Source organism: Rosa rugosa, chromosome 3 (genome assembly GCF_958449725.1).
Source record: "Rosa rugosa chromosome 3, drRosRugo1.1, whole genome shotgun sequence".
NCBI classification, from domain to species: domain Eukaryota; kingdom Viridiplantae; phylum Streptophyta; class Magnoliopsida; order Rosales; family Rosaceae; genus Rosa; species Rosa rugosa.
Genome location: NC_084822.1, coordinates 20001694 through 20073782, shown reverse-complemented (window position 1 = coordinate 20073782; position 72089 = coordinate 20001694). Strand labels below are relative to the sequence as shown.

General features: G+C 41.4%; 1 protein-coding gene, 1 long non-coding RNA gene, 1 other non-coding gene and 3 pseudogenes across 3 annotated transcripts; all 6 read right to left on the bottom strand.

Annotated features, from left to right (window-relative positions):
* Positions 1–1637: 1637 nt before the first annotated feature.
* Positions 1638–2546, bottom strand: LOC133735406 (uncharacterized). Its single transcript, XR_009858986.1, has 3 exons — positions 2465–2546; positions 1927–2366; positions 1638–1837 (listed from the first exon to the last, which is right to left on the bottom strand). It is a non-coding gene; the product is annotated as an uncharacterized LOC133735406 (long non-coding RNA).
* Positions 2547–27388: 24842 nt separating this feature from the next.
* Positions 27389–29616, bottom strand: LOC133740602 (prunin 1 Pru du 6-like; annotated as a pseudogene).
* A 1455-nt stretch (positions 29617–31071) lies between these two features.
* LOC133737399 (prunin 1 Pru du 6-like) lies at positions 31072–33092 on the bottom strand (annotated as a pseudogene).
* Positions 33093–57861: 24769 nt separating this feature from the next.
* On the bottom strand, positions 57862–57968 carry LOC133741636 (small nucleolar RNA R71). Its single transcript, XR_009862069.1, has one exon. It is a non-coding gene; the product is annotated as a small nucleolar RNA R71 (small nucleolar RNA).
* A 6560-nt stretch (positions 57969–64528) lies between these two features.
* Positions 64529–66842, bottom strand: LOC133740028 (TMV resistance protein N-like; annotated as a pseudogene).
* On the bottom strand, positions 66769–67526 carry LOC133737397 (disease resistance protein RPV1-like). The gene is made up of 3 exons (XM_062164959.1): positions 67409–67526; positions 67014–67356; positions 66769–66874 (listed from the first exon to the last, which is right to left on the bottom strand). The coding sequence occupies exons 1-3, from the start codon at positions 67524–67526 to the stop codon at positions 66769–66771; spliced, it is 567 nt and encodes a 188-aa protein (XP_062020943.1).
* Between the last annotated feature and the right edge of the window lie 4563 nt (positions 67527–72089).

The window sequence follows — 72089 nt, the reverse complement described above, 5'->3', positions numbered from 1 at the left end:
TCAACTGAGACCACCACGTGTATTATGATCTAAGACCGTATAATAATTTTCCTGCTGCAATAATACAAGTACCTAAACATTAGAAAATTAACCAAACAATACATTGTTTTTACAAAAAGAAAGAAAAAGAAATGGTGGGGGTGGGGTTTAAAAAAAAAGGAAATGTCCCTTTACATTAATTCTAGAAAAGTTTTTCCCCATTCTCAAAAATAGAATTAAATTAAGAGGCCGTGACCACTTACCCAATTTTAGCCTAAAAATTGCCCACTTACTCCACTAAGAGTTTTTTACTCCCATTTACCCAATCTAACATCTATTGACAGTATTGCCCTCATTTTAATTAACAACTACTCTCCTCATACTCTCTCTCTCTCTCTCTCTCTCTCCCCACCATCGCTGGAATTACACCGGAAATCCGACTCCAGACTAGAACTCGACGCCGCCAGCTCACCTGACTACAACCCAGACCGCCAGAAAACTTGTTTCTGCTCCACTCCAGCACGATCCGACAAATGCTCGACGCCGACGTAGACCTCGATCAGCCCAGCTATCAATCTCCACCTCCAGCCCCTGCTCGACGTCGTTCTCGAGTCCGAAACGACGAGGAATCGGAATTCTCTCTCCGATCTATACTCTCTCTCTCTCTCTCTCTCTCTCTCTCTCTCTCTCTCTCTCTCTCTCTCTCTCTCTCTCTCTCTCTCTCTCTCTCTCTCTCTCTCTCTCTCTCTCTCGCCGGACGGACGACCAAATGCCAAGCGACAAGACCATTTGAATAGTCGGATTTCTAGCGCACTCCTTTGTCTCCACCGACCACCGGTCCCGGTGACGACGATCACCGATCTGGTGCCCAGAGCAAATTCTGGGTGGCCAATTTTTTTTTTTTTTTTTTTGGTATACTGTGAGCTCCGAGAATGGGGAAGGAAAAAAAAAAAGTGAACATGTAGACACAGTAGGGCTTTATAAAGGCACTTTGGAATTAGTTTTAATTTATATCAGTGGCTTTATTTTCTGTTACAAGCAGGTAATGAACATGTAGAATTGGGGAAGGAAAAAAAAATGAACATGTAGAATTGAACATATACATTGATCAATTGTGCCTGTAGTGTATTCATTTTGGTTTTGGGAGTTTATGCAATTCACTAGAAGGCAATAATATGATTACAGAGTATTATTAGGGGGCAATAAAATCAGACATCGGAATCCGGTCACCACTCCGGTAGCCGGATTCGGGATTCCGGTGACCGGTTGCCGGATTCCGGTGGTCGGTAGCCGAATTCCAGTCACCGGTCTCCTGATTCCGGTCACCGGTGGCCGGAGTCCGCGGTCGGCCATTGGTCACGGGAGTCTGGCAAGGTCTCCGATGACTTCTCTATCTAAGTGACAAAGAAGGAGAGGGCAAAATTGTACCAAAAATAAATAAAAAGGAATAAAAAAAATACTTAATTAGGTATTAGGAAAAAATATATATTAAGAGTTAAATACTATTTACTCTCTATACTTATAGGGTTTCATCGTTTCAGTCTCTGACCTTCGAATTTCACCTAAAAAGTCCCTAATTGGTCCCTACCGTCAAAAACTCCGTTATCCTGCTGACGTGACGGTCGTTTCCCCCCTAAAAAGTCTATTATACCCTCATTCACTCTTTTTTTTTTAAATTAATTTTATTCTTTTTGCGTTTTACCTCTTCTCCTTCCACATCTCTCCTCTCCTCTGTTTATCTGCGTCTGGTTAAAGACCCTCTATTATCCGGAAGCTCTCATCCTCCAGCATCTTCTCACTAGATCGAGAATATGCATACCCATGACCAGAATCATCACTAGATCCCGGATTTCGTTAACTGCTGCAAAACCATGTTCGATGATTAAGAACTATAATTACTTGCATGCAACTTTCATTACATCAACAAATACCAAATACCAACCTCACCTAATTCAATTCAATTTTTTCGATTCATTCACAACTTAGTGAGCTCAATCGAGTACAGTCCCATCACTTTCTTCATTCCAAACCACACTGGACCCAATTCCAATCAAAATGTGTGCCCCAAAACTAACATAAACCCAAAAATTCGATCTTGATAGAAAACCTCACAAAAACTCAAATACCCAAATGAGATTTTGAATCAAAACACTTCACCCAGCAAAACCTTACCAAAAACTCAAATACCCAGAACAGATAGGCGGGTTTCGGAGGGCGCTGGGCAGCTTGGGCGGCGTTGGTGTTGGGCTGGGCGAGGTACCCAGATTGCATATGTTCTCCTTTTGCCTCTCTCTCCTTGATGGCTTCAACTTGCTCAAGATTGAAATGAGTACTTCATGAATTGAATTCAATCTCAAGAGAAGAACTGGACCCATTTCGAAGAGGGACTGGATTTGAAAGGAAATAGGACATGTAAATACGAATTGGAGTCAATTCATCATTTCATCTCAAAACAGAATTTTGTATGAACAGTCATTGGTTTTACCTTGATTTTGGAAGATTCAACCGTTGGATTTTCATGAAATTTGAATACAGTTTAGAAGACTCGATTTTGAACAACTTTTATGGAAGGCCTCCCCAAGCTAATGCTACAGGCCTCCCATTACCCAAGGTTTGGAATGCTGTTCTTTCTGGAAATATATCCTTACATTTGTGTACCAGTATATGTGTGACAGCTGATATTTTAAACCTTGTGGTTCCCTACAGCCCCTCCCATTATAAAGCCTCTATTGTTACGGCTTCTGCTAAGGACGCAGCTCTGGCTCCCCAAGCTAATGCTACTTCTAGAATGCAATTGTTTTCCACGCAATGATTAGCCAGAGGAAAACTCAAGGAACTCCCATGACTCTGATAATATTATTGGTCTCAAGTCTCAACCCTCTTCTTTAAAAGTCAGTGAAGAGGTTACTTCCCCTTAAACTGGTGATGATGTTCAACCAATGCTAAGCCAATTGGCGAACATTTTCACGAAAGTGGTGGGCTCAAATGAAGGTCAAAAAGACAAATATCCTTCCAAATGACTACTACTAAAAAGGTTGATTCCAACAAAATTGGCTTTTAACCTTTTTTGAGACATGAAATTGGCCAATTATATGATTGGTCCACGTGGAAAACAATTGGCTCGATTCTTTTCTTGTTTCATTAACCGGTGTAAGGTATTTTGAGACTACAAAATAATTACTCAACACCAATAAACTCGTCAAATTGTTTTTAAGTTTTTTTTTTTTTTTTTTTTTGGAAATAGAAGTTGATTTCATTAGATCAACAACCAATAGGCTAGAGTCTACCATAACTTACAAAAGTAAAACTCGGCAAAAAAATCCGAACTAAACTATCTAAGCTAGAGCATATTATTATAATCTCTCGGACGCTCGCATTTAAGCAAGCCTATCTAAGAATGCATAAAACTCGCCCTCTACGAAAAGGAAATCATTCAACTAGCCATTCCTTGCCAATCACGCAATTGTGGTACAAGTAAGAAACTAGAAACGTCATAGAAGACTCATAGAGGTCCATTCACTCTCACATAAGCTTTACCCCAAGTAATAGAAACTAAAAAAGAGCCAACTCCTTCCCTTTCGGGTTGGAGTGTTTCCCCACAAACTGCTTCTTCTTTAGAGACTTGTTCTTCTCTTTATCCTCACCATGCTTTGAGATCTTCTGCTTGTCCCTAGAAGACGACTTATTCCTACTACCAAAAGGTCATCCTCACTTCCGCTTCATACTCCCAGAGTGAGTCTCCTCATGTACCGGATCCAGGCCAAGATTTTCAGAATCAAGGATGAGGTTTCTCTTACCCACAGCCAAGGTCAATTTTAGCTTCTTAGGGGAGATAGTCAGGCTGTCTTCTGGCCCTCGACGCTTGCCAGTTATGCACTTTGGAGTTTCTGCTGTCCCCTGAAGTTCACGCACCACAACCTGTCACTTTTGCTTCGGAAACAAAGCATTCAAGCATGGCTCCCCACTCGGACCAGGATCTAGAGTCCGAAATACCAAGGGTGGACACAGGGTAGGAACCCTAACTCTCACACCAGTATTGAGCCCACTACTACACCAGTATTGCCAGATGCTGACCCCGCCTAAACTCCTTGCGCTGGCGAGCCCCCAACAGTCGTCTCCGGCACCGTGTTCTGGGACCCCAAAACAGTTCGCTCGGCTTCATCATCATCTTCATCTAGCATCGGCTCTGAGCACGGCAATCCCACATGCGTGACGAGTCCACAAACTGAGCATCTCCCGTAAAGCCTTGTCATATCAGAATTGGCATCGAAACTCGACTTCATCTTCCACCAAGTACCACCGTTTGAAAGGCAATGGTTTGTTCAGCGGGATCTCAACCCTAATCCGGAGTTTCCCAGTCTTCTTAGCATTCTTATCAATTTCCTGGAAATCCCCAGCGTATACTGGATCATGGTCATGACACGTTCAGACCAGACTGCTGGTGGTATTCCCTGAAGAGTTGTCCAATACGATGCCATGGTTATGGGCACTTTCTCCACCGGCATGATGTCATCATACCATGCTAGAGCCATCGGCGCGTGATTATACCCCCATGAAGCACCACGCCAGATCTGAACTCGATCAGACGGATTCGACAGCGTGAAGAGCACCCTCTTCCCTTTTGCTTCCTCCACCTGCAATGACCCATTAACCCTCCAGGCGTTGCGAAACATCCCCATAAAAACTTGACTTTGAAATCCCGAGCGGTGAGAAGCTTGCCCACCAAGAATAGGTTCGCCTATCGCAAACCTTTGCCCTGCATTGGGCGCAAAACAATCTGCCTCTTGCCTTTAGTGATAGCAAGAGAGGAGGCTAGTTTAGTAGCCATTGCATTAACAGAAGACATCTTGTTGACAAGAAGAAGCACAGAACCGAAACCCTAACCCTACGTTTTAAGAGAGAGAGTTGACGGTTCAAACTAGATTTTTTGTTTGTGATAGGAATTTAACTTTAAGTTTAAAACATGAAACTTTTTATTTTTGTTTAAGAATTTATCTTTTCGAGTACAAATTGTTAAACAAAAAACTATTACGGTTTTTGTTGTTTTTACATTAGACTATTATTCTAAGCTGAGCCAATTGCAAGGTTGAACTCATTCAAGTTGATTTCAGCTCAATTTTGAAAAATAAATTATTGGAGTCGAACTTAGTTTGAGTTGACAAAAATAAGATAATAATTGAAATCATTCAAGCTGGATTTTTTGATCACCTTTTTTTTTTTTTTTGGAGAAATGCATCATTTCATAAAAGGGGCGAAGCCCATAACAAACAAGGACCAAAGAAAAGACTGTGGCCCAAGTATAAGTACAAACATAAAGTTATACACCCCAGCTAAATCAAACGCGATCTAGCAGAAGGAGAGAACAACTAGCAACTGGAAAAAAAAAACAGCCGAGAAAAGGAAACTAAACTACAAAAGCCATTCCAGCTTAAGTAACAGCAGGTGGAGGGCATGGAAGACCATCATTTCGTAGCACAAGGGTGAGGGACGGTGGTGGCCTACTGGCCCATCTGTTAAGACCCACCGACCGATATCCAAGCAAGGCTGCCGCATGGGCTGCTTGATTTGCTTCACGGGGAATCCAATCCCAAGAGACATGATCAAAGAACTTGCATCTCCACTTGATTTCTTCGATGATCTGGGCAACTTTCCAATTTTTGCATTTGTGATTAGACTTTAACTCAGTGATAATCTCTAGTGAGTCAGATTGAATTTGAATCTTTCTCAGGTTGTGATCGGTGGCTAAATTGATTCCCAGAAGGATTGCATTGGCTTCTGCAGCTTCTACAGTACAGTTCTGGGCATATGCAGCCGCTCCCCCAATAACACAACCGCAATGGTCGCGCAATAGAACACCAATCCCACCAGAGATTGGGCTAGCCCACGCTGCATCACAATTGATGGCGATGGTATCAGGAGGAGGGGGTTCCAGCTGTGTGTGGAATCAATCGACTGGTACACCGGACTTGGCTCAACTGCTTTCAGAAACTCAAGAGCTGATTTCATCCCAATCTTTAGAACAAAAGAATGAGAGATCTGGTTATGTTGGTAGATAAAGCTGCACTGACAGGACCCGCCCCGGATTTCACCCCGAAATCCGAAGTGGCCCTGCGGGGCCCACTTTAGAAGAAATTCTACCAAAAATTTGGCGGAACTTCCCCTAAAAGTAGGCTACCCAAAACCTGTAGGAAAACATTTACACTTCTAAATCATCCATCCTTATTCTCCTGGAGCCATCTGCTCCCCAACTCACAACTCCAATTTCACAAATATCAGTCTCAACCCAAAAACAATATTAATCTCATAGATTATCAGAGCAATACTAATCCCCTAAGTAACAAAGAAAACAGAAATAGAATGAGTACGCGGAAGCAATGCTGTTGGCTATGCCTTGACTCCATGTACGCCCGACCTCAACTAATTTCGCCTGCAAACTGGGCATTTGAAACCGAAGGGCCCAGGGGAAAAGTATATAAAAACGTTAGCGTGAGTGGACAAAAATAAACAATTTTTAAACCAAAAGGGATTTTATACTTTCCCACATTTATTTCATTAAAAACTTTTGATGCATGCAATAATTATGAAAACAAGCCACGAGAAACTCCTCTCAAGAAATGGGGCTAGTCACAAATAACCACAAAGAAGAATATAAATTCCGATGCTCGAGAAATAGGACCAGCCCCGCTGGTTAAACAGAAATCGGACTAGCCCCGCTAGTCAAGAACAATAATAAAAGGATACGGGGAAGAGAGTTCACCATACGGGAATGGAGCCTCTCAGGCTCTACCTACCCTCGACTGCCACTCACACATAGATTGTGCGAGGAGGAGAACTAATAACCTCGACTTCCAATCACACATAGATTGTGTGAGGAGGAGAACATTACCTCGACTGCCACCCACGTGAGGAGGAGAATAAGCTACCTCAACTGCCACTCACAAACACAAAGTAAGTGAGGAGGAGACCTAATCACATGACCCGAGTATGGTGAGGAAAAACAATCGAAAACCAGTAAATCCATAAAGCTTCCCCATATATCTCACGAGATAAAATCAATGTATTCAACGACGTGACCCCGCACGCCAAGATTTCTCTCAAACTCAAAATAAATAAGTGAGAAATAATAATAAATCGACGGCGTGTCCCACACGCCAAAATATTCTCAAATCCGTAACCAAAACCGGAAATTAGTAAAAGCAAATCCCATTTCCAACAAAAATCTCTCAATATCTCCAAGAAACAAACCAAATCCAAAATCATTAATTAGGCATTCCCAATGCCAAAACCGAAAGTCGAAAAATAAATGAGAAAAATCCAACTCCATCGAAACTCATCTTGAAAATCTTCCAGGAGCTTAAATCGGCGATTAGAAATATACTTAATTCCGGAAATTACCTCAGAAATAAGTAATTCGTCAAATAACATTATAAATCATAACCAACCTTTGAACTCATTATTGAAAGCAAAACCACGATATAAATCGAAATCAAATTCCGAAAATTAATTCATTTGCTCAAAATGTAATATGAATAATCACTAGAGCATTATTTTAAGAAATAAATGCCTGCATCATTATTTAAAAACAAAAGTCCACTCACAGTACTATTCCGACGATCACGTATACGAGTTCCTTCATCGAGCCAGAGCTCGGTACGTTGCCCTTTAACTGCACAAAATTGGCCGGTGAAGCAAAACCCAGAAAATTCAAGAACCCTAGGATCGGGTTTTGCTCGATTCTCCCTCCACGCTGCAAATCGTGGCTCAAGGCTAGGGGGAAAATGATCCTTGGCGAAAACCGCTCCTTCGACGTCGGTCTTGTGGCCGGATACGGCCGGAATCGGAAGAAATCGCCGGAATTCGTCAAATGGGACCGTCGGGCTTTTAGGCTTCGATCTCACTTTTCCGACCAAAACATCACCACCCACGGCCACAGCCGTGTAGAGGGGGAGAAGCCGCGTCGACCACTTACCGGGGCTCGCCTTCTGGTGGCCGGACGGCGCCGATCTCGACGGAGACAGAGGGAGACCGAAAGAAGAGGGAGAGAGGTCGGGGAAAGAGGAAAGAGAGAGTTACCGTGGGTTTCCGAAAATGGAAACCTACAGTGGTAACTTTCCATATATATATATTTACTACCATGAACAGTAAATTTCACATTTTAAGCTATAATTTTCACAAATGAACTCCGATTTAAGTGTACCACATGTCCACGGACTCGGTTTAACGTCCCCTACAACTTTCATGAAGAACATTTCCTCAAATTTTGGCCCGAACAAAAAGTCAACTTTAGGGCCACTAAAAGTACCAAAACGACAATAAAAGTAAGAGTAAAAGTCGTTTACAATCCAAATGACTAGTAAAACAGTAATTTCAAGTTCGGGACGTTATAATCTCCCCTCCTTATAAAAATTTCGTCCTCGAAATTTCATACTGCGGAAGAGTACACACCAACTGATTCAAGATACCACAATCTCAAAACTCTTCAACCATTCCCTAGATTAAACTTTCCTTTTTACCAACTCTAATCAAAAACCAACCGAAACTCTTATGATCCCCACTACAAAAGCAATGAAAACATGCTTACAATCCAATATTACCAACGTCCAAAGTCAAAACACTTGCCTTGTTGAACCGTATAACACCATAAACTTGCAAGTACCTAAATTCCGGTGTAAAAGAAAATTCATTGCAATGGTTAGCTTAGATAAACGCACACAACCCACACTGTTAAAATTATAGCATTCATAACTTTCTCATAAAAGTTGCTTAGTGAAGATTCAACCCATTCACCATCAATATTGTAACAACCACAAGATGGTCATTGCTAATCGACAAATCCAAAACAATTAACTTCCTTAGCTACCACAAGATAGCACTTCCTTCCTTGTTTGTTTGTGCTTAAATTCCTAATCGAAGGTCGCTCCCATAAAGGTCCCATAGTTGTCAAACATACCAAGGTCAACCTCGAAACGGACCCATAAGTTCTTAACCAAGTAGGTTATGGGGCCACTACACTTCTGCTGCGCTACTCTGATACCTGACTGGAACATTGATCACGCCTTGAGATGACATTCCAAGTCAACGTGGAAAACTCATTTAATAGCTGCCTTGTTAGCCACACATATAACACCTCATGACAATTTCATTACAGATACAACATTGTGGAAATTTTTCCTAACCCTGTATGTACCAACTCCATTACTGGACTACAATGTATCCAACAACACTTATAAATGCTCCAAATCCGATCCAAGAGTTGACCAACTATAAAAGAAATTCAATTCTTGAAATGAACAATCCTCAAGCTATAATATTGCCAATGACAACAATCCCATTAAAATTCACAGCATCCCCCATTGACTCAACAATCCTTATATTATAGATATGCCCTCAAGCATTGCCGAACAGTCCTAGCCACTGCTAAGCAAAAATTTGCAAAAACTCTTTTGCTCAAAACAACCTAAAGAGAAAGTCGAATAAGAGCCCAAATAGAAAAACTCAAAGTCACTTAATTAAATAATTAACACTTTGTGTACCACAGAAACGGAGTCTACTTCCCAAGATAGGAAAATATGATATCGAAGTAGTTCATTGTCTGATGTTACAAGAATCACCAGAAATCAGTTATGTCAATCAACGTTGAACTTGTAAGTACTAGAATATAGCCAACTCTTCTTAATTACTTAAGGCCAAAACTGATAACAACGATTGTCCTTACCACAAATCCGCTCCTCGATCGACACTTGACTTATAAGATTTTAGTTACAACAAGGATCTCTATGACTTTCCTGTGCTAACCGAATTTGTACCAACAACTTTTCCAAATCTTCTCACTAAGAAATAATTCCAATAATCTAACTCAACCATAGTGGTTCAACATTTAGTACTTAAATATCTGTTGAACCCTTGATAGAACAGAAGTTCAATCAATTTATTTCAACTCAACTCCTACTTATTGTTCAAGGCTTCTTACCGTTAGACAAGTGGTGACCAGATTTCACTCGTATCAATAACTTTCTATACATTTTTAATTAAGGGTCACCACGGTGGCAAAACTTGTTTAATTCCTCCAAAGGAATCCATTACATATATTTAATTCAAGTAATAACTAATTCCCCAAGGTAGCTAACACAATTCACAAGCTCTTTCCCGAACAATCCTTAATATAACTCAAAGGACATCCGTCCAACATCTTGTGTCACATCAATTGATATCCGGATCTGAACGTGGTCCCACCACAATAATGACCCAATTTCCCCAAATAATCATCGCTGAAGTACGTCACTTAAAACAGGCTACCTTACCTTCCACCCAAGCTAACAAGAGTCCTAGTCAAGCCTTAACTTAAAATATTTCCAGAGCCGACTGAAAACTTATTTCCTTAAAGTTATTCTACCATCCATAATATGATAGTACAACCCATCCGCCAAGCAAAACTTCCACCAAGAGCCTATCACAATTCAATCTCCAAGGCTCCGTGATTCAAAACTCGAATCACATTCCATATCACATAGTAATTCCGTTTGAACTTCCATGAACACCCAACAAGGTCATTACCGCTATTCCCCAATCTTATGTGTGACTGTTTCACCCAAAAGCGGATAACCAAGGACACCCATTTGCCTAATATCACAATGAAGAGTTGATTCCAACTCTTCCAATTATTTACCGACCAAAGTCATAACTCCATTATAAAACCTTAAGCATTCTTCCCATTTCTCGAACTTCAGATACATATCAACTTCAATTGCCCACTCTTGTTCATCTCCCTACTCGTTACCATCCAAGATTCAGGAAGACAATCTATAAGTTGTGGTATCTAAAATCAATTTCTTTCATTCAGAGCAAAACTATGCTCATACACCCTGGTTAGGTCAACGACCCAAACCGACAATTTTTAAAATCTCATTCTACTTACAATTCTCATTTACTGTTATCATTTCCCACTTATCAACATCAGTGACCATAGCCACTTGAAAACGCAGCCTCTAGCCATAACAGCCCAAAATATTTCCTCAATTTCCCTATTGTCCACCGGAGGGTGATGCGTACATGACGCCAACATAAGGTGTCCAGTTATGATATCTTTCAATCTGGATTCTCTATAATTGATTTCCAACAATGAGATTCACAAAAATCTTATTAATATTACACATGCCGCTTACAGGGCCGATTGTACCAAGTAACACATTTTCCAAAATTCGGTTCAAGGTCAGAACCATCATTATTACCAATTCCCATTCTAACCACAATCCTGATTCTGAAGGAATTATAACACTCAGCGACAGCCCAAAACAATGGTCGCTTATCTCTAACCATCGAGTACAAAATCAAACTCCGATCTCGCACAATAACCCTTGCCCCAACAAACTTGTTGGCATCGAGGAAGATATACCCACAACATTTCCTCGAATCAGATTTCATAGTACAACTCGAATCTGTAGAGTAGCCTTACTCTACCATTACCGGGGAAAGGTGCATGACATGTAATCAATCCGATACGTAGTGAAATCCCTATGAGGTCGGCGTACAGGAGGCATAGAACCTAAGGAAAACCAACAAGACATGTACCGTACACACTTGATGAGTACAACAGCACCGAAGAGTATATGATGGGGAACCGCTGCAGTCGGGCCATCACTCGGGAGGTACTGAGTAACATCAAGCATATACGGTAACAAGATATGAACAAGTCTACAGAATCTGACAACCTAATGCTCTGATACCAACTGACAGGACCCGCCCCGGATTTCACCCCGAAATCCGAAGTGGCCCTGCGGGGCCCACTTTAGAAGAAATTCTACCAAAAATTTGGCGGAACTTCCCCTAAAAGTAGGCTACCCAAAACCTGTAGGAAAACATTTACACTTCTAAATCATCCATCCTTATTCTCCTGGAGCCATCTGCTCCCCAACTCACAACTCCAATTTCACAAATATCAGTCTCAACCCAAAAACAATATTAATCTCATAGATTATCAGAGCAATACTAATCCCCTAAGTAACAAAGAAAACAGAAATAGAATGAGTACGCGGAAGCAATGCTGTTGGCTATGCCTTGACTCCATGTACGCCCGACCTCAACTAATTTCGCCTGCAAACTGGGCATTTGAAACCGAAGGGCCCAGGGGAAAAGTATATAAAAACGTTAGCGTGAGTGGACAAAAATAAACAATTTTTAAACCAAAAGGGATTTTATACTTTCCCACATTTATTTCATTAAAAACTTTTGATGCATGCAATAATTATGAAAACAAGCCACGAGAAACTCCTCTCAAGAAATGGGGCTAGTCACAAATAACCACAAAGAAGAATATAAATTCCGATGCTCGAGAAATAGGACCAGCCCCGCTGGTTAAACAGAAATCGGACTAGCCCCGCTAGTCAAGAACAATAATAAAAGGATACGGGGAAGAGAGTTCACCATACGGGAATGGAGCCTCTCAGGCTCTACCTACCCTCGACTGCCACTCACACATAGATTGTGCGAGGAGGAGAACTAATAACCTCGACTTCCAATCACACATAGATTGTGTGAGGAGGAGAACATTACCTCGACTGCCACCCACGTGAGGAGGAGAATAAGCTACCTCAACTGCCACTCACAAACACAAAGTAAGTGAGGAGGAGACCTAATCACATGACCCGAGTATGGTGAGGAAAAACAATCGAAAACCAGTAAATCCATAAAGCTTCCCCATATATCTCACGAGATAAAATCAATGTATTCAACGACGTGACCCCGCACGCCAAGATTTCTCTCAAACTCAAAATAAATAAGTGAGAAATAATAATAAATCGACGGCGTGTCCCACACGCCAAAATATTCTCAAATCCGTAACCAAAACCGGAAATTAGTAAAAGCAAATCCCATTTCCAACAAAAATCTCTCAATATCTCCAAGAAACAAACCAAATCCAAAATCATTAATTAGGCATTCCCAATGCCAAAACCGAAAGTCGAAAAATAAATGAGAAAAATCCAACTCCATCGAAACTCATCTTGAAAATCTTCCAGGAGCTTAAATCGGCGATTAGAAATATACTTAATTCCGGAAATTACCTCAGAAATAAGTAATTCGTCAAATAACATTATAAATCATAACCAACCTTTGAACTCATTATTGAAAGCAAAACCACGATATAAATCGAAATCAAATTCCGAAAATTAATTCATTTGCTCAAAATGTAATATGAATAATCACTAGAGCATTATTTTAAGAAATAAATGCCTGCATCATTATTTAAAAACAAAAGTCCACTCACAGTACTATTCCGACGATCACGTATACGAGTTCCTTCATCGAGCCAGAGCTCGGTACGTTGCCCTTTAACTGCACAAAATTGGCCGGTGAAGCAAAACCCAGAAAATTCAAGAACCCTAGGATCGGGTTTTGCTCGATTCTCCCTCCACGCTGCAAATCGTGGCTCAAGGCTAGGGGGAAAATGATCCTTGGCGAAAACCGCTCCTTCGACGTCGGTCTTGTGGCCGGATACGGCCGGAATCGGAAGAAATCGCCGGAATTCGTCAAATGGGACCGTCGGGCTTTTAGGCTTCGATCTCACTTTTCCGACCAAAACATCACCACCCACGGCCACAGCCGTGTAGAGGGGGAGAAGCCGCGTCGACCACTTACCGGGGCTCGCCTTCTGGTGGCCGGACGGCGCCGATCTCGACGGAGACAGAGGGAGACCGAAAGAAGAGGGAGAGAGGTCGGGGAAAGAGGAAAGAGAGAGTTACCGTGGGTTTCCGAAAATGGAAACCTACAGTGGTAACTTTCCATATATATATATTTACTACCATGAACAGTAAATTTCACATTTTAAGCTATAATTTTCACAAATGAACTCCGATTTAAGTGTACCACATGTCCACGGACTCGGTTTAACGTCCCCTACAACTTTCATGAAGAACATTTCCTCAAATTTTGGCCCGAACAAAAAGTCAACTTTAGGGCCACTAAAAGTACCAAAACGACAATAAAAGTAAGAGTAAAAGTCGTTTACAATCCAAATGACTAGTAAAACAGTAATTTCAAGTTCGGGACGTTATATGCACCTAGCCTTCCAGATTACCCAAGCTATAAAACTGATCCAGGTGAACACCCATTTCCTCTCCTTGCTGTTATGATGAGACTTAGAAATGTATAATAACCACTTGTCAAATGAAGTAACCTGTTGTTTATCAATTCTTAGTCCCAAAGGGGAACCAAACCAAACCATTTCAACCCAATGGCACAGAAGAAGAATGTGCTCTATAGATTCATCATAATTGCCACAAATTGGACAAATAGGGGAACCTGCTAGTTTTCACTTGTAGAGATTAAGAGCATCTTTAGCAGACTCTCTATTGTGGCTCCTTAGCTATTTTGGAGAGCATGTTTAGCTTTTCATCTATTTTAGCAGCTGCACCAGACTCCTGAGTGGCTCTCTATTATAATTTTTAGGGGTCGTGACCACTTACCCAATTTTAGCCCAAAAATTGCCCACTTACTCCATCAAGAGTTTTTTTTAACCCCATTTACCCAATCTAACAGTGTTTGACAGTATTTCCCTCATTTTAATTAACAAATTACACTCATATCTCTCTCTCCTCCCCCTCATCGATTTCTCTCTCTCTCTTTCTCTAACCTCGTCTCAAGCTCTCTCTCTCTCTCTCTAAGCCACCATGCCCACCACTCCACCATCGATGTCGGCCTCTACCGCCGCCGCTCTGTCCCACCGTCGGACCACCAGAGGATGCCGCCATCCAACTACCCGATCCAAACCCCTCTGGGCTTCGCCGGTTTTGTTCGTCAGATGTCCGGGAAACTCTCCACGCCGGAATCGGGTCTGGGCTTCGCCGGTTTTGTTCGTCAGATGTCCGGGAAGCTCCGAAGCTCCACGCCTGAATCGGGTCTGGGCTTCACCGGTTTTGTTTGTCAGATGTCCGGGAAGCTCCGAAGCTCCACGCCGGAATCGGGTTTGGGCTTCGCTTGCAGGTCTTAGACGACGTCAAAACTGTGGTCTATTGGGGGGCAATAGACAGATTATTGCCCCCTAATAATTTCTTAACTGTGGTTAATTAATCACTAAAATTAGAGTTTTGATAAGTCTTATGTTGTTTTGAGTTTATTAAAGTACAATAATCTGTCAATGATAGAAACTGGTGATTTTTGGGGTGGTCTATTGGGAGGCAATAGACAGATTATTGCCCCGCAATAATGTCTTAGCTGTGGTTCATTTATTACAGGTCATTTCAACAAAATGCTTCTAGATTCATTAACCAAAATAATTAAGTTTATTGGGGGGTCATAAAAAGTTTATTGCCCCCCAATAATTTTTTTTATAGATGGTCAGAAGTAACTCAGTTTTGTTTTAAATTAGTTTACAAAAGTATAGGTATTCAAATTCAATACTTGGTGAATTTAAGTCCCCAAACAATCAGGTTATGAGCGCCCATTTTGCCACAACGACCACAACGAATTGGCTTTTTTTTCACACTCTCCACTTGACTTGAACCGCTTCACCCTAGGCCTCCCGGGTGGCCTCTTAACAAGAATAAATGCACCTAACAACAAAAGGATCACCCATATTCCTGCAAAAAATAACAAAACAAATGTATTATTGCCCCGCAATAAACAGATTATAGCCCCCTAATAATATATCGGAAATACCAAAACACATTAGAAGCAGTATTTAAACACAAAGGAAAATATCACTGAACACAATTATAGAGACTTTATAACAATTAAGACACATTATTGCCTCCCAATAGGAAGATTATTGCCCGCCAATAATATTGCCCCCCAATAATCTCGACTCCGGTTGATGATTTTGCCCACAATTCCAGTCATTTTGCAACAATTCCGGTTGACCATTTGCCTTCACACTGATTTGACTCTGATTGCAGCCCGGGACCGGAGATACAATCAAGTTGCGATATCCGTGATGATCAGTCACCGGCGAGATAGACATAAGCAAATCGAAGACGTACCCGATTCTACTGGCGGTCGTCGATTCCTTCAGAAGGTCCAACCCTGCCTCGCCGAGCTTCTCAGCGACGAGGACAGTCGGCTTGGCGTCGAGCCTGGCCGCGGAGAGCATGACGACGAGTTTCGGAGCGGCGATGGCGAGAGCCGGCGTCGTGGGCGACCTGCTGGAGCGATAGAGGGAGGGAGAGAGAGATCCGACGTCATCTGGAGAGAGAGAGATAGAGAAATCGGTGGGGGGGGGGAGGAGAGAGAAATCGGTGAGGGGGAGAGAGAGAGAGACTGAGAGGAGAGAGATTGATCAGGGCAAAACAGTCCAAAAATATGAAGAAAACAGGTCCAACTCTTAGAGTTTTGGGTAAGTGGGGTTTAAAAATAAAAATTGTTGTGTAAGTGGGCAATCTCTTAGAGTGTTTGGGTAAATGGGGTTAATTAACCCCAAAATTGGGTAAATGATCATTTCCCCTAATTTTTAACTATCTCGCTCCTAAATATAGAGAGCGGGATGAGGCTCTCTATAATTTAAAACATTCCTTTTAAGTTATTTTATGTAATTTATAAATACATTTAAACTATTTAATATTCATTTAAAAAATAATATAAATTCAAAACTAGCTAAAATAGAGAGCATTGATGCAGACGTAATTCTAAAGTGGCTAGCTAAAATGACTTTTTAGCTACTTTAGCTAAAATTTGACTCAAATGCTCTAAGAAAGCAGGGGATAGCTCCATTTAGGACTTTCCATAGAAAGATCTTGATTGTAGAGAAGTAATGTTCCATAATAATTAACTTCCAGCATCAACTGTCCACAGAGTGGGAGGTTCCACTTTTGTGGGTGATAGGGGAAGTGATCTGCTGGCAATGGATTAAGTGATATCCTGACTTGACAGTATAATCACCACTCTTTTTCCAAGGCCATATCCGCTTGTCAACTCCACCCCCTGCCAATAGGAACAGACATTATCTTTTCTACCTCAGAGGGTAGTAAGATGTGGAGGATATGGTCGAGAGCCCAAGTTCGAGTGTCCAGATCAATAATTTCAGCAACTCTATTTGGAGCATCACTAGGGATAGTATCAATAGTGTGAACCAGACCAAAATTAGGAGGAATCCAGTAATTAGTCCATATATTAATGGATGAGCCATTGATGACTTGCCAACAAAAGCCCTTAAGAGCTATATCCCTTGCTTCCAAAAGACTTGACCAACCCCATGAAGCCCGGTATCCTTTTTCAGCCTTGGTGAAGTCACAATTCGGGAAGTATCAGACTTTTGTCACCCGAGCCCATAGGGAATCAGGGTGCTATATAAGATGCCAAGCCTACTTGGTTAGGAGGGCTAGATTGAAATGGTGGAGGTCCCTGAAACGTACCTAAATCTCCCTTGTCCTTAGACTTGCCCAAGTATTCCCAACTATTCCAGTGGATCTTGTTGCCAATTTCATTAAAACCCCACCAAAAGTTACCGAGGACAGAGTTAATATCATCGCAGATACCTTTAGGAAATCTGAAGCAAGCCATAGGATAAGCGAGGACCGCCATAGCCACAGATTTGATCAAAACTCCTCTACCTGTTTGAGACAAAGTTTGCTGTTTCCAGCCATCAATCTTGTGTCTGATCTTCTCTTTGATAAAAGAAAGGGCTTCACTTTTAGACCTACCCCATATGGTTGGTAGTCCAAGATAGGAACCGAGGTTGTCCACCACGACAATCTTAATTAGGGAGCACATGAGGTGCTTCATTTGATCCGGAGTGTTAGGGGAAAAATAAATGCTGGACTTCTCATGATTAATGAGTTGCCCAGATGCAGTACAATGCTCCGAGAACACCCTAGTCAACTGTCAACAATTAAGAAGGGTTGCCTTCATGAAAAAGAGGGCATCATCAGCAAAGAAAAGGTGTGAAATAGTCGGGCAAGATCGGGTAAGCTTGACCCCAGTGAGAATCTTTTCTTGTATTGCCTTCGTCAATCTCAAAGATAGAAACCTCACTGACAATGAGAAATAAGTAAGGGGAGAGGGGATCGCCTTGCCTAAGGCCCCTGCTTGGAAGGAAAAAACCTGCCCGGATTCCCATTTAGCACTATAGAGAAAGAGACCGTGGTCACACAGGCCATGATTAAATTGACCCAACCTCTAGAGAAACCAAATCTGATTAGAGCCGCTTCAAGAAAGTCCCACTCAACTCGGTCATAAGCCTTGTTCATATTGAGTTTCAGCCCAAATTCATGATTATCACCCTCCCTTTTGATCACCTTGGTATTGTCTAAATACGGCTCATTTACGCTCTTCTTATGCTTGAAGCGTGTTCCTCTTTCCTAGGTCATCTGTAAAGGAAAAGAAAGACATTATATGGGAGAAATATGCAACTCAATTTGGAAGAAAGGCAATACGTTGTGACCTCAACGATGTAATGGTATGTTATTTATCTTCAGAAATGGGTAAAGGGCATATAATTGCTCATTCTGGTTATGTCCTGTAGTATCAGTATATTGGTCACAAGTATTACCTATCAAGAATGCATATCATGAGTAACTTCCGGCTCACTGTATATTTTAATATACATTCTATCCGCAATCACAGCCAAAGTCAATTACAGTAAGGGGCAAAGATTTGCAATTTAGATCAACTCCAAGTTTACTCGAGGCAAAGAGAGCATTCATTAAAGAGAATATGAATACAAGTACGCACGTAGTAGCCATATAAGGCAATTTTTATTCACTCTACCCTTTAGCTAGCTTTTACCATATTCAGTTATTCACCGTCCAAAAAACACTTTTCTAGACCCAAATTGGATTTTCTCTAAATTTCTTAATCCTTTTTAATGGCCTCAAAGCCTTAACCTAAGCGCGAATACTTGTGTACCATACGAATACGTAGTTTCAAACATTATACGACAAATTAAAATAAACAAGAAAAAGTACGGGGGTCTACACTCTACCCCCCTTAAAGAAATTTCGTCCTCGAAATTTGTACCTGATTAGCTGAAAAGGTGGGGGTGCTTCTCACGCATTTCTGTCTCAAGTTCCCATGTAACCTCCTCTTTTCCTTGGTGTGTCCATTGAACCTTCACCAATGGAACCTCGCGGTTCCGTAGCTGCCTGGTACTTCGTGCTAAAATCCGTATAGGCTCCGTCCTGTAGGTGGCATCACTTTTCAGTGGCAAGTTTCTCCAAGTAATGACTTGCTGGGTCTCCGGCGGGCTTTTCTTAAGTTGAGACACGTGAAACACATTGTGGATATGCTCTAGTTCTTGTGGCAAATCTACCCGATAAGCCATGTTGCCAATTCTTTGGACTATAGGAAAAGGTCCAATGTATCGGGGTGCTAACTTTCCTTTGACCCCGAACCGACTGATTCCTTTTCGAGGTCTCACCTTGATATAAACAAAGTCTCCTACCCCAAACTCTAGGGGTCTTCTACGCATGTCTGCATATGATTTCTGCCTGCTCTGGGCTACTCTCAGTTTCTCTTTAACCACTTGAATCTTTTCAGTGGTTTCCTGAACTAAGTCAGGTCCTAGTAATGCCCGTTCTTGAGCATCAGCCCAACATGTAGGCGATCTGCATGGCCGTCCGTAAAGTGCTTCGAACGGTGCCATGCCTATGCTACGGTGATAACTGTTGTTGTACGTAAACTCCGCGAGTGGCAAACAGTCATACCACTTCTCTCCGAAGTCCAATACGCAAGCTCGTAGCATGTCCTCCAAAGTCTTGATGGTGCGTTCAGATTGTCCGTCGGTCTGAGGGTGGTATGCCGAACTCAGAATTATCTGTGTTCCAAGCTCTTCTTGAAGCTTCTTCCACAACCTCGATGTGAACCTAGGATCTCTGTCAGAGACGATAGTCTTCGGCACTCCGTGTAACTTGATGATGGTGTCGACGTACAGTCCCGCAAAATACTCTACAGGTGAGTCCATCTTCACTGGTATGAAGTGGGCGGACTTGGTTAGTCGGTCGACTACTACCCACACTCCATCGTGTCCTCGTGAAGAGCGTGGTAATCCGGTGACGAAGTCCATGGTGATGTCTTCCCATTTCCACACTGGTATAGGTAGCGGCTGAAGTAGTCCTGCTGGTACTTGGTGTTCTGCTTTTACTTGTTGACATATTGCACATCGGGCGACGTAGTCGGCCACATCCTTCTTCATCCCTCGCCACCAAAACTGGCGCTTCATGTCTTGGTACATCTTTCCTGCTCCTGGGTGCATAGTGAAGCAAGTACGATGTGCTTCCTCGAGCACCCTCTTCCTAACATGGTCGTTTTTAGGGACAACCATTCGGCCCTTAAATCTAACACAACTATCTTGGCCCACCGTCCACTCGTTAGTGACTTCTCCGGCGTAAATCTGTGCTCGGAGCATATGCGTATCCGGGTCGTTCCACTGGCTTTCTTCCACGAGCTGTAGCAATTGGTACCCCTGAGGGTTAAACTCGCAAGGTACCCCTGAGGGTTTCCCTCTTGGGGATACAAGCCAAACTCCTCCAGAGTTTTCAACGTCTCGTTTCGTGACAAGAAGATGCAGGATAACGAACTTCTCGTCTTTCTGCTCAAGGCATCAGCAACGACATTCGCCTTTCCCGGGTGGTAGAGCAAATTAAACTCGTAGTCTTTCAAATACTCCATCCATCTTCTCTGGCGTAGATTCAGGTCACGCTGAGTGTAGATGTACTTTAGACTCTTGTGATCAGAGTAGACTTCAAATTGCGTGCCATAGAGATAACACCTCCAGATCTTCAATGCAAAGACGATAGCAGCCAATTCTAAGTCGTGAGTCGGGTAGTTCCTCTCGTGCGGCTTTAACTGTCTCGAGCCATAGGCCACGACTTGGCCATTTTGCATAAGCACACAACCTAGTCCGTTCCCCGAGGCGTCGGTGTACACTTGATACGGGTCGACATTGTTCGGAAGAACTAGTACAGGTGCGGTCGTCAGCCTCGTCTTAAGCTCTACAAAAGCGTTCTCACACTTGTCGTCCCACTCGAACTTTGCGCCTTTCCTTGTCAGCTTGGTCAATGGTAGAGCGATCTTGGAGAAATCTTGGATAAAACGGCGGTAGTAACCAGCCAGTCCAAGAAAACTGCGGATTTCGTTCACGTTCTGCGGTTGTTCCCAATTAAGTACAGCTTCGACTTTTGAAGGGTCCACTGAAAGTCCAGCTGCAGAGATGACATGTCCAAGGAACTTTACTTCTGTGAGCCAAAAGTCACACTTGGATTTCTTAGCGTAGAGTTGGTGATCCAATAATGTCTGCAGAACTATGCGAAGATGATACGCGTGCTCTTCTTGCGTCTTGGAGTAGATGAGGATGTCGTCGATAAAGACAATCACGAACTTATCCAAGTAGGGTCGAAACACTCTGTTCATTAGATCCATGAATGCGGCTGGGGCGTTGGTCAGCCCAAAAGGCATGACAACAAACTCGAAGTGCCCATAGCGCGTTCGGAAAGCCGTCTTCGGTATGTCCTCTTCACGCACTCGCAACTGGTGATACCCTGATCGAAGGTCGATCTTAGAGAAGAACATTGCTCCCGCAAGTTGGTCAAACAACTCGTCTATCCTTGGTAGTGGATACTTGTTCTTGATCGTTACTTGGTTCAATCGTCGATAGTCTACGCACAAACGTAGCGTTCCGTCAGGCTTCTTAGCAAACAAGACAGAAGCTCCCCAAGGTGATGAACTCTTTCGGATGAATCCCTTGCTTTCCATATCTTCTAGTTGTACCCTTAATTCGCTCATCTCGGCTGGTGCCATCCGATATGGCGATATGGAGATCGGTTCGGTACCGGGAACTAGGTCAATGCGGAATTCCACTTCACGATGCGGGGGTAATCCTGGTAGCTCCTCCGGAAATACGTCGGGGTACTCGTCTACAATCGGCACGTAGCTGTTGGACTCCATGTTTGCTTTTTCTCCTGCAGCGATGATGCTGTAACAAGCAAGCGTTCTCCTCCCTCGAAAACAAGCCTTCAATAATGAACTTGGAGGTAATAGGGGTTCTGCCATTTTTATTTCGAAGGTCTCCCTGCTTGGTGGTGTGATTCGTACGGCGCGTCGATCGCAATCGATGAGTGCTTTGTACTTGCTCAGCCAGTCCATCCCGAGAATTAGATCAAAATCATACAACTCGATTGGATAGAGATCGGCTTGGAGCTTCCTACTGCCAATAACAACTTGGCACTTCCTGTAGACTTTGTCTACTCCAGTCCCCACACCAAGCGGTGTGTTGAAGTCGAAAACTCCGTCTAGCGGGGTTGGTTCTAGTTCTAGTGACTCAGCTAACCATGTAGTGATGAATGAATGAGATGCACCAGTGTCAAGCAAAACTCTAGCCTCAGAGTTAGAGATGAGTATCGTACCAGCTAGTGCGGTGCCAGAGCCAGAAGCCTCAGTAGTCTCCCCACCGGTAATTGCATACAGTTGTCCACGTCCTCCTTGATTGCGTCCTCCACGGTTTCTTCCTCGATTTGCCTGGTTGGCAGGTCGTGGTGCAATGTTCTGCTGGTCATACCTCACTGTCAGTGGTTGAGGTGGTTGGTACTGCTGCTGAGTAGGGTTTGGTGGTCGGTAAGGTGCTGGCGATATCTGAGTCGATAGTGACTGAGCTGGCCTCGGATTCTGGAATCCCGAGCTAGAAGATGCTCCTTGTGAGTTGTTAACCAACGGGCAGCGAGCCTTGGTGTGTCCTGGTTGGCCACAAGCAAAACAAGTGTAGGGTGCAGTGCCCCGTCTTCCTGAAGATCCACTGCTACTACTGGAACTGGTATATCCTTGGGGGTTTCCTCCTCGGAGCTTCCTCCGGTGCACCCAGCGATTCTTCCGTGGGTGAGAACTTCCCTGACCATCCCCACGTCTTGGGTATGCAGCTTCATCAGCCTCGATGGCATAGGCGGCGGCTACGGACTTACTGTAGCTCAAGGTAGTGTCCGAGCGTAATTCGCGTCGAATCGAGTCGCGGAGTCCCGCCATGAACCTCTGTTTCTTCATCTGATCGATATTGGCGATTGCTGGCACGTACTTAAGTAGTCGTGTGAAGGCCACAACATACTCGTGAGTGGTCTTGTTTCCTTGGGTCAAAGCAAAGAACTCACTGATCTTCTGTGCCTTCAGAACAGGTGGAAAGAATCTCTCCAGAAAGAGTTGCTCGAACTCTGCCCAAGTTAGATCAGCGACAGTCCGTAGGCTACGGACGGTATCCCACCAGTTGTCAGCCTCCCCGACAAGCTGGTGTACAGCTAGGGACACACGGTACTGCTCCGGTGTCCGTGAGATATCCAAGATCTTCAAGATTTGCCTCAACCAGTTTTCAGCCTCGCAGGCTTCACCGATTCCATTGAACTGGGGTGGTTTAAGCTTGGTGAACTGCTCCAAGCATTGCGTCACCCTATATCTTTCAAGTTCCTCTGGGGTCTGTTCCGGGGCATTGCCTAGGGCTTCGAATGCCCTTAGCACGGCTGCCATTCTAGGATCGGGTCGTGGCGGCATCGTAACAGGAATCAAACTGAGACAGAACAAAAGACAATATGATTCACAAAGCTCACAACATGAGAAATCATAAACTCTTCAACGTCCGGTTGAAGTCTACAAATCAAAGACTTTTCCATTATCATGTGCCAAATGCACGATGTGGAATCTCCCTAATGAAGATCTCACGATATCATTTTGCAACAACACATAACTACGATGATCGGATTATGCAACGAATGAATGACTCTCGAAAAGAAGCAAAGTAGATAGGGGAGCCACGCGAATGGATTATGGTAGCGCAAAGGAATCTAAATGAGAAGCGATGGTTTGGGATTAGGCGTCACAGGTGATTTGAAACTTCTTTCTTAAATCCTTTTCTTTTGAAATCGAGACAACTCGCAAGACAACGAAAACTCAAAAGATTTTTCCGCAAAGCTTTTTTTTTTTTTTTTTTTTTTTTTTTTTTTGAAATCGAGAACACTTTTACAAAACCAACAAAAACTTTCTCGAAAACGTTTTTGGGTTGTTGGGTTTTTAGAAGTAACGCTTTTACGAAAACAAATTTTTTTTTTTTTTTTTTTTTTTTTTTTTTTTTTTTTCGGAACCGGCTCTGATACCACTCTACTGTGGCGACCCGAATGGGTATACCACAGCGCCGTAATATTAAGCCAATAGGAGCTCGATACGTCGTAGACGTACCGTAGACCTACCAACTTAATACTACAAGGCTTGTTGAAAATGCAATTTTTGGGAAAATGGGAGACCAATAAAAACTTTTAAGAAAGGACTTTAAATCAACAACCCAACATTTAAAATAACAAGTCTGGACAAGCAACAAAATAAAGTGGCAAGTGCACTGTGATGCCTTAGGGCTTACATCATAACCGAAATGAAAGGGAGTTCAACAATAACAATACAACAAGGGGTGAGGCGCGCTCCGGCGACCCGAATGGGTATACCACAGCGCCGTAATATTAAGCCAATAGGAGCTCGATACGTCGTAGACGTACCGTAGACCTACCAACTTAATACTACAAGGCTTGTTGAAAATGCAATTTTTGGGAAAATGGGAGACCAATAAAAACTTTTAAGAAAGGACTTTAAATCAACAACCCAACATTTAAAATAACAAGTCTGGACAAGCAACAAAATAAAGTGGCAAGTGCACTGTGATGCCTTAGGGCTTACATCATAACCGAAATGAAAGGGAGTTCAACAATAACAATACAACAAGGGGTGAGGCGCGCTCCCAGGTAGGCGGACCTCACAGAGTTCAACATAAAAAGAGAAGCTAGTAAATCGATAGAGTACCAAATGGGAAGAACTTCAAGCAACAGGAACAGCAACACACGGACTCGGCCAACGACCCACCTCTAATCCAAATCGTCCGGAATGACCTCGTGGTAACCTGAAATGTAGGGGTGAGCATTTCGTCCTCGCTAGCCCAATAGGGGCCGACCCAACCTTAGTTAGGTTTGAAATCTAATAGGTAAAACATAGCTACTAGAATATAGGTTGCGCGCATTTGTAAAATCAAGTAAAACAAATGCAAACAAAAACAATCACAGTTGTTTCGTTTCAGGAAATCATATGCAGCATGCTTCACACAATTTGGAGCTCCGAGATACTTACCTGCCGGCTAAAGTAAAATAAATCAGTGACCGATCTGGTTCGTCCTGAGTAAGAGAACCAGCCAACTACTCTGTAGTCCTTGTGACTACAAGTAGCGAAAGTGTCCATTTCCTGGCTCTGAGTCTCCTATGACTGGTTCACTGTCTATACTCACTTTTTTTTCAACAAACATAGGAGCACGGCCCCCTCCGGAGGTTCACGGTTATCGACACCGTGGGATCCCTAGGAATCTACGCGTCTAGGTCCCATTCACTTTCAGGTCACAAGTACAAACATACAATGGGTACAGTATCTCAACATACAAGTCTAGCCTCGGTTTTCGCAATAAGCAATTATCAATTATGGAAACACGGATAACACGAGGCATCGACTAATGAACAACCAAAAACATACTTGCAGGCAACATATTATGATACTAGAGCATTCCACATATAGAAAAGCCTCTAACAAGGAAGGGACAGCTCACCCTACCTGGAATATGTTGGCGTACTCCACACTCTGATGCTTTCCGCTTAAGCTTCCTTAACGATCGTGTTTCCTAAACCATTACTTAGTTTGTAAGTAATTATCCAGGTAAACATCATGATCAACTTTAAGTAATCGCGCACACTAATTCCTTTTTATTTCAATGAGGCCATTAATTATTTATTCCGACTTTTACCAATTTGGAAAACCAACTTCTTTCTTAAAAAGGAAGGCGTCCTTATCGCTCCGCTAAACTATCGTCAATCCGAGCGACCAAAGTCGAGTCGATCCTCACGTTTTACGAGGTCGGTCAACCCTGGTCAACTCTCGGAGTTGACTTTTGACCTTTGACTTTGACTTCTGACTTTTGACCAAGTAATCCTTTATTTACCATTATTTATTATTTATTAAAAATAAATAAATAAATAATTATAAATAAAGTTTTACTTTTACCTTTATCCAATTACTTCTCATTTTTCACCTTTTCACTTTGACCATGACTTTTACCTCCACACTTTCACTTTTACCTTTTACCTCCTTTTTGCCGAATTTACCTTTACTTTCACCTTCTTCACCTTTTTACCACTTTACCAAGGTAAAAACTCATTTAATCCAATTTTTACCATTTTCTTTATTTTCCCTTTTCTTCCAAGAACAAATCCATTTCTTTTCTTCTTCCTTTTCTTTTTCCTTTGGCCAAAACTACACAACTATAATTACCAAATCTTCAACAACAAAATTCCAACACTAAGAAAATTATGCTAATAAAATCCTACTAATTTATCCATCCTCAAATCTCTAATTTCACAATTTTTCCAACAACAACAATAGCTCAACATAAACCAAATCAATCAAATAAATTCCAAAAATTCTAGGGTTTGTCCAAAACCCATTCCTTACCCTTTCTCCTTCAAAAACCACGTCATATACCTTCTCCTTGGCCTTCTTCACCTACAAATCCGTCCATAATCAACATCTCAACCAAAAACTCGAAAACAAGGTTGCATGGATAGATCCTTACCAAAAATCCTTGCCAAACCCATAGCCTAGCTTGATGGTTCAAGGAGAAATCGGGTTCATGCAAACAAAATCACAAACCCAAATTAAAATCTCGGATTTAGGAAGAAATAGGTATAGATCGAAGGATTAGAGGCTAGATTAGGATGGAAAATACCTTGATTTGAGCTTGGAAAGAAGAAATCACAAAAGCCCCAATTTTAGCTTCGGGTTCTAGGGTTTTTGGGGGATTAAATGGCTAAATTTCTTGATTTTGGTTGGAGAAAAGGAAAGAGGGAAGGAAGAGAAGAAAATCTGGAAATTTTGGTTGAAATCCGGATTCCGGCGACGGCGGCGGTGCGGCGGCGACGGCGGCGGCGGCGATTTCCGGTGAGATTGTAGAGAGAGAGGCTCTCGGTTAGAGAGAGAAAGAGCTGAAAAGAAATGAGGGAGAGGCTAGGGTTTGAGAGGAAAGTTTTGCTTTTATACCTCTCCCAAATTTAATTGTGAAAAGTCAAATCTGCCCCTCCTTTTGGGCCAATGGGCTTGGGCTGCTACTATTTCATTTTCCTTTTAATTTTCTCAAGCCCACTCCGAAAATTATCTCTTCAAACATCCTTATTTCTCCTATACTTCATCAAATCCTTTCGGGAAAAATTTTCCGAGCTTATCCTAAGCCTTGATACTTTAAAAATACTTTTCTAGACCCAAATTGGATTTTCTCTAAATTTCTTAATCCTTTTTAATGGCCTCAAAGCCTTAACCTAAGCGCGAATACTTGTGTACCATACGAATACGTAGTTTCAAACATTATACGACAAATTAAAATAAACAAGAAAAAGTACGGGGGTCTACATGCCACATCACATATTTTTATTCATACTTATACAAACATTTCAGCAATATCCCACCAGTTCCTCTGGGATCGAGAAGACCTTGATGAGCTCAAAGCAACAGTCTCCTGCCTGTTGTACTTGAGAGTCCTTGCCTGTTGTCGATCAATCTGGTATGCGTTAGCGAGGACCACGTCGGGGAGTACCCGCAAGACTGAGGTCCGGCCGGCAAGAGTGTTAATCTTAGCATTGTCTTGGGTCTTGAAAGCAATGTACTCGTATCCATTGTTGCTAGCCTTCTGCAACACTGCATGGTTCTGTGGCACTATGAAAAGCTGTCCCTGGCGGACCTCATTGTCCAAGATGGCCTGGCCATTGTCATTCACAACCTGAACCCTAGCACTACCTCTAATGACGTAGTAGACTTCATGGGCGTTCAAGTTCCAGTGAAGACTGTAGATAGCATTCTGCAAGTACCACAAACAAAATTAATAATCATAATGAATCAAACAATTAATTCAAAATGACAAATATGCATGCCTATATTGATTGATTTGAGTATACTTACATTGTAGAAGAAGCCTCTCTCAGCGCTGAGGTCAAGGTACCTGAGAATAGGCAACTTAAAGCTGTTGAGGGTGCTGATGCGACCAGCTTGGGGACTGAAGACGTCGGCGCGTGAAGGCCTGCCAATATTCTCTCTGATCCTGAAGTTACAGAATGTCTCCTCAAAACCATTCTGTCCTTGTTGTCCCTGTTGTCTCTGTATTCCCTGTTGTTGTCTTTCCTCCTGTTGTGATCGTGGTGGTTCGATGAAATCAAGACGTCCTCTAACTCTCACAATTTGGGGTCTGTTGTCGTTTTGTCCCTGAAGCTGCTGGGCAGTCTGTTGGTCGATGTTCAGAGCGTCAGCGAGAAGTTGTGTGTTGAAGCATGCGAAGATGTTGTTGTTGTTGTTTCCTTGTTGTTGTTGCTGGTGCCTGCTCCTTCCACCATGCTGTTGCTGTTGCTGGTCCTGGTCCCATTGACTTTGGCCTTGCCCTTGTTGTCCACATCCTTGCTGGCCCCGTCGACTCTGGCTTTGCCCTTGTTGGTTAAACTCAACTTGTGGGTTACCAGCAAGATAGAATCTCTACATACATAACATCATGCATGTGATCAGAAAAAACTAGCAAGCCAACAGTAAGAGTGCTAATGTACCTTCACAAAAGAAAATGTATATGTATTATATATGTTAATTAGTTTACCCTGGGGTTACGGTCAAGCTGGTTTTGTTGGTTGCTGATATCAAGAAGATTGACAGCAACAAGAGGTTGGTCACCGTCGTTGTAGGACCAGTAAGTGACTCCAGCAGGAATAGCAATCACATCACCTTCTCTGATGCGTCGAACCTTCTGGTGTCTGTCTAGCTGTTCGAAGCTCTCTTGTCCCTGTTGGCCTTGCTGCCCTTGTTGTCTATGACGACCTTGTTGTCCACGGCCTTGTTGTTGTTGTTGTTGCTCATACTCTTCTTGTTCTTGCTGCTCTTGTTGTCCACGACCTTGCTGTCCACGGCGCCCTTGCTGGCCTTGTTGTTCTTCATCAGATTGCTCAGATTCTTCGAAAGTTTCAGGACAGCCAGGGAAAACAGTTGAGAGAAAACCATTGCCTACAGGGTGTAAATGAACAAATTAACCACATATGTACTTACATTCAACAAATTGATACTAAATTTAACAGTTGCATTTGCACAATACCTTGGACGACATAAGTGAGTTGTGGAGCGTGGGTGTAAGAAGGCAAGTGAAGGCCATTTCTTTCAATGGTAATTCGTTGAACGGCAACACCAGCACACTGGAAGTCGTCCTGGTTGTAGTCCCAGGACTCAATCCTACCCGCTTCAGTCTCAATGCGGTTATCAGGTTCGCGGGCTTGGAGCTAATCTAGTTGGCACTCATTCTGCTGGCTCGACTGAGATTGTTGGCGAGCTGCTAAGCAGTTGTGGAAGAGGACAAGCAAGCAGAGAGAAAAGGTGAGAGCTATAGGCTTAGCCATAGTGAGGATCAGAGAGATAGCTAGCTAGTTGTGGTGAAGCAGCGAGTAGAAGGTATTGGTATTTATAGGAGAGAGGAGGTGATGAGGTTAGATAAGTACATAACGATGTGTAAGGAACCTCAAGCCATTTTTCTCTATGCATGCTATCAATATTCCACATTCTTACACCTCATTTCTTTCAGGGCAGGTGGCTCATGGCTTCAGAGAAGATACAAAGTGCCTTGAACAAGGTGTCAACCAGGTGGGGATGACATGATTGTCTGTAAGTGCGGCAAAGTTTTACTGCCCTGAACCTGGTCCAATATAAGGCAAAATTAATGATAGGAATAAGATCTATAGTTGTTACCATGCATAGTATGGTAAAGTAAAATCATACCAACACCAACCTAACCTGATAAACTCATCTATGATCTATGCATGGTGAAAAATGATAACATTCTCATCTTTCCTATAGCAATCATGCATCTTCTTGAAAACAAAGTCTGAAGTATCCATCACTATTCTTGAAACTTCTGTGATCCATCCACATAATCACCTCAGTTATCTACCTTTCCCATCTCATAAAGATTCAGAATATGCGCCATTACTCCTACAATTTTCATAATAATCTGCTAATAGGTGAAATCTATTCATCTACAGAAAGGCTCTTCCTGAGAATCCAACCTTAACACTGTGTTTGGATGGAGTAAATTCAAAACAAGACTTTATTTTTACAACTTTGTTATAGAAGATTATAAGGCATAAATAGACGATATGGTTGAAAGAATTGGATGCAATCCCCTCAACTGCATTTCAAAAAAACTATATTCAAGGAGTCATTTTGCGTTCTTTTCTTTCCCAACTCAAAAACTTGAACAAACCTTGATTCTGATACTCTAAACACGGAAGATAAATACATAAAAACATAATGCGGTACGTGAACATGTGTTCTCTTTAGCAACATCCTGAAAAAGAAAATACAGTGCAATCATTCACAAAACACATGGCATACAAACCTATTTGCACAAATGGGTTACAAATTCCTAACAAAAGCTTAGACTTTAGATATCAAGAACATTCCAATTTGGCCCTTCTTACCAAAAATTAGACTCGCAAACTCGAATTTCAAGTCGGCTGTTGTTGAATCACGTATTAGCTCGTGAAGCGAGTCTCGTAGCTGACGACGTTGCATTGCCTTCTCGTCGGAGTATGAGGCCGCGTAAATCGATTCGGCGACCACGTCTTCCATCTTTCCCTTCGTTTCCGATTTCCTGGTTTGCTCTCTGGTTTTCTTTTTCTCAGCTCAGAGTACTGTGTTCTTGGTTTGGGCTTTATTATAGTTTTTTTGTTTGTTTGAAAGAAGGGCGGTGTGGCTGCCCTTAAGCCTTGATTAATGAAACAGAAGGATACATAGGGACGTGGTGCCTTATTATAGTTTTTGGGTCTTAAAAGAAAATGCGATTTTTTTTCTTTCTTTTTGGAAATAAATACTAAATTCTAAATACAACATCTAGCTATGATATTAGTTATTTGAATTAGCCAACATACCAGAACTGAATAAATTACAATAAAATTTTGTGATAACTAATAGCAATAGAGAGTTCATTCTCCTAATTACTGGAGAATGAATTACCAAAACAAGCAAGAGCATCTAAAATGAATTTGCAAATAATTTCTTCAAACGAGCCAACGAAATCAATCGGTCTTCAAACGAGCAAAATTAATGATAGGTCCTGCCAGCCAGAGTGTTGATCATGGCATTGTCATCGGTCTTGAAGGCAATGTACTCGTATCCGTTGCTCATGGCCTTCTGCAACACGGCGTGGTTCTGTGGCACGACGAAGAGCTGTCCCTGGCGGACCTGGTCGTCCAAGATGGTCTCGCCGTTGTCGTTCACCACCTGAACCCTGGCGCTACCTCTGATGACATAGACGATCTCATGGGCATTCAAGTTCCAATGTGGGCTGTGGATAGCATTCTGCATGTGCCATACCAGATAAAAATCATGATTAATTAATCAACGGGTAACTAAAATTAACTAGCAAACTGCATGCATAGAATACTGACGTTGTACAAGAAGCCTCTCTCAGCACTGAGGCGGAGGTACCTGAGAATAGGCATGCTAAAGCTGTTGAGGGTGCTGATGCGACCGGCTTGCGGGCTGAAGACGTCAGCCATTGAAGGCTTGCCGATGTTCTGCTTGATCTTCATGTGGCAGAATAGCTCCTCAAGGCCATTCTGTCCCTGTTGTCCTTGTTGTCCTTGCAGTTGTCTTTCCTCCCTCTGTGACCGTGGTGGCTCGACAAAGTCGAGACGTCCCTGAACCCTAACAATCTGTGGCCTGTTGTCGTTCTGTCCCTGGAGCTGCTGGGCAGTCTGTTGGTCGATGTTGAGAGCATCGGCGAGGAGCTCTGTCTCGAAGCCGGCAAAGATGTTGTTGTTGTTGTTTCCCTGCTGTTGCTGCCTGCTCCTTCCTTGTTGTCCTTGTTGTCCTTGTTACCTCCGTTGGCTTTGGCCTTGTTGGTTGAACTCATCTTGTGGGTTACCAGCAAGATAGAATCGCTATAAATTGAGATTAAGCAGCAAACATTGAGTGAGTTAAGCATTTAATTGAAATTGTTAACATTATGTATATAGGTGTTAAAATGTTGGTAAAGAAGTGTACCCTTGGGTTTTGGTCAAGCTGGTTGTGGTTATTGCCGATGTCTAAAAGAGTAACAAAAACAAGAGATCTGTCACCGTCGTTGTGAGACCAGGTCGTGACTCCGGCGGGGATTGCGATAACATCACCTTCTTTGACGCGTCGCACCCTCTGGTGTCGGTCTAGCTGTTCAAAGTCTTGTTGTCCTTGTTGGCCTTACTGTCTGAATTGTCCTTGTCGGCGTCCCTGTTGCTGGCGGCCCCGTTGTTGGCCTTGCTGTTGTTGTTGCTGACCCTGTTGTTCTTCATCAGATTGCTCAGACTCCTCAAATGTCTCAGGACAGCCAGGGAATACCATCCCTAGATGACCCCTACCTACAGTAAAGTATCCAAAAATAGCAAGTTAAACACATATACTTAATCACCACAACGTGCAATTTACTGAATAACAAATAAACAACTGTTTTGCACATTACCTTGTACAACGTACGCAAGCCTTGGAGTGTTAGTGTAAGAAGGCAAGTGAAGGCCATTACGCTCAATGGTGATTCTTTCAACAGCGACACCAGCGCACTGCAAGTCATCCTGGTTGTAGTCCCATGACTCAATCCGACCTGCTTCAGTCTCAATACGGTTGTCAGGCTCGCGGGCTTGGATCTGGTTCAGCTGGCACTCATTTTGCTGGCTGGACTGAGATTGTTGGCGTCTGGCTAAGCAGCCGTGGAAGAGAACAAGCAAGCAAAGAGAAAAGGCGAGAGCTAAATGCTTTTCCATAGTGATGGTCAGTGGTAGATAGCTAGCTTTGGGTTGTGGAGAAGTGGCGAGTAGGGGGCGTTGGTATTTATAGGAGAGAGGAGGAGGAGAGGTTAGATAAGTACAGAACGATGTGTAAGGAACCTCAAGCCATTTTTCTCTATGCATGCTATCAATATTCCACATTCTTACACCTCATTTCTTTCAGGGCAGGTGGCTCATGGCTTCAGAGAAGATACAAAGTGCCGTGAACAAGTTGTCAACCAGGTGTGGATGCCATGATTGTCTGCAAGTGCAGCAAAGTTTTATTGCCCTGAACCTGGTCCAATATAAGGCAAAATTAATGATAGGAATAAGATCTATAGCTGTTCCATGCATAGTATGGTAAAGTAAAATCATACCAACACCAACCTCACCTGATAAACACATCTATGATCTATGCATGGTGAAAAATGATAACGTTCTCATCTTTCCTATAGCAATCATGCATCTTCTATCCTTTTATGAGTTAAAATTCAATATTTCAGATTTATGCAAATAAATTCTTACTAAAAATAGTGCATTACGTCCATCACTATCCTTTCATGATCGAGCGTTTATATAAGTTTCTTTGCAAACAAAATCTGAAGGCCATCACTATTCTTGAAACTACTGTGACCCATCCACGTAATCACCTTAGCTATCTACCTTTCCCATCTCATTGAGAATCAGAACTTGCATCTTTACTCCTACAATTTTCGTAATAATCTGCTAATAGGTGAAATCTATTCATCTACAGAAAGGCTCTTCCTGAGAATCCAACCTTAACACTCTGTTTGGATGGAGTAAATTCAAAACAAGACTTTTATAAGGGACTTTTCCCGTATACCAAAAAAGTTTCTGTATTTTGCCCAACTGCCCAACACTCTTGTATTACACTATTACTTTTGGAAAAGACTAATAGGCCGGGATAGGTCTCTTCAAAATAATGCCTTCTGTATCCTATGTTGACCCGTGGTTTTAGCGATATTATTCGACCAAAAAAAACTTTTCTCTAAACGACAAAAACAAAAACAAGACTAGCCTTCAACATGCCTAAGTTTTTCACCTAACGGCTACTTTAACAGGCGGAATCACTGCTGCTTGTCCTAATTTTTGGTTTTAAAACTGATTTTTTCAGGTGAATAGTATAATTAGAACCTTGGATTTCTACAGGATGCATGCATCTAGATAGTGAAACATAATGAAACATAGTGACAAATATAATTAAGGAAACGTAATGACAACTATATTTGTTGAAGAAGTGGGTGAGCAACCACCTGAATTCATTTATTCAAATATATATACATGTTAAACATTCAGAGCCTCATTCTCAGGTAAACAGCACAAAAGGCTGTTTAGCTATCCATAAGAATGAGAACAGATACTTACTTGTCATGAAAGCACACTACTTCACACTTAGACAGGAAGGAAGGCACACTGCTAAACTATTTGAGAGAAGACTCTTCTGCTCAATTTTTCTGATTTTGTTTCCCTCTATTTTCGAATCTAGAACTGATATGGAAATTTTCGAATGCTTTACAACTGAAACTAAGGCTCCATATATAGGGAGCGGAACTCAAACTAGAATTCAAAACATAAAAATGTACAGAACAACTCCGTGACTTTTCAGCTTTTCTGAGTGCTCCTGATGATGGAGGTCGGATGGGGAAAGCAGAAAAGGATTTGGTGAAGTGTCTTTTTCTTGACTTTTGAAAAAGCAAAAGTAGCTTTAGAAAAGTCTAAAGGTCTACGGTTGCAAGTTTGGTACTTATTCTTCACCTGTAGCTTCACATGTTCTCGTCTGTTTCAGAATTGTGGCCAATGACAAAGGAGTTGTTGTCTGCCTGGGCCATACGAGTGGTTGTGGCATTATCTTCGACATCTATATCAACATACATCTTGTAGTGGTTGTCGTTTTCAAGTCTTTCAACCCACTGTAAGCATGCCAGTGTCGAGTCTATCTCCTTTCGTGTGAGAGATAGGAATAGGTCACTGCTGACTACGTCAGGATGGTCGTAGGCAGTGATTATTGTTTTTTCTCCTGCTGCCAGGAAGGTATTGTTGATATCCTCAGAGATGATCTTCTTGATATATTCCAGAGCCATGGCTTTCATCCATGGGATGCTTGAGTTTGGCTGGCCATTGTACCCAACACAGGCAGGCTGAAGATATTTCCTTTGAATAATTATCACATAATGGTATGGAGAAATATACTCAACCTCACCGTTTGCCTTCTGGATCCATTCTGGAGGAGTGGATCTGAACTTCAGACGAAGCATGCAGTCATTTTTTCTAATATTTTTGACTGTGTTGACAATGATAGGGGGCAAGCCTTTGAGATCATCATTTGTTTTGGTCCATAGATTATGGACAAAACCATTTTCAACAAGCCAAAGCTTGTGTTCTTGAGGATGTTCACTCTGAACATTAACTAAGTATCTTCCAACATATGGTCCTGCAATAATGAAGAGAGTTGGAGGAATACGGTCCTCAGAATTATGACTTCCTATCAGACTATGGAATTCATGCCAGTCTGATTCTTTGAGTGCTATGATAGGGACCCTAGCACTTTCTGGATCTTCTAGGAAGTGAAGTTTTTCTTTTCTAACAGCACTCTGCTGTGTATGAAGTTCTTCAAACTGTGGTCTGGCATTCTCATAGAGTTCTTCAGCAAGTGCAAAGAGAGCTGGGAACATTAGACCACTGCTTCTTTCCTGAAAAGCAAATAGGAGATTATCCAGAATTGCTTTCTGGTGGTAAGCTAGTCTCCTGCCAGTTCTGAACACAGGAGCATCAAAAGTTTGAAGTTCATAATTGAACACATTTATTACTCCAGTTGGAGTAGGTTTGCTTTTTGGCAAAGCAACAGCCGTCAACGGTCTTGATGAGCCTTTACCGTCTGCCGTTTGAGACGGGCTAGCCAATCCTTTACCCTGGGATTGATCAGTTATGGCTAGTCCTTTTGGGCCTAGCAGGAATCTTTTGAGGATTTTTTTCTTTTGGATCCTCAGCAGTTTCATGTTCTTTCCCATTTCTTCTGCTTCTGGGATTGTGACCTTCGTCGTCGTCTTTTCGGCTGAACATTGCCAGTTCTTTGGTCAAGGTGTCTGGAAGATAATTCTTGTTTCCTGCAATTAATTCAACAACATAATCATATTGGTTAAGAAATAATTGCCAGTTTGCTAATCTTCCTCGATCAGCAGCTTTATCAAGTTTGAAATTTTTGAAATTCTTTACTCTAGCACAATCGGTGCGAACAGTAAAGGGTTTTCCAAGAAAAGCTGGAGAATTTAAAATTGTTTTCTTAACAGCCAAAATTTCTTTTTCCCCTGTGGGATAATTCAGTTCTGCAGGGCTGAACTTGCCGCTACAAAATTTACAGATCTTTTCAATGTTAGTTCCAGGCATTTTTGCCAGAACAACGCCGGACCAATAATTATCACTCGCATCTGTTTGGAGGATAATTTCATCATTTTCCTCTGGTTGTTGTAGAGGAGGGAGGTTTTTGCAGAGATTTTTTATCTGCTTCACAATTTTTTCATCATCTTCTGTGAAGTTCCATTTTCTTTTGGAACTTGTCTTAGGAGATAACATTGCTGTTAACCCTGAGATTTTGGGAATGAAATCTCTCCCATAATTTATGACACCAAGGAATCTCTCTAGACTCTTAGCATCAGGAATTCTATCTGGGAATTTCCAGATCTTCTCAAGGATATGAGGTTGGAGTTTTATCACTCCATTTTTGATATTTATTCCTAGGAAATCAACTTCATCGAGGATAAAGAAGATTTTCTTTTCTCCTAGGATAATTCCATGCTGAACTATTAGCTTTACAACCTCGTGGAGGTGTTTCATGTGTTCTTCTCTGTTTTTGGAGAAGACCAGGATGTCATCTATGTAGACGACGCAGAACTCCGCAACATGTTTGAAGATGTTGTCCATCTTTCTCTGGAAGATCGAGGGAGCTTGTTTTAGACCAAAAGGCATTACTAACCATTCATAATGTCATTGTGGTGTTCCAAATGCAGTGAGAGGTACACTCTCAGGATGCATCTTGACTTGCCAAAAACCCGACTTTGCATTGAATTTTGAAAAGACTTTAGCTCCTCTGAGCTGGTTGATCAATACTCTTACTTGAGCAATTTGATAACCGTCTTTGACAGTCTTCTTGTTGACATCTCTGTAGTCAATCACCATTCTAGCTTTTCCTCTTAGATTTTCTGCATGATTTCTCACGTAGAATGCTGGAGCATGATGAGGGCTAGTGGAAGGTTGAATTAATCTCTTGTTCAGGAGATCTTCAATATCTTTTCTGAATTCCTTTTGATCTTCCTCTTTGTACTGAGGAATAGCTTTGACATGACAGATGGCATTCATGTCATGTAATCTCAATTCATAGACCACTGGGTCTTTTTCCCAAAACTTCTGGGGATCTACATCGATGTTTTGCTCGAGTAGTTTCTTGATTTTCTCAAGAGTAGGAATTTTCTGAGACTCAAGCTTATTCTGGAAATGCTTGAGGTTGTGCTCATGGATGAAACTAGCTTCTTCTTCTTCACTAGTTTCTTCTTCTTCTTCTTCAGAAGATTCTTCAACAAGTAATTCTTCTTGTTGTTTGATTTGGAGTATGGGTTCAAATTTGGGTTTGTAGGGGGTAAGATCACCACTATTCTGTTGCGATCTCTGATATTGTGTAGTAAAGTTTGTTCCTACTACACTTTTGACTTGAGTAAGCCTATCTGCCCAGAACACCCGTTCGCCTTTTCTGAAGCCTATCGCTTCTTCATCCTGAATAAACCTCTGTTGGAGAATAAAATCATTACCCAACAAGAAGTCTGAGCCTTGGCCTTCAGATTGCCAGACATTGTGGATGATAAATGTTCCTCCACCAATGGTGATATGAACATTTTTTGCTACTTTATTCATGGTGAGGTGACTTCCGTCAAAAGTAACACCAGTAGCTGTTCTTTTCTTATCTTCTTTCCAGAGTTCTTCTGGAATTGCAAATCTCTTTGCAACAGTAAATCCTGATCCATTATCTACAAAGGCATGTAGATGATATTTTTTGTGATCAGGGAATTTTAGTCCAATCTCTATGTAGTTGCTGTATCTACTAGTAGAGACGACCTTCGATTGTTGAAGCTCATTTCCTTGAGCTTGTTCCTTTGGAATGAATGGTTTACATTCTTCTGGAACAATTTCTGGTGGTTCAACCAGTTCAATATTTTCATCGATTTTTTCTTCATCGATGATCTCTTCCTTTATTTTTGAGGAAGATGGTTCCATGATTTCTTGGAACAAGGCTTCTACCTTTTTCTCTATTTGTTCAGAGACATATTCTTCATATTCTTGTTCTACCAATTGGCTGACAAGGCCATTCTTGGTTTTTCTTCTTGCTTCAGCTATGAAGCATTCTTTGTTATAAGTCCTTTTTGACTCTTCACAAAGGGAGACCATCCTTTTCGTGACATAGGCAGTAGTCACAAACGAATGTACCAGGGTTCACCTGATAAGAAGACATTAAGGATTCTGTCTTACTTTCTTCCCAGTTTTTTATTTTCAAAACATTCATTTGTCTGGATTCGAAGTACTCTACTTCAGAATCTGTCTCAGACTCAGATGAATCTTCTTCTTCAGACCAGGCAGAGTAAACTGACCTGTCGTCTTCTTCATCATCAGAATAGGCTATTTCGTAGCCTTTCATGTTTGCAGTTTCTACTTGTTAACGTTAGTGATCCGGGGGATCTCTAGTTAGCTATAAATAAAGAAAGAGAGACAGAGAGAGAGAGATTTGACACAAGATGTATAGTGGTTCGCCTCCGCATGAGCGGGAGACTACGTCCACTTGAAAGCTTATACTAGTGTGTCGAGCCTTGCGGCCTAACAAGATTACAAAGTATGTAATGGAATGGATGAATGTGTTGAGTTGTGGGAGGAGGCATTCCTTTTATAAGTCAAGGAAGCCATCTCCTCTACTTGTTCTTCGATGTGGGACAAGAAACCACACTATTCTAGTCTATTTAACATGCAGAAAGCTATGTTATGGAGGCATGTTGGCAAGGGCGGGAAGGTGGCTTCCCGGTGGCGGATTTGTGACTTCCGGATACCGCCGCGTAGCCTGAACATAGGGCTACACGATGTATGTCTTGGTTGGGCCTTGCCATGTCTTGTGGATGTCCCAAAGTGGGTGTTACTTATGCTTGGTGATGTAGTAAATACTCCATATTGTTGGAGGTATGTACAAGTCCCCGAAGTCCCCGAGTAAGAGTAGCTTCTTGGTTGGGGAGTTCAAATCATGAAGTCATCAAGCATAAGTAACCGGGCGGTACGGAGCCCCTACAAGTCCCCGAACTCCGTAAGCAAGAAGGGACTCGTTTAATCCTGCACAATGAGACAAAAAACACGCATATGTAGAATGCTTGTTGTATTGGTTACCGTTCGTATTAATGGAATGCGAAAAGAATTCGATTTGTAGCGGGCAACAAATGGCAGAAGAATTCAATATTCCATTAATGTGTATGAACATGTAAAATATTGATAGTCGTATATGTCGATCTTATGACCATATAACAGGCACAATAGATAGTGGCAAGTGTAATGGGTGTCCAAAGTAATTTTGTGGGAGTAGGCCCGGTGACATAGAATGAAGCGTTTGTGAACTTGGGGCTTAAGTAAACACATGTTGGACATGACCGAGCAAGTTGGGTTGTTCGAGCAAGTTGGGTGTAGTTGAGTGTGTAGGCGCTGTGCGAGCATGCGAGGCGTGGCCCAAGCGCAAGTCGTGGCCATACTCGATACCCAAGCAAGTCGTAACCCGAGCAAGTCGTTTATCCGAGCGTGTTTTAACTAAGTCGTAAGTGTCACAAGCTTCTAGATGAATATCACATATTTATGTAATTGAGTTGCAATTAAAATAGAAGCATGGCATGTGTGTATAGCATGTACTTGTAGTAAAGTTGCTAAAAACATTGTGTAGGCATACTTAAGGGTTATAGAGACATGTATAGTCATGGCATCGGCGGTAGTTCAAATTGCAAGAGCGTAAGAGATAAGATAGTGACTTATCTTGTGCCAATTTGGAGGCTGGCGGAGTTTGGCCGAGCATGACGGTCCAATGCTCCGGCAAAGCATCATAGTAGAAGGCTAATGGTTTCGTTGATTGAGACGGTGCCTTTTCCTTGACATAAGATAGATGATTAGCATATAAATTTGTAAAATTTATTAAATGTTTGGAAAGTGCACTTGATAAGGCGTGAATTGCTATAATGCAACCTTAATTCACCATTTAGCCATATAGTAAATGTCCGTAGTGTAATGGCGACTTGCCACATAACATGTATATACACAAGTGTAAGCAATTCGGACATAAGGATTATGTGCATGAACAACTTGAGTTTTCATTTGACAATGAAATATAGCCAATCAACTATGTATATATGCAGCAATTGTAATTGATGATTTATATGAGGCCCAGTGGGACTTTGGCGGTGGAAGCATATATCATTGGTCATGCACTTGGGATAAATGCACTTGCGATTAATTGAATGTTTAATTGACCTTGTACACTAACATGGCAAGTGTATGAGCATGAATATTTGTGGCAAGTGCATAGGCAGACCAGGTGTCAAGTACATCATGATTTTGATAAATAATAGATTCATGCTTGACAAGTTCTAATAGTTGGGTTATGTACGATAAGGGCACGTGGTGTTCGCATAAGATTTAACTATCAGTGAGGAGAAACTTAGCTTGCTGGTCGCTATGACCGTCAGACCGCAGCGAATAGAAATTGAGTGAGCCCAGAGTTGAAGGCAGAGTGGAGGTGAGCGCAGAGAAGTGTGCGTTTGGTGTGCAGATCAACTCCATGGGTGTCCATAGCATTGGATTCTCTCTGAGCCTCAGTCACCCAGCGGGGGCTGCTCGGCGGGGAAACACAGCTGAGGATGCCCAGCGGTGCATCTTAGCGGTGTGCTACTCGGCGGTGAAACTCGGCGGTGGAGTTTTAGCGGATGAGGAGTTTGGCGGAGTAGAGCTCAGCCAGGGGAGGAGAGCTCAGCGGTGAAGCAGCTCAGCGGAGCTTGCTCGGCGGTGGTGGTGGGTCAGCAGAATAAAACTCGGTGTCGCAGTCCGGCGGAGGATCTCAGTCCGGCGGAATATTAGTACTGACGGGAACTTAGTTTCTCCGCTGAGTGGAGCACTTCGCTGACGCCGACGGAAGATCAGGAGCTGACTGAAGTCTGGCTCTTCCGCTGATGGATACGAGCGGAACAAGTGCCGCTGAGTGGTGGTACCGCTGGCAGAAGGTTGGCGGTGAATTGAGGATGGTCAGCGGAGCTCGGCGGAGACTCTGAGTTCGGCAGAAGATCTCAATCCGGCGGAGACGCAAGAGTTGGGCGGAGACTCGGATTTGTGGAGCCCAAGCTCGACGGAGTTGGGCTGTTGATGCGGCCGGCGGATGTCCCTCTGGCGGAGGGGATGTGGTCAGCGGAGCGGAGGGGAGCTGCGAAGTGCAGCGTGCATGCGAAGCCTGGCGGAGCAGTTGCAGGTAGTGACCAGAGATGGAAGTTTTGGCGGGAAAAAAACTACCGCTGAAGACTTCGAAAATGGTTCTGGGTGCCCAGAGAGATTTTCTGAGTGTCCAGAGAAGTTTGGCGGCAATTTAAAAAAAAATTTTTTTTTTTTTTTTTGGAAGTTCAGCGTTGACCGGACCCTATGGGCGTTGACCGACTCCGTCGGGCGTTGACCAAGCATTGACCGCCCCATATGCTGGTGTTTCTGCAAGTTTTGACCACTCTATGGGCGTTGACCACGTGTTGACCGGCGTTGACCAGCCATGTTGGGCGTTGACCGGACGCTGACGGGCCAAAGCTCGTGGTAGGTGATGAAGCCTTTGTGTGCCGGCTTCCCACAGACGGCGCCAATGTTAACGTTAGTGATCCGGAGGATCTCTAGTTAGCTATAAATAAAGAAAGAGAGACAGAGAGAGAGAGATTTGACACAAGATGTATAGTGGTTCGCCTCCGCATGAGCGGGAGACTACGTCCACTTGAAAGCTTATACTAGTGTGTCGAGCCTTGCGGCCTAACAAGATTACAAAGTATGTAATAGAATGGATGAATGTGTTGAGTTGTGGGAGGAGGCATTCCTTTTATAAGTCAAGGAAGCCATCTCCTCTACTTGTTCTTCGATGTGGGACAAGAAACCACACTATTCTAGTCTATTTAACATGCAGAAAGCTATGTTATGGAGGCATGTTGGCAAGGGCGGGAAGGTGGCTTCCCGGTGGCGGATTTGCGACTTCCGGATACCGCCGCGTAGCCTGAACATAGGGCTACACGATGTATGTCTTGGTTGGGCCTTGCCATGTCTTGTGGATGTCCCAAAGTGGGTGTTACTTATGCTCGGTGATGTAGTAAATACTCCATATTGTTGGAGGTATGTACAAGTCCCCGAAGTCCCCGAGTAAGAGTAGCTTCTTGGTTGGGGAGTTCAAATCATGAAGTCATTAAGCATAAGTAACCGGGCGGTACGGAGCCCCTACACTACTATATGCTCATATTCTTCAAAGAGAGCTTTAGTAGATCTTTTACCCTTTTCCGGGCATTCATTGGCATAGTGCCCTTCAGCTTTACATAACCAACATCTGCAGGCTTTCTTGCTTGGTTGTTTATGTTGATGAGTATTCTTCTTTTTCTTGAAGAATTTCTTTTTAGGATTTTCATCCTGTTGTTTCTTGTAATTGGAACTTTTCTTGAATTTCCAATCTTTTTTCTGATTACTCTTTTTGAAGTTTTTAGAGTAATATTTTTCTTTCTTCTTTCGGTGGAACTTGGATACATGACATCCCCAGTTGGTTGGCATATCCAGTATTCCATAGCAGAAATTTTCAACTCCTTTGAGTTGTTTCTTGCATATCTTTTTTCATGGATATGCCATCTGTCTTGACTCTCAATCTTAGACAGTGAGCTGCATCTTTCAAGCTGGTTGAGAAGTTTGGGAAGCAGTTGAAATAAGCCACTTGATTGCATAAAGATGCTTCAAGGGTTCCCAAAAGACTAGCTTGAAAATCTGTTAGTCTATTGTCTTGTAAGACACATAGAACTGAACAGTTTATGCCTTCTCGAGCAAGAAGTTTTATGCCTACTTGGACTGCTCCAATGTGCATAAATTGATAATTTTTTGCTTTTGCTCTGGCAACTTCAGCAGGAGTGATCATCAAGAGATCTGTTTCTCCTGTTGTGGAGGGGGTTGTAAATTCCAATAATTTGAAATGATGGCTATCCATCAGGTCAAATGTTCCCCTTTTGTAGATTTGTTTGAAATCTAGCTTTGGAATTGAGGCGTTTTTTACCTCATGCTCGATTTCGTTGTATTCGAATTCTTCAGCATTTAGGAGTTGTACTCCTTTCTTTTTCCCGAAGATGCTCATCATTTTGACATCTCAAGTTTCTTTCGGATTTTCATACCGGATACTAGTAGAACTAGTTGATGGATCCAGAAAAATCATGTTTGGCACAGGATTCTTTTCTGGTCTCTCTAATGGTTTGAATCCATTAGCTTTCTTTGTTTTTACTGTAGGCACTTTCTTGACCTTCAGTATAGTTTTCATAGAATCCAGCGTTTTTTGCTGTTCATTGATTTTTCTACTAACACTTGTTAGTTTTTCTTCTTCCGTTTTTGGAAGTTCCTTGATATAATCCAGTTTGTTTTCCAATTTTTCTAATTGGTGGATTATAACAGGTATTTTTTCTAGATGATCTTGATATCTAGACAATTCTTTCTGCAGGTTCTGATATTTTTCATCAGAAGATTTTAATAGAGAATTCAGTCTCTTTATTATCAAATCAGACATTGTCCCCATTGGGGATTCCCCTGCTGAGCTCTTTACAAGCTCTGATACCAGTTATTCGCGGATCTAACCAATGCTCAAATAATCAAGAGGTTTTTGTTCCTCTTTGAGAATATATAAGAGATTTTCAATATCCTGCTCAACTTTATAGATCCTAGTTTGGACACTAAAGATGAGATCCCAGTAATTAGGAGTTTCTCTTTTCAGACTATCTCTATAGTCTTTCAACTTTCTTAATTTTTCTCTTTCTTTCTTCAATTCTTTTGTAGTATTGTGACAAATAACATTTAACTCTAGTCTGTCAACTATCGAAATTATGAATAGTAAAGCGTACTGTTTACATTTGAAATAGAGGATGCCTGTTAACATCTGCATATATATTTGGGAAAATTTCGCAAACAGTACACCAAGTAATGGCCACTAATAATTCTTATACATAAAGTTCCAAACCAAACATTTCGGTACACGAAATTTGAAACTCGACCCACTATCAGTACACGACGTCAATTTTTGACACCAAAATGTCCATTATGCCCTCAGTTCTTTTTTTTTTAATAAATTTTTTTTTCCTTCGTTTTTTCTGTTATTTTTTTTTCTTCCTTCGTTTTTATCTCTTTCTTTCTTTTCACATGACTAAATATTGGCTAAGTTACAAATATAAGCTGTAGGACCATAAATCTCACCAATTGGAGGGCAAGGGCGGCGTTGGAAGCGAGGGAGTGAGCCCGGAAGAAGGAAGAAGAAAGAGATAAAAACGAAGGAAAAAAAAAATTTATTAAAAAAAAAAAAGAACTGAGGGCATAATGGACATTTTGGTGTCAAAAATTGACGTCGTGTACTGATAGTGGGTCGAGTTTCAGATTTCGTGTACCGAAATGTTTGGTTTGGAACTTTATGTATAAGAATTATTAGTGGTCTTTACTTGGTGTACTGTTTGCGAAATTTTCCCTATATATTTAAACAAATAAAACTCTGATGGGCCCACCACGTTTTCAACAAAACCTTGCTATGCAGATACTGAAATAGACATCAAAGAAAATTGCAATAAACCGTAGGGAAGGGTATTGATGGTAGGAATTCTGACAAGATGGGTAGGTAGGAAGGAAAGAGGGAAAAGGTTGTGTAGGGAGGAACAAAAATAAGACATTGGGGTGTATGAGAAGTATTCTCATGGATTTGGAGTGTATGAGCATTAACCCTTATTTTTACAACTTTGTTATAGAAGATTATAAGGCATTAATAGACGATATGGTTGAAAGAATTGGATGCCATCGCCTCAACTGCATTTCAAAAAAAATATATTCAAAGAGTCATTTTGCGTTCTTTTCTTTTCCAACTCAAAAACTTGAACAAACCTTGATTCTAATACTCTAAACACGGAATCTAACCCAGAACCAGTCCAAACGGGTCCAAAGCGAAAGATGAATACAGAAAAACATAATGCGGTACGTGAACATGCATGTGTTCTCTTTAGCAACATCCTGAAAAAGAAAATACAGTGCAATCATTCACAAAACACATGGCATACAAACCTATTTGCACAAATGGGTTACAAATGTCTAACAAAAGCTTAGACTTTATGATGCGGGAAGCGTGAACACGATAGTAAGAGGCTCCGTCAAGCGTCGAAAGCCATATGAGATGAGCTAGAATCCACTAGCAATTACGGGCACAGCCGTAAGAAACAAAGAGAAACTTCTCTAATATTTGGTTTTTTTATTGATAACTTGAATGAAAATTACAACCTAAAAGGTGCCTTATATATAGGGCACATAGCATAAACCTAATACAACTAGAAAACAAAAAGAATAATTTATTATAGACTAAAACTAGAAAACCTAATTAAACCTGATTAAATAAAAATCGGAAATAAAATCCTAGATACTAAAGAATATTACGTTTGGAATCTCAGTCAAGATTTTGCTCGAGAATTCCGATATATCCAAAAGAGTAATTTATGATTAATTCCATCATTAAGAAGCTTATTTGAATACCAATTTCCAATATTCAAATTATTCTTCTTAATGTGAAGACGCTTCTTTCTTTTTGAGATTTTTGGTTGAAATTGGCTAAAATCTCGTCCTACATCAGTCTCCTCCACTTGAAAAGAACTCGACCTCGAGTTCCTCTTGTATGCAGCTCGATCATTAGTAGGAATAAAACATGATAAGCCATCAACTTCAATATTCTCGAAATTAAAAGGTATCACCATGAATCCAATACCGTAGACAAGTTTAGAATAAGCATCTTGAAACTTGAACTCCTCCACTTGAAAAGGAATGGGCAATGACTTCTCCTTGGGTTGATCTTGAACACAATTAGGCATGCATGACATGGATATCGATGTGATGAATGAATTAGCTTCCTTGTCCTTAATAAGTTTCTCTTCAATCTTCAAAGTGGCATATTCATGTTCCTTTTCACACACCTCAAGATGGTCATTCTTGATGTTCTTCATTCCAGGCTTGATTTTAATTTTATGCGACTCCCACCTAAATAAATATGTGTTGTCCTTGCAATAACCACCTTTGACGCTTTCATGCCATGGTCTTCCAAAAAGTACAATAGTGTCGTCCATGTCAATCACATGACAAGTAATCTCTTCTTTATAAAATTTTCCCATAGAGACAGGAACTTTACAAACCTCTGTTACTTGTGCATATTCATCCTCTCCAAATGGAATCCAGTATGGATCACTCAGCTTCACTGTCGGTAATTGAAAATAATCCACAACTTTGTTTGCTACAAAGTTCTCTCGTAGACCACTGTCAATTATTACAGAGCATACCTTGTCTTTGATGACACATGTAGTTCGGAAGTCGTCGTAATCCGGCGTTGTGAATATCCAACGTTCCATGTTTCTTCTTCTTCTTCTTTTTCTCTTTTTTTTTTTTTGGATTGATGAGGTTGTCCTAGGGCGAATCCCTTGGCATGTTCCTCTTCAACGAACTTTCTTTGATAAATACTCTACGACCAGTGTCGTTGAGGTTGGTGGTAGTGAACTTCTCCCTTGGATCGTCGTCCGCTAAGAAGCGGGCGATACCCGCTCTGATACCAAATGATGCGGGAAGCGTGAACACGATAGTAAGAGGCTCCGTCAAGTGTCGAAAGCCATATGAGATTAGCTAAAATCCACTAGCAATTACGGGCACAGCCGTAAGAAACAAAGAGAAACTTCTCTAAGATTTGGTTTTTTTATTGATAACTTGAATGAAAATTACAATATAAAAGGTGCCTTATATATAGGGCACATAGCATAAACCTAATACAACTAGAAAACAAAAAGAATAATTTATTATAGACTAAAACTAGAAAACCTAATTAAACCTGATTAAATAAAAATCGGAAATAAAATCCTAGATACTAAAGAATATTACGTTTGGAATCTCAGTCAAGATTTTGCTCGAGAATCCCGATATATCCAAAAGAGTAATTTATGATTAATTCCATCATTAAGAAGCCTATTTGAATACCAATTTCCAATATTCAAATTATTCTTCTTAATGTGAAGACGCTTCTTTCTTTTCGAGATTTTTGGTTGAAATTGGCTAAAATCTTGTCCTACATAACTTAGATATCAAGAACATTCCGATTTGGCCCTTCTTACCAAAAATTAGACTCGCAAACTCGAATTTCAAGTCCGCTGTTGTTGAATCACGTATTACCTCGTGAAGCGAGTCTCGTAGCTGACGACGTTGCATTGCCTTCTCGTCGGAGTATGAGGCCGGATAAATCGATTCGGCGACCACGTCTTCCATCTTTCCCATCATTTCCGATTTCCTGGTTTGCTCTCTGGTTTTCTTTTTCTCAGCTCAGAGTACTGTGTTCTTGGTTTGGGCCTTATTATAGTTTTTGGGTCTTAAAAGAAAATGCGATTTTTTCTTTTTGGAAATAAATACTAAATATACTTACTTTTAACAACTTCTAGCTACGATATTAGTTATTCGAATTAGCCAATATACTACAAGTGACTGAATAAATTACAATAAAATTTTGTGATAACTAATAGCAATAGAGAGTTCATTCTCCTAATTATTAGAGAATGACTAATAGCAATAGAGAGTTCATTCTCCTAATTATTAGAGAATGAATTACTAAAATAAGCAAGAGCATATGAAATGAGTTTGCAGAGAGAATTTTTCGTCGTATTATTGATAATAGGAGCCCTATATATAGGGATTTACAGAGTACACAAAAGGTACGTAATAGAATCCGAACATAACTAGGTAATCTAGAACCTTCTCCTATTACAACTCTAGGACTAAACCCTAGTTTGAAGAGACACACATGATGTCGACTTCCTTCAACACTCCCCCTTGTGCCGCTCAAACTTGGTGATGACGCTTTGATCGTTGCCTCACTAAAAACCTTGCCAGGTAACAAAAACCTTGTGGGACAAAAATAACTCTGGTTTAAGGACAAAAATAGCACAACACGTCCTTCACTCTTTGAGATCGAACATGTAGACATCATACCTCCCCCTGATGTCAAGATCTCCCTCTGATTGCTACAATCATGGGAGTTCGGATAACTTTTTTAATCCGATGCTCTTCACATGTTTCTCGAAGGTGGATTTTGGTAACGAGTTAGTAAATAAGTCCGCTACATTATCCTCAGATCGGATTTGATTCACTTCAATATTTAGAAGTGCTTGTTGTTGCTGATTGTAAAAGAACTTAGGCGATATATGCTTGGTATTGTCGCCCTTGATGAAACCTAATTTTATTTGCTCAATACAAGCTGCATTATCTTCATAAATGCATGTAGGTTCATCTGTGGTAGACTTCAAACCACAAGTTCCTCGAATGTGTCTAATTACAGACCTTAGCCATATGCATTCTCGCACGGCTTCATGTAGAGCGAGAATCTCTGCATGATTTGAGGAAGTAGCAACAAGGGTTTGCTTTGTAGACCTCCAAGATATCGCAGTGCTTCCCATTGTAAAGACATAACTTGTTTGGGAGCGACCATTGTGAGGGTCAGAGAGGTACCCTGCATCAGCAAAACCCATCAAGACATCGTTGTCATTTTGATGGAGGGGAGGAGGAGAACGTCGGCCACCAACGGCGGCCCCGGCGTCTACATCACGGAAGGTGGCATTTTGCCTTGTGGGGTCCGATCCCATACTTCAGTCATTTCTTTTCTCTCTGTAGGGATAAAACAAGCCCATATAAATCGTACCTCTCAAGTATCGAAAGATTGTCTTTATACCAATCCAATGGCGGCGTGTTGGCGCAGAACTATGTCGAGCTAACAAGTTCACTGCGAATGAGATATCCGGTCTTGTGCATTGAGCTAAGTACAATAATGCGCCTATTGCACTTAGATAGGGCACTTCAGCCTCTAATAAGTCTTCGTCCTCATCCCTTGGACGAAACGGATCTTTTCCGGGCTCAAGACTACGGCCAATCATGAGAGTACTCACAGGCTTTGCTTTATCTTCATTAAAGCGCCTCAGTAATTTTTGAGTATATGCTGACTGATGGATCATAATCCCATCACTACGGTGCTCGAGTTCTAGTCCGAGACAAAACCGTGTTTTCCCAAGATCTTTCATCTCAAATTCGGATTTCAAATATTTAGCAGTTTCTTTTAACTCATCTAGAGTTCCAATTAGGTTCATGTCATCGACATAAACTGCTACAATTGCAAATCCGGAACTTGTCCTTTTAATAAACACGCATGGGCATATTTCATTATTGACATATCCCTTCCGAATCAAGTAGTCACTTAGACGATTATACCACATCCGTCTGGATTGTTTCAATCCATATAGTGAGCGTCTTAATCTAATAGAAAACGCGCTCCGTGGTTTAGAGCCACTTGATTTGGGTAATTGAAGTCCATCTGGAACCGTCATATATATCTCTGAATCTAGATCTCCATAGAGATATGCTGTAACCACATCCATAAGCTGCATGTCAAGTTTTTCGGAAACTACCAAACTGACAAGGTAGCGGAACGCTATAACGTCCATTACGGGAGAATATGTCTCCTCGTAGTCGATTCCAGGGCATTGTATCTAACAACCTCATTTTTCTCATTACGCTTTCTAACAAAGACCCATTTATGGCCAACAGGCTTTATACTTGGGGGTGTCAGCGTTATAGGCCCAAATACCTGTCTCTTTGTTAGTGAATCCAATTCAACCTGGATCGCATCTTTCCATTTAGGCCAATCTGCTCTTCGTTGACATTCTTCAACGGAGCGAGGTTCGATATCATCGTGTTCTATAATTCCTTGAGCGATAGAATATGCAAACACATCATCAAGGATAATAGAATCTCGATTCAACGTCTCATGTACACTAGTGTAATTCATGGAGATCTCTCTATTCTCTGGAATTTGTTCTAACATTGGAGCGTCCCCCAATGATGTCTCTTGGACATAACCATAATCCGGAATATCTTCATGAGACGGGTTATTTATATCGATGATTAATGGATCTTTTTGTACCAAACTCGCTTTCTTTCTTGGGCGAGAATCCATGTCCATGATTTTTAGGGACATCAATCCTTGCAGGCACGTTTACAGCAGGTATGTGTAATCTTGTCACTTTAGCGATATCATAAAACGCATCAAGCATCGAGTCTGCTACGTTCTGAAGATTGAGAATTCTCCGCACTTCAATTTCGGACTGTGCGGTTCGGGGATCAAGATGAGACAAAGTGGGGACAAACCACGACAATTCCTGTCGTTCCTGTTGAACATTAGTGTTCTTATCTCCCCCTAACGACGGGAAGATTGTCTCATCAAAGTGACAATCCGCAAATCTAGCGGTAAATAGATCGCATGTCAAGGGTTCTAAGTAGCGGATAATGGTTGGAGAGTCATATCCAACATAAATGCCTAATCGTCTTTGAGGACCCATTTTAGTGCGCTGTGGCGGCGCAATTGGCACATAAACTGCACACTCAAATATGCGTAAGTGTGAGACGTCAGGCTCATATCCAGTAACCATCTGGGACGCAGAAAAAGGTTGAGTGGCAGTAGGCCTCAGACGAATGAGCATAGCTGCATGCAATATTGCATAGCCCCAAGCAGAAACAGGGAGATTGGTGCGCATAATTAACCAATGCTCTAGCAACCATTTGAAGTCTTTTAATGGCAGCTTCTGCGAGACCATTTTGGGTGTGAATGTGAGGAACATGGTGTTCAACCTCAATCCCAATGGACATGCAATAGTCATCAAAAGTTTTTGATGTAAACTCCCAAGCATTGTCAAGACGTATTGACTTAATAGGATGATCAGGGTGGTGAGCCCGTAATTTAATGATTTGTGCTAGGAGTTTAGCAAATGCAGCATTTCTTGTGGACAAGAGCATGACATGTGACCACCATGTCTATGCATCAACCAACACCATAAAATATCTAAATGGCCCGCAAGTTGGTTGGATAGGTCCACAAATATCACCTTGGATTCTTTGCAAGAATGGTATATTTTCTTTAGTGTCCTTTGCATAGGATGGTCTCGATCCTAACTTTGCTAAGGGGTAGGCTTTGCAAAATGAATGATGGGCTTTATAAGCAACCAAGGAAGAATTTGGTTGAGCCACAAAATCACATTTGATTTTAGAAGTAGAAGAAGGAGTCAAGGAGGGGTGCATAGCGTCAAAACCATGCTGTTGCCGTAGGGGGTAGACGGCGCCGGCCCATTGTGGCCGGTCATGCACACGCATGGCGCCTTGTGGCGCAAGTGTTGCTCCTTGGACCAATCTCTGGTTCGTACTTCTCTTCGTTTTGAAGAATGGATGTCCGTGTGAAGTCTTTAATATATGGATCATCATATCACGACCTGGATGTCCCAAACGGTCGTGCCAAAGCCTATATGTGTCAGAATCCCATAAGTCATCTCTCATGACATGATTGGATTCAATGACTCGAATAGTGGTTGCATACAACCCACTAGAGCGACACATAAGTTTCTCTAATACTCGTTTATGTTCGTAGTCATTAGAGGTGATGCAAAGGAACTCTTGTCCATTCTCACAATGTGTTTCCACATGAAAACCATTGGCTCTTATATCTTTAAAACTCAATAGGGTTCTTCCAGCCCTAGGAGCATATAGAGCTTCCGTGACATTAATACTTGTGCCATTTGGCAACATAAATTGAGCTGGTCCTCGACCATGAATCAATTGTGATGGTCCAGCCATCGTAGTCACTGAAGATCGACTAGGAGTCATCCATAGAAATAGTTGCCTATGTCGCAATATAGTATGTGTGGTGCCACTATCAACAAGGCATTCCAACTCTCCGGGAAACATACTGAAAATAATAAAGTTCGGAATTAAAACATGTCCATGACATTGAATACTAATACGATACTTTATTAATAGAAATAGCCAATGATTACATCAAAGTTTCCAAAGTCTAATCCAAAATAAAAAAATCAAACTTAGACAAATCGTGGTCACTCAATCCGTTTGGTAACTCCAATCAAATATGACCAGGGAAGTAGAGAGAGATGTCAGTGGAGCGAGGCTCTCTTAAGTACCACTAATCTCAATTACTTTCCTAGACATCATACTTCATTGGATGCGCCACATAAGAAAGAGTTAATACAATTGTCATTTACTGACTAAGGCATATTGCCATTACATAATTCTTTGAAAATAAAAAGGACTATTCTAATCAAAGTCTGTGGCATCCTTGTGCACTTCATTTCCAGCTTTGAAGTCCTCTATGGTGAGATTGACATCTTCACCATCTTCTTCTTCTGCAAGGTAAACTTCTTGCTCCCTCAGGTCTCTATACTCCTTGTAGCGTGCAGCTAGTTGGGCGCTTGCCTTGCATTGCTTGAACCAATGCTCACTTGATCCACATCGATGACACACGTCATTGTGGTTGCCTCCCTTCAATTGAGGTGCACATTGTGCACGTTGTGGACGTTCCCTAGGATGGTTGGCGCCACCACCACGGCTGTTGTTGCCATGTCCATCTCTCCCACGTGTGGCATTGCGACCATGTGTATCCGCACCAAACTTGTTGTTTCCTTCCTTGTTAGGGCGGTTATATAGACCCATACGTCCCTCATGTCCCTTATTCTTAGGGTTCCGCTCCTTGCACCCTCCTTTGGGTGCATTATAATTCGCCTCATGAACACTCTTAGTTCCAATGGGCCTTGAATTATAATTCTTCACTAGTATGTTATCATGTTTCTCAGCTACAGACATAACATTGATAAGCTGATGAAACCTCGTGATCCGTCCAGCATTGACCTCGGTACGATATTGCTTTGAGACCACAATTGCTGAAACGGGGAAGGTGGAGAGAGTTTTCTCAATTAGCTCTTGCTCTGTGATGGGTTGTCCACAAAATCTCAACATGGATTGTAGACAAAGAGCTTCTGAATTATATTCAGCAACGGACTTGAAGTCGGCGAAGCGCAGATTGTTCCATTGAACCTTCAAGTCAGGGAGGAGGGAATCTTGGACATTGCCAAAGCGCTCTTCTAGCGCTACCCATAGCTCTCTTGCATCTTTGATCGACATGTACTCCAATCTGAATGATTTGTCCATATGACGTCGCATCAAGATAACTGCTTGAGCATGCTTTGTAGGTGTTCGTACGAACACAAGATCCGGGTTAGGTGCCTGGATTATGGGTAATATTCCCTTTGAAGTGAGGTGGTTCTCAACATCGGTTACCCAGCTATGGTAATCCGAGCCTGTTGAGTCAAGCATGGGAAAGTCGAGTCTTGGTTCATTCGACATCCTGAAAATAAGAAGAGAAGATATATTAGTTTCGGAGCTAAACTTCCACGAAAACTAAAATAAGATTTCCGAGCTATGCTACCAAGAAATCAATTTCCAAGAATATTTGGATTAGACCAAACAATGATGTTTAATATGGTCACAATTTGATGCTTGCGGACGCTCTTAGTCCGAATATTATGAACACTCTTAGTTCATTGATTACGAACGCTCTTAGTTCGAATATTATGAACACTCTTAGTTCATTGATTACGAACGCTCTTAGTTCGTTTAGCGTGAATCCCCACAATTCCGCTTATTAAACAATTGAACCCATGTTCGTTTATGGCAAATCCTGCAGCAAGTAAAGAAATTTAAAAGACAAGAAAGCAGGAAATTTAATCACAAAAACTTACTTGATGATTTGGGGCTTGAATCACGCGCGTGTTGATGCAGGCTTGATGAGACAGCTGCGTCGGATACGCGGGGCAGCAGGGACTGCAGTGGCAGCGGGTATGCAAGACAGCAGCGATGCGGGGCAGCAGTAAGGCAGCAGGTGTAGGGCAGTAGCAAGGCAGCAGGTGCGGGGCAGCAGCAGCGTGCGCGTGAAGCAGGCAGGCCGGTTGCGGAAGGCAGGCGCTCGAGTTGCTGCGGGGCAAACAGTGCGCGCGGAGGGCAGGCTGCAGGGCTGCGGGTTGCAGGAGAGCAGACGCTAGCGTGGGCTAGCAGGTGGTGCGAGGCAGCAGGCAGGGAGCAATGAGCGCAGGGGCGCGTAGGAGCTGCGGGGGCAGCAGGCACGGGGCTGCAGGGCTGGGTGGCTAGCTTGGCTAGGGCTTGCGGCAGGTTTCAGTGAGAATTTTTTTTCTGGTTTTTTGTTTTAGGGTTTTGGCTTTTAGGGCTCGTGCTGATAACGTGTTGAAGTAAATTGGAATTGCAGAGAGAATTTTTCGTCGTATTATTGATAATAGGAGCCCTATATATAGGGATTTACAGAGTACACAAAAGGTAATAGATGTAGAATCACTGTAAATTTGTATGTAATTAGGATTTTATTTAATTAGGATATCCTGTAATTATGGAAAGTTTGTTTCCTATTAGAGTTAGACTACTCCTTTGTACTTGTATATATACCCTCATTGTGGGATGAATAGATTTATTGAATTAACCCTGAATTGAAATATTCTTTTCCACTTGGTATCAGAGCAGATTCAATCCTTCGAACTTGCGCTACATCCTTTGAATCCTGAATCTCGAAGAACACCACAAACCGCTGCGTACCACCACCGTTGAAATAAAACCATCCTGAATTTCAAACCACCATCACCCTACCTTTTTTCGGAAAAAGAAGAAAAAAAAAACTTTTTTTTTTCCAAAACATTCATATCCGTCTTGAAACCCTTGAAAATCCAATCTTGCAAAAATCCTAAACTCCTCAATGGTGCAATCAGAGAAACAGGCTATGGGGCATTTGGTAACTACCGAATTTACTGTTATGACTCAATGCAAACAGGGTCCTCCTCCAGGCTTCTCAGGACCTTCTCCACACCGTCCTCTAGGTAAACCAAATCCCTATGCAAACAAAAGGTGCATTATCTGTGGGGAATTAGGTCATAGCAAGGAGCGGTGCTATGAAGTGATTGGTTACCCTGATTGGTGGGACTTCACCAAGAAACCGCGAAAGAATCTGGGTGATTACACGCATTTCTATGCATGTAATTGTATCTAAAACATTATAAATAAGTAATCCTCAAGCCAATTATTACGTAATTAATTCATTTTTATTTATTTTACAGAAAATAAGTGGAGTCGCCGGAATGAGACAAATTAATATAAAATTGAAGATGATAGGAGTTTTCGACAAACCTGGTCAACTGTGGTCAACGACAGCAAAGGAAAAAGAGAAGAAAAAAAAAGAAAAGAAAAAAAAAAGGGTTAATTAAATGTGGCAGTGCATCAATTAATTAACCAATTGGTTAATTATGCTTATGAAATCCAAAGCACAGCACGTGCTCTTTACCTTTGTGACATCACTCACATGACCTTGTCCCTCTCATTCACTCTCTCTTCCTTCACGCATAGCAGCCACCCATCAATCAACAACAATTATCTCTCTCTTCTTTACGAATCCGAGCCACATACCACACTGACCATATTTTATTCTTCAATCCCAGCCATCCATTCATCAGCCTTTTCCTCCTCAGCAACCCACATATATATTCAATTAACCCTTGAGCAGGAAGAGAACAGAGAGCGCCGCGCACCACACACAAAACAGAGGCAGCCCTTTGGGCTGCTCTCTTCCCCATCTTCTCCTCCATTTTTCCTCTTTTCTTTAGTTTTATTTTAGGGATTTCAAGGATTTACTCACACAAAGCTTCAAGGATCTATCAAAGGGCTCAACCTCTACAAGATTCAAGATTTGGGTAATTGTGGGAGTTATAATTCAAGAGTAGTCATGTTGGCTTTCTAGCTAATTGTGGCTATCATTGTTTTCTCCTACACTTCTCTTTTCTTTTCTCTTTGAATTTTGTAGTTTTGATGTCTATAATTATGGGTTGTGAGTAATTTTCTTGTTGGGTTTTAGGGTTGTGTCCCTAACCCAAATTTTGTGTAAAAGATGTTTAATTTAATGTAATGATGCAATTTTCATATGATGGATGCTTATATCTATTTTTGTTGGGTTAAAATGCATGTCTAGGAGCCTAGTCAACTCTAGGGTGTGTATTTTGAGCATGTCTAGGATGGAGTTAGGGGCTTGACTCCCTCTAATTCCTAAGCTAGAAACCTTCAATTTTGTATTCGAGGGGTTATAAGCATGGTGATTTACACCCATTGCGTGATTGCGCGGGCGGGTCGCTTAGTAGTCTAATTCCTCGATCTCTACGCCTCTTGATGTGAATTAGTGACCATTGAACCGGCTCTAATTCATGCCAAGTGAGTCCCTACGGCCCTTGAACCGGAGTAGGAATACCATGAAAGAGAATTTCGGTCCTTGAGCCTTGAACCGCCTTGGATACGACTACCGCCAAAATAGGAAATATGCATCTATATTAGATTAGCTTCCGACACATGAAATTTGGTGAAGGAACCTCCCTAGCACCCGACATTCTCATTTATTTGGTTACACTTTTAGTAATTTATTTGCATTTTTATTAATTGTTTTACATTTCATTACATTTTGTTAATCTACAATCAACTCTCAAAATATTGAACTCCACCTCATTGTAAATATTCATCACTAGGCTCTTAGTTTTGATTAGGCTTTGGTGAAAATCAAAGCCGAGCATTGCTAAGGCTTGGTGCCTTAGATTAACATTTTTATTTATTTTCTTTTTCTTTTCTTTGTTTGCTAAGTGTCTTTATTTCCGATTACCCAAGGATTGTGGGTTAGCCACTAATCCCCGTGGTACGATAAACTTTGGACATAATATTTCCCTATCTTGACAATGTGACGTACGCTTGCGTAAATGTGTATCAAGTCAAATGGCGCCGTTGCCGGGGATTAAAGTGTAATAGCTTTAATCCCTTGGGTTTTCGGTTGTTAGGTCACTTGCATTATTTTCTTAGTTTTAGTTCATTTTTCTTTGTTTGTTTAGATTAAAAAAAAAACTGTTTCTTTATTTTACTTTTCTTATTTAGATTATTTCATACTTGTTTGTTTGTTTGTTGAGACATTGTGATTATTTCTATCGAAGTGACGGGCCTTGTATTACTTTGTAGTACATGTAAGACATGAGCATCGATAGCGATCGTCACTTGCCTTGACTTGTTTGTTAGTTTTTATTAGGTTTCCTTCTTAGTCGTTAATTTCTTGAGTTGTTGGTATTCACCATTTCTTTGCTTTGGTTATTTTATTTTCTTGTTTAATTGTTGTCTTACTTTCTCTTAACCCCTCTCATTCATTGAAAAAAGTGAAATTTGATTCTCATTGCCTATTTTGTGAATTCTTAAGTACTCATTACGTGGTCTCATTTTTGTTTCAAGGTGTATGAACGAAGCATCTTCTTCATACCAACCGATCACTCTTAGAAGCGGAAGGGTATTGAGTGAGGACACTAGAGGGAGACCAAGAAGGAGGATTCGAAGGCCATTAGTGACCGAGAGTGCTCCACCTCGAGTTCTTGATCAAGAGAGAGTACCTCTAAGACATTCACAAGGAGAAGTCAACATGGGAGACGCACAAAATCCTCCCCAAGGCAAGACTATGAGGGAGTATACTAGCCCCACTATTGTTGATCACCCTTCTTGCATTGTACTCCCTCCATGTGACCATCACTTTGAGATCAAGCCAACTACGTTGAGCATTCTACCCACATTTAATGGCATGGCTTTGGAAAACCCTTATGACCACATTGCGAAGTTTGAGCAAGTGTGTACTACCGTTCAACCTAATGGTCTCACTTCTAATGGTTTGAAGCTTAGATTATTCCCTTTCACACTCAAGAACCATGCAAGAAAGTGGTTGATCAAGTTGCCTCCTAGATCAATACGTACATGGGTTGAGATGCAAGAAACTTTCTTAGGAAAGTACTATCCTCCTTCAAGAACTTCCAATGTTAGAGATGAGCTAATTGCATTTAGACAACACCCTCAAGAGAGTTTTCATGAGTGTTGGGAGCGCTTTAAGGATCTTGAGATGTCATGTCCTCACCATGGGTTAGAGAAGTGGTTTCTTGTTGACAAGTTCTATAGAGGATTGATGGCGGACCAAAGACAAAGAGTTGACACTTTCAGTGGTGGAACTATTGCAAGCAAGCTTCCCGATGCCGCTTGGGACACATATGAAGAGCTTTCACTTAATTCCCTTCATTGGGATGATCATGATGCAAGGAGACAACAAGCACCTAGCAAGGAGAACACATCGAGCCGTGGTGGTATCTATGAGGTTCAAGGAACATCATCCGGGCCTTCTATGCATGAGTTCAAGAGGCTAGAAAGCAAGATTGACCAATTTCTAAACCAAGTGAACCGGAATCCTCCTCAAGCCCAAGTCAAGATGGCAACTTCTACATCATGTTTGCTTTGTGAGAGTCTAGCACATTCCACTCAAGAGTGTCACTTATCATCCAAGTTTCCGGACTTTATTGAAGAACAAGTGAACCAAGTGGGTAATTTTGTTCCAAGGAACCAAAGAAATGATCCTTACTCTAATACTTATAACCCCGGTTGGAGGAATCATCCCAATTTTTCTTGGAGAGACCAAGGAGGTTCATCTAGTGCGTTTCAAGGTGGAAAGCAAAGCTTTAGAGGTGGCCAAGGTCAAGACTCATCAAATGTTGCTCATTATGGCAATGCACACCAAGGAAGCACTCATTTTTCACAACATGGTCAACATGGACAGCAAGCATATGGGCCTAATTATCAAGGTCAATCTACCTCAAGTCATGGATTTCATGGTCAAAACACCCCTCCCGGGTTTACACAAGGTGTTGGCTATAGTGGTAGCAAGTTTCAAGGAAATCCTAGCTCATTTCAAGGCTCCCACCAGGGCGAGAACTACAATTCCCCTCCTATTCTTCAAGGCATTCCTATTCAAGCTCCAAGTGAACCAAAGAAGCCTAATTTTGAAGATTTGATGGGAGAGTTTCTCAAGGTTCAAACTTCTACTAATGCGGATACCAAGCAAAGCATCTCTTCACTAGTTCAAGGGTATCAAACTCTACAACAAGGCATGGCTAGATTAGAGGTACAAGTGGGCCAAATGGCCACCAACATGAGTGAGAGACCAAAAGGAGCCTTACCTTCACAACCGGAGCCAAACCCAAGAGGAAAACTCCATGAATGCAATGCCATCACCACTCTACGTTCGGGAAAGGTATATGATAATCATGTTTACATGCCTACATCTTCTAATTTCCATACAAATCCTTTATTTGATGACGATGTTGATTTGCATTCATATGGGGCCAAGAGGGAAGAAAATGTACCTCTTGGCCATGTTGTTGATGATCAATTGCATACACATCATGATTCTATTTATCATAAGGAGGATGGGACCGGAAGGGAAGAAAATGTACCTTCCGGTAAATATGGAGTGGGTGATGTGACTTTGAATGCCAAAGGAAGAAATAAGGGGGTGGATAAGGTAGCCGGAGGGGAAGAAAATGTACCCTCCGAATGAGCTATTCTTGGTAAAGATTATGGATTCTTGTCCTTCAAGAATGATGCTAGCAAATATGGTTTGATTGATAGTGGCAAAGAAAGGGCCATGTTGAGAAAGAACACTTCTAGGGATGAGGATGTCTCGGACCCTAAATTAGATGGTGAGACCATGAAGGCTAGGGACCCATCTAAGGCCGATGACACCTCTAGGAAGGTTCTTGATGACATTAGACCCACCACTCATGAGTTTGAGCCATCTACTTCTAGAGACAAAGAAGGGAGGAATAAGGAGGAAGATCTACATGTGCATGGTAGCTCTAGGGATAGGAGTGGTCCGGTCTACTCATCACTAGGCGAGGCCTTGAGGGCTAAGAACCCTAGTGGGACCGTGACTACCCTTAGGGGCACCACCGGGAGTCTCACCTTTGATCCACCTCTTGATTTGAGCACACCGGAACCTCAACTTCCTTACCCTAATGTGCCAAGAAAGGAAAATGTGAAGAAGGGTGGAAAGAAGAAGAAAGTTGGCTTGATGTCCGAAGTGCATGATATTTTGAAGAAGGTCAATGTCAATATACCTTTGATTGAGCTCATTCAACAAATGCCGGTTTATGCAAAATTTCTAAAGGACTTGTGCACCCATAAGAGGAAGATAAAGAATGATGAGCGGTTTGAAATTTGTGAGGAGGTTAGTGCTATCTTGCAAAGACGGATTCCCCCAAAACTCAAGGATCCGGGGAGCTTTAATATCTCTTGCACTATTGGTGAGAAAGTTTTTGATAGAGCTTTGATGGACCTTGGTTCAAGTGTTAACATTATTTCTTTTGAGACTTTTTGGAAACTTGACCTCGGACCTATTAAAGCTACTCCTATATACTTGCAACTTGCGGACCGGAGCATTAAGAGAGCCATGGGCGTTGTTGAAGATGTATTAATCAAGGTGGATAAGTTCTACTTGCCGGCGGATTTGGTGGTATTAGATATGGATGATGGACCTCATAGTGACAAAGACATACCTATCATTCTTGGTAGACCCTTTATGGCAACCGTGGGAATAAAAATTAATGTTCAAAAGGGCACCATCAAAATGAAGGTATTGGGAGAAAAGGTGTTACTCAAGAGTCTTGAACCCATATATCCTCCGGACATAGTGAAGAGTGTGCTCTCTATTAATTTAGTGAAGGGTAATGAAGCCAAGAGTGAGCGGATCTTTGGACCTTTGAATCCTTCCAAGCCTACAATCCGTGCACAAGATCATTTCTCACCTATTTGGGGCTATGACCATGAACCACCATTGAAGCATGATGATGTAGTTCCTACTTCTACTTTGGAGCCTACTATCGAGCTTGAAAAGCAAACAACCCCTACTCTTGAGACTTATGAGCAACACGAGAAGAAGAGTCCACCATTAAGTGAAGCACAAGAGGAGTCCATCAAGAAATTAAGGGAGACTTGTGGAGTTGTGAAGAAGAAGGAAATGCCAAAGAGGTATGATTGGCCTCCACCTCTAAGCTACAAGCTCACTTCTTCAATTGCTAGATGTTTTGGAAATGATAGTGAGGCTAGCACAATTGTTGTGGGTGGTAAGAAGACATCCTTTGAGCCACCTTGAGGAAGAAAAGTGCAGAAGACCGGCTTGGGGTCTTTAAAAACAAGCGCTTCTAGGGAGGCAACCCTAGGTTGTTTTGAATTTACCTTTTTCATTTTGCATCAATAAGGCTATTTAGCCATCTTTTTGGGAGGATGGGAGGTGTATGGAGTTGAAAATGTGAAGGATAATTAATTTGGTAGTGAGCAGTTTCTGTCCAGAAAATTCAGTTGACTTTGGGTGACTATGGCTTCCAGTATACATGATATTTTGAGCTGAAATTTTCGGAGCCTATTTTATTGTATCTCTACTATTTTGTGCCAAAGTTTCAGCCTTCTTGAATCTCTGGAACTTCAGTTATGTAGTGGTCAATGCATGGAGATCAGAACAGAGGCAGCTACTGAAGAGTGACTTTGGGAAGCTACACCCTATACATATCAAGCAATTTGGAGCTAAAATTTTACAGAGATGTATCCTCATATGTCCTCTGTATGCTGGTACAACAGTTTCTCATTTGAACCTTCCTAGCTTCACATATAGTGTTCCAAGTGACAGAGGTTAGAAACAGGGCACAGCAGAAACTGCAGAACACAACAGTGAGTTTGGAGGCCAACGACTTTTGACTCAGAATTAATTTTCTAGTGAAATTTTAATAGAAGGTAGCTTCATGAGTCTAGTTTTATATCCCGTTGGCCTCATCCTCTTTGCGCCTCTGGAGCTTCAGATATTGCAGTTTTGGTGACTGAGGGTCAGCAGCAGAATTCATTACAAGCTGGCAACTTTGACCAGCTATAGTTTTCATCTCAATTGGAGATAGGTGGCTTCCTTTATATGGATAGAAATATCTCTGAGTCTACTCTCCATTCCAAGTGGTCTCACTTTTTTGTCTCTTTCTGAATATGAGATATGGGCATTTGAAGACAGAAAGGTCATTGCTGGAAGTTTTCTGCACTCACTAGTTTTGTTCACTCGGGGTGGTTGGACTTCTTGCACTTCAATTCTTCAATGGAGGCCATTATAGGGCTGTTGTGAGGTGTGTTGGAGGTGGCCAAGCCTATGATTTTAATGGAGGATCTTTGTCCTTATTCTTTGATGGGCTATTTGTGACGCATGGCTCTTTGGACATTATATCTTTTTCGATGGAGTTGATCTTTACATGAGCACCTAGAGCTATTATGGAGCATACGTTAAGGAAGTCAAGGCCTTGTGCCTTGAGGTTGGTGTCTCATATTAGTCTTCTCCAAGGGTCGTGAGCAATGGAGGGTCTACAAAGGGGGTTTTCCGTATCTTTTCTCCGCATTTAGATTTCCATTTTCATAGTTAAATTTTGTGCCTTCGCCTGAACTTCACTCTCATGCCTAAATCCGACACGGATTTTAGCTTTCGAGCTCACTTTACAACATTGAGGACAATGTTGGTTTTAAGTGTGGGGGTGAGGGCTCGGGCGCCCTAAACAACAACAACAACAAAAAAAAAAAAAAAAAAAAAAGTTAGATTGCTTATTGTAATTATATTTTAGTGGTTAATGTCTTTTCCAACCCCAATGACGAGCCATGGACTTAACTTGTTGTGATTGTGGATAGATTGAGCATGATCTAGGACTTTGAATTTGTTTTGTAATTGAGCGTATATGTGATCTATGCTTGACTATATGTGTGCACATAGCCTATGGTTAGGTTGGTTCATCATAATTAGAGAAGCATATAGATGATTTGATTGACTTGCATGCCCTTATTTGTGAGCTTTTGTGCCTATATCTATAGTGTATGCATTGTTCATTCACTTTTTCTTCATGTGTGTACAATTTCATGACATTGCGTATCTAGAACTTGCTTGAGACCTCTCGAGGCTACTTTTAGCTTGCGATGGGATAGAAAGGATTGAGGCATTTTAGGTTAATACCACCATGGCCAAAGAAGCATGTGTCCAAAGATATTTACCACTAGATTGCTACTTTGAGCCTATTTTTTATATTTAGCCTTTTTGTTCATTACCACCACAAATTCCTACCTAGCCTATACACTTTTATCCTACCCTTCCATGGTAGTTGGTGAAGCGATTCGAGAGAATGACTTTATGTTTGAGTGCTTCAAAAGAAAGAAAAAGTCAAAAGTGTGAGGTTACAAAAGAATAAGTGTGGGGGTGAGTGATTTGTATAGAAAAGAAAGTTCTCAAAAAAAAAAAAAAGAAGTAGAAGAAGTTGTGAAAATAAAAAGAAAGTTCAAGGAAAAGGAAAGTAGAAAAGGAGAGAAAAGAAAAAAAAAAAAAAAAAAAAAAGGGTGTTGAAAAAAAAAAAATAGCTAGTATTATTTTTTGTTTATAGTATAGTGTAGTGTGAGTTGTACATTGGGTTTAGAGTAAGTGTGTTAGCATTCGAAAGCAAAAGTCATATATCTCTACAATAGAGAGTTGCTTCATCAACTTCTATGGATTTTGTATTTCCTTATCCTTCATTTCTTTTAGCCACTTGCCCTTAGCCCCATTACAACCAAATAAAAGACCTCTTGATCTTGAATGTTGTGGGCTACCCAGCGGAGATGAGATCGAAGAGCAAGCATATGGCGGCGCATGTTATGAAATTGCTTTTGAGTGAAACACATATAGCCCCTAAACACTTGAGCGGTAATATTTAGTGAACCTATGTGAGTTTAGTGGGTTATGTCGGGTCTTCTATATGCCTATTTGATTGTGGTGGATTGATTTGACACATGGTCAACACATGCATATACTTGAGCATCTATTACATGTGCATCTTAATTGCCTTACAAATTCGAAAATCTTATGTTGTGCTTGCATCTACTTCATGGTCATGTACATAATTAGTTCTCCGAGGGTTATGGTTGGAAAGGCTAATACCGCATTTTACTTATGTTTGAGTTGGTAGATTTTCGGATTAGATTTCATTTAGTTTGCTTGAGGACAACAAAGTTCAAGTGTGGGGGTGTGATTACACGCATTTCTATGCATGTAATTGTATCTAAAACACTATAAATAAGTAATCCTCAAGCCAATTATTACGTAATTAATTCATTTTTATTTATTTTACAGAAAATAAGCGGAGTCGCCGGAATGAGACAAATTGATATAAAATTGAAGATGATAGGAGTTTTCGACAAACCTGGTCAACTGTGGTCAACGACAGCAAAGGAAAAAGAGAAGAAAAAAAAGAAAAGAAAAAAAAAAGGGTTAATTAAATGTGGCAGTGCATCAATTAATTAACCAATTGGTTAATTATGCTTATGAAATCCAAAGCACAGCACGTGCTCTTTACCTTTGTGACATCACTCACATGACCTTATCTCTCTCATTCACTCTCTCTTCCTTCACGCATAGCAGCCACCCATCAATCAACCACAATTCTCTCTCTCTTCTTTACGAATCCGAGCCACATACCACACTGACCATATTTTATTCTTCAATCCCAGCCATCCATTCATCAGCCCTTTCCTCCTCAGCAACCCACATATATATTCAATTAACCCTTGAGCAGGAAGAGAACAGAGAGCGCCGCGCACCACACACAAAACAGAGGCAGCCCTTTGGGCTGCTCTCTTCCCCATCTTCTCCTCCATTTTTCCTCTTTTCTTTAGTTTTATTTTAGGGATTTCAAGGATTTACTCACACAAAGCTTCAAGGATCTATCAAAGGGCTCAACCTCTACAAGATTCAAGATTTGGGTAATTGTGGGAGTTATAATTCAAGAGTAGTCATGTTGGCTTTCTAGCTAATTGTGGCTATCATTGTTTTCTCCTACACTTCTCTTTTCTTTTCTCTTTGGATGAAGGCAAAGCTTTGATGCCAGTGTCGCACAGACGCAAGGATGTCATGTATTTCATCTCTCCCACAATTTCAGGAAAACTCTCCAGCATTCTGCAATGGTCAAGATTAATGTATTGGAGGGATCTCCAGTTGACTTCGCCAGGTAGCATCCGAAGTTTAGAGCATCCTTGAAGATAGAGGTGAACAAGCTTTTTGAGGGATCCAACCGAAGGGTGAACCTCCTCTAACCTTTCACACCAACTTAGATCCAGTCTAACAAGCTTTTTGAGGGATCCAACCGAAGGGTGAACCTCCTCTAACCTTTTACACCCACTTAGATCCAGAAACTCTAAGTTTGGGCTTCCAGACAGGTCTGGGCTTGATGCTAGGAATTCACATCTCTTCAAATTTAAGGATTTCAGATTTTCCATACTCTGTCATAGAAAAAATCAAATGGAAAATTGGTAAGGTGTAAAGATTTTAATAAACTAAACTCCTGAAAATTCATAAATACCTTAAATCCTTCTCCAAAACGTGAGATGCGGCTGCAAGGCATACTAAGTCGAACTAGATTCTTCGTATTAAAATTGGAGGGCAAAGATTTCAGTGGACAGTCAGGCCAATCAAGTAACCGCAACTGATTCGGATAATAATCAACCTTTCCACAAATCTGTCCATTGACGTTTATAAAAATTTTAAGATTTCTCATCTTTTTGAAGCATTTAGGACTCAAGCGTATCTCATCTTCTTTGGGCATCTTTACCATCATGCCTTCAATTTTGCTTGTTCCCTAGTATGGAAAAGGTAATTGTATTAGCAAAACAAGTACTCAAATAATAAATTGCAACTGTTTGATTTTTAATCTCTTTAACAATTGAAAAGAAAATCCTAGTACATATTATCCAAATATTGGTTGTCAAATTAAAATAAACAACACACATAGAGAATCACTCTGACCTGATTCCATGTGTCTATATATATAAATCTGAGCATATGAGAACTACTTACCGTGTTTTCTGTTAGAACCTCTTGCACATCCTTGTGACGCCACAATCTGCTTCGCTCACCGGGCTCTGTAGACTCTTGCAAAACTTTATCTTTTCCCATCCCTTCCAGCAAATCATGCATGCAAATCTGACCATCTCCACCAACATATATGAGAGCCTTTTCTTCGAGAACTTTAATACTATGCTCAGGGTTGATGCGGTCACAACCTTCAAGTATTTGTATCATTTCATTTCTCTTCCAACATTTGAAAAAACATGCAATGTCAAGGAAAACGTTTTGCACTGTATCTTGCAGTCCATCATAACTGATTATGAGAATATCTTGAATGCGCCTAGGAGGATTCTTTTTAAAACCATCTAATATCTTGAATGCGCCATTTATGTATAGAGGTATCACATAGATATGAACCTAAAACTTCCAGTGCAAGTGGAATGCCTTGAGCATATTTAACAACAGTAGTAACTGACAATTTCTCATTATCATCTAAATTCTTATTATCCTTGAATGCATTTGAACTGAAGAGCTCAAGAGCTTCATGATGACCTAGTTCATGAACCTTGTATATTGGTTTCACTTTATGAGCAATCAACAAATGCTTATCTCTTGTTGTTATGATAACTCTGCTGCCGTGACCAAACCAATCAGTTCTCCCAGCTAATTTCTATAATTGGTCCAAATTATCCACATCGTCAACAATTAAGAGAATCATTTTATGTCTCAACTTCTCACGCAACAAAGTGATTCCTTCATGAATGTTGTTTATTTTCAATTCTTTTTGCCCCACAATGCTGGAGAGAAGAATATTTTGTAGGTTGACTAAACCTCCATGTTGCTCTGACCTTCTCTAACATTTGCCAAAAAGCAGCTACCATCAAACTTATGGGCAATTGTATTGTGAACAGCTTTAGCAATTGTTGTCTTCCCTATTCCGCCAATTCCCCATATTCCTACCATGCGTACATCACTTCCGCCAACATCTAACATTTTAAGTATACGTCCTACCTAAGAGTCTAGCCCAACTTGGCACTTTGGCATATCCAAACAGATAGGTTCTTTTACTTGTGCGGTAATCTCTTCAACAATTTTATCAATAAATGCATATTCATACCTGCCGTGTTAAAATCAAATGAAACATTTAATAAAATAAACCTTGCTACTTCAGAAAAGAACAGTATTGTATATATAATAATCACACACCAATAGAACAACATAAAACTTTTACTAGATTAAGTGCATGCATAATATACCCGGTGCCCGAGAAACGCAACCCAGATAAATTTGCTGCTTCTGAAAGAGATGCTCTCCATCTTAACACCTTGTCCATGTCATCCTTGAATCTGCGTTCGTGCTCTCCAACTGCCTCACCAAATTTGCCTGTTTGGTGTCTTACGTCCGATGGATCCACTTTGTAAAAGATTGGCCGAACCATTTGGTTCTTTGATCTTCTACATTCAAGGATATGTTCTAGTTCATCCAAACACCACTTTGAGGATGCATAGTTTTCGGAGAAGACGATGAGGGAGAGCTTTGATCCTTCAATGGCTCGGAGAAGTGTTTCTGATATTTCCTCTCCTCTTGGAAGCTGATCATCTATATATGAAGGTTTTGATCCCCCTTTCAACCAAAGACCTGTGCAAATAACCTGTGAAACCGTAGCGAGTATCCTCGCCCCTGAAACTCAGAAACACATCGTGTGTGTATGAACGGGTGGAAAAAGGAACAGAAGAGAATGAGGAAGAAGCTCTCAATTGGATGGCCATTAGATCTGAGTTGTTGTTTGATTGCTGGCGAAATGAAGAAGGGGCTCTCCCCTCAATAGTTTTCAACTTCTTTTTGTTTTCTTAACTTTTGCCTCTAGACAAAGTGGACTGATGAGTCATGTGACCACCGAAAGAGCATTTCACATTGACCAACGAATGGGTAGAAGTGACCGACCAACCTTTAACCAAAAAAAAAAAAAGACCGACCAACCAGCTCTTGATTTAGTGGTAAAGAATAAAGAAAGAAGGTTTTTTAGATTTTAGGAATATTAACCTTATCTTGTCTGGCTAGTACAGAACAAGCTGTAAGATAAACGACGTTTAAGAAAACAAAAATAGAACGCGCCTCACGCGCGGAGACCAAAACAGAGAGTTCGAGCGCGTTCTCTCCCGGCCGAACGCCGGTGGGCCCCCTGCCGTTGCGTTCCGGTCCGGGAGGGGATGAGGATGGAGACTAGCGGCGAGGCTTTATGGCGGGGATCTGGCTCAGGGATGGAGGTTGACAGCTTCTACTTGGATCGGGGCGGAGTTTCCAGATCGGTTTCTTCTCTTCGTCGATCGTGGGTGGGAGCTGCCACGGATTTCTGGCGTGGTGCGATCTGCCGGCGGGGCTCGATCTGCCGGTTGCTGCAGGTGTCTGGGCCAAGGATGGTTTCTTGGCGGTGGTTGGGTTCTCGATTTCATGGAAGTGACGAGCTTCTCGGAGTTAGATCTCGGACGCCGGCCAGGATCTCGTGTGGTTGGCTTTGTGGTGTGTCGTTGCAGTTGTGGCGGCGGGGCGGTACAAGGTGGGAGGATGGCGGGGGGTGCAGGTACGGGCGGCTGCCTTGGTGGATCGCGGTGAGGCCTTGGTGGATGGCGGCGCTGGAGTCTTCTGGGAAGTGGTGGTTGGGCCGGTCTTTGTTGTTTGGGCCTGGCTATCTGGGCCTCCTTTTGTTGTTAGTTTTGTTTGGTTGGTGTTTTTCTGTTTTCTGCAGTGTTTCTTTTACTGTTGTTTGTTGTGTAGTTGTTTTGCGCAGTTTGCGAGCAATAAGTCTCTGCATTCGTTGTGTAGGGCTAGTCGGGCCTTGTGCCTGTGGGTGCACTCAATGTGCCTTGTCTGCTCTAGGGTGGCAGCAAGTTCCTTGCTTTGTCAAATGGTCGCTGCCTCCTAGTGGCAGGGTGAGACTTGGTGCCACTGGATGTATTTTCCAGTGGCAACATGATAGGAAAGCTGTGAGAATGGTTTTTATGCTTGGCTGTATTACAGTTGCAGATCCAGTTATCTTTCTGTTGTGTCACCGCTGGGAAAAAGCAATTAGAACCGTCAGGAGCGTGTTCTTTGCTAGTTGGTGCGTTTTTGAATACAATTGTTTAGTAGAGTCTCTTGATTTTTGTTCGGGATGTACTCTAGGTGTCTATTGTAATCTGGGGTTTAGGCTCATTGTCCCCCCCTTGTATTTGACGGTTTCATTTATGAAGGTTTGAGGGCAGCCACACCGGCCCTTGTTTCAAAAAAAAAAAAAAAAAAACCTTATCTTGTAAAAAAAGAATAATAGATAAACAAATAGAAGGTTGTTTATACATAAATAAGTAGCCGCGACAAGGTTGTTCAAACTTGCCTCCTGGACCTTGCCGAGCTGTTCAGTTTGCTTTCATCAAGTTATCAGATAGTTCTTCTTTGCTATTGTATTCAGTCCTGAGCTTTTCAAGCTCAGCTTTAATTTAATCCAGCTCTACATAAACGCTATACATGTTCTTCTGCATTCAACATTATTGTTTATTGCAAAAAGACAAAAACTTAAATCTGCAGGCAATTTTTTTTTTTTGACAACAAAATTCTCCCGTAATAATAAAAGAATGCGCTGATCAATCCAGATGTTAAAAACATGTCACCTACATCTACACGACAAAACAAGAGGGATTACCTCAAAGGACTCTAAACTAGGTCTACAATGATCATCATGCATAAAGATAATATAGAAAACATAGATTGGATAATAAAGGCTCCCATCTGTACACACTGGCCATTTGCAGGATGTTCAATGCCATCCATATTGCAACTCAAGCAGCTGCCTGGATCGGCCCATTAGACCTATAGCCGCCACGGCCTCGGAAACTACGTCATAACAAAACTTTAATGTGCAGCAGTCTTGTACAAATAGCCTTAAATCTTCCGACAGATAAAACATATAATGACCACTTCTATCGAATTGCAAGGACAATTTAGTAACACAACAAAACAATACACCTATCACTTCTGCATTTACCAAAATCTAACTTATATGCCTTTTTAAACAGAAAAACATCATCAGATGCATAAAATTAACCAACAGCTCAAGCATACACGGCTGAATCTATTTAAGCATACCGGCCACGGGGCCAAGAAGAAGCAGATTCTAATATGTCATACCGACTCTTACAGTTCAATGTCTCAAAATTAAACTAAATCAGTGAAATTGATATATATATATATATATATATATATATATATATATATATACCACAACCAGTGCTATTTGACGACAACCTGGAACCAAGGTTCATAACACTACATTTGAACATTATTTGACCAAATAACATAAATCCACTCCATTCTTCAGCATTTAGTGGTCTTCAGACCTAGCAACTCTCATAATAAGGTACTCAATTTCCAAGTTTCGAAAAAAAACAAAGCATCAAGGACTCAGGAAAATCAGAGGAACTCAGGCATTTTATTGCATTTTATAATTTATTCAACCAAATTGAAGCTATGACGGATGATGAAAAACAAACTTCTTCCTCTTCCTCTTCTTCTAACCATGATGTCTCTCTCTCTCCATCTTCTTTCGAAATATGACAAGCTCCCAAATCTGAAAGAACACAGCTTCTGAAGGTCTTAGCCAATCACGCAGACAGGAGATAAGAGAGCTGTTGTGGCAGAAAGAGGATTCAACCCCCCTTACGCCAAGGTAGCCATCACAAACTGTGGCCTGATGCAGTAAAAGAACACTTTCCCAGCCTTTTTCTTGTTCTACATTGTAAGAAGAGACACTTCCAGGTGATACACCTAATCTTGTAAATGTCTAATACAACTGCAAACACGAATAAACAGGTTTAAACAGCCAGAAACTATCTCCCTAGCTACTTCATCAAATAACCCATATAGAACATTGTCACATTGGTACATTATCATTCTGTTTCTTTCCCTCTTGATAATTTATCAAGTAATTAAATATTCTTTCCATAGATGATAATATCATGGTGTCATGTAGAGTCAAAAACATATTGATTCATAATTATTTGGAAACCAAAAGCAATCAGTTGCCCTCTAACATGAAAATACATAATGATTAAGCATAGGAACCACATGTTTACAGAGTTTTACTGCTGGAGATTGTGAGTAGCAAAAAGAACAGTGTCTTTGCTTCATCTACATCTCTCAGCCTTATTTAGCACGTAAGTTATGAAAGGTATATCAGATCGGGATTCAATTTCAATTAGAACAGAGAGACTCACAGCTTTGCATCAAAACTTTAAATGATTACAGGCCTGGGATTTGGTGGGAAAAAGATGAGAGCCATGAGCTAAAAGACACATCGTTGGACTCAATATGGTTAGAAGGGAGGAGATACTACGAAGTCAAAGGGCACATCAGAGCTTAAATTAGAGAAAAGAATTGGTTTACTTTATCCATTGCATGCATAATTCTAATGCAAAGCTGCAGAACACATAAAACTCTTGCAGATTAATCATTCTTCTGCTCAAATGATACAGTGAAATATGCTGATCGATTAACAAAAGATGCACAACTCTATTTCTATACAATTTCATTTTTGATGTGTCGTTGTTGGAAGTGATAAACTTTTTGGGACTAAATATTGCCTCTTACATGCACTGTAAGTTCTCAATATATTTTCAAATGTTCTATGTTCAGTGATGACGCCAATTTGTCTTATTCATGCACCTTAATTGTGAACTTAAAAGAAAAATGTCCAAAAGGAATAGCAAATATGCAGCTATAAGCAATCTGAAGCAAATATGCGACTGCTGGAGATTGAGCAGAAATTATGTGCAAATGGAAGAAGAAGATCATGAAAAAGAATAATGAGAGGAGGTATTGGGGTGTCATTGTTTCACTGTTGATGTGTTTGTGGATTGGTTTAGTGAGAGAGTAAGGTACTAAGGTGGAGAAGTTGAGCATAAGGTGAAGAAGGGGGGGGGGGGGGAATATATATTAGTGCATAGTTAGGTGAAAGGGAGTCATTTAAGGTGGAAAGACCATGCCATTGAGAACACAATAGTATAACTCTTTCTTGGCAAGTAAGAGGAATAGAGAGGTAGGGAGTTCTGCTTGGCAGGGCAGGAAAATAGAAGGATATGTGAATGAAGTCACTGGGGTATGAGTGGGAGAGTGATGGTTATGATTGAAGTGTATTGCTTCTTGCTTGGTGCAAACTTTACAGAAGAAGGCTTGTAATTCAAGTCCTCATAATATAGGCAGTTACTGTATGAGCAATTTCTGCCATACTTTGATTTTATGAGACCCTCTGATATAACATCTCAACAGAAGAAATTATGCCTAGCTACCATAAGATTTCATAA

Coding starts and splice junctions, on each gene's coding strand:
- LOC133737397 (XM_062164959.1), bottom strand. CDS start 67,526: ATGGCCATCCAATTGAGAGCTTCTTCCTCATTCTCTTCTGTTCCTTTT. Junction 67,357..67,408: donor TACTCGCTACGGTTTCACAG/GTTATTTGCACA, acceptor CTTCATATATAG/ATGATCAGCTTCCAAGAGGA. Junction 66,875..67,013: donor TTGCGTTTCTCGGGCACCGG/GTATATTATGCA, acceptor TTAACACGGCAG/GTATGAATATGCATTTATTG.